At 48.6% G+C, this 71,414-nt stretch overlaps 1 protein-coding gene and 1 long non-coding RNA gene across 2 annotated transcripts; both read left to right on the top strand.

Moving 5' to 3' along the window:
- The first annotated feature begins 38,639 nt into the window (after positions 1-38,639).
- On the top strand, positions 38,640-41,335 carry LOC138667167 (uncharacterized). The gene is made up of 2 exons (XM_069755462.1): positions 38,640-40,116; positions 40,590-41,335. The coding sequence occupies exons 1-2, from the start codon at positions 39,697-39,699 to the stop codon at positions 41,115-41,117; spliced, it is 948 nt and encodes a 315-aa protein (XP_069611563.1). The 5' UTR covers positions 38,640-39,696; the 3' UTR covers positions 41,118-41,335.
- A 1,749-nt stretch (positions 41,336-43,084) lies between these two features.
- On the top strand, positions 43,085-44,025 carry LOC138667166 (uncharacterized). The gene is made up of 4 exons (XR_011318622.1): positions 43,085-43,320; positions 43,576-43,662; positions 43,745-43,885; positions 43,962-44,025. It is a non-coding gene; the product is annotated as an uncharacterized lncRNA (long non-coding RNA).
- The last annotated feature ends 27,389 nt before the right edge of the window (positions 44,026-71,414 follow it).

Genomic DNA, 71,414 nt, shown 5'->3' with positions numbered 1-71,414 from the left:
ATTGGTTGATATTCTCGAGGAAGTTCCCATTCCCCGATATGACCAGTCTGCCAGGTGGCACCTTCTCATCCTTATGCACCTTGGGAAGGAGATAAAAAGTAGAGATGGTAGGTTCAATAACACGGAGTGCCAAAGAAAGTTCACTAGTAATAACGCCTCCGGCGACAGCAGCATCCAAGATACCATCCAGTTGTGCACTGAAGGCCGACAAGGAATTAAAGGTCAGCTTTTCATAGCAAACGATGTTATGTAATTGCCTAAAGGCCTCCTTTTCATACATGACCTTAGGCCAAATGACCACATTACCTCCCTTGTCGGCCGGTTTCAGTACAACATCTGGAATGCTCTTAAGGTACCGCAGTCGTATCCTTTCGTCTCTACTTAAATTGTCCCTCCCAAGGTGTTGTGGTATTTTAAGGAGATCCTGGGTAACCACCTGGACAAACATATCAATTGGGGTACATGTGGAAAGAGGAGGGAACCTCTTTGACCGTGGTTTAATAGCGGGTGGAATCTTACCTCCCTGCGTGATGTTTTCACTGGAGAGCTCCTCAAGAGTCCTTAATGTATTCTGCTCCTCCTCTGTAGGGAATAGTTGGTGAAGATTGTCATCAAAAAAGTAACATTTAAACAATAAAGATCGAGCAAACAGGTGAAGATCCTTAATCACGGAGAAAGTATCAAGGCCCGCCACCGGGGAGAAAGAGAACCCCCTACTTAAAAGAGAGAGATCAGATGGAGAGAGAACATGATCACTAAGGTTAATCACCTTATTATCCTTCCCCAAACGATCAGGTGAATGCGGGGTACGTCTTTTATAGGGGTGATATCCCCGTGCTCTATTCGCAGTGGTGCCAGATCTTGTAGTGATCGAATATGAAGAGACATCAGACTGTTCACTCAGGGAGGAAATGGAGGTCACTGATGGTATATGTTTAAGGCGTTGTTGAACAAGTTTAGCCTTCCTCCATAAATATACAGTATGTTGCTGGTAGTCCCTCTGATCGCGATTGAATTTATTAATTTGAGATTCATGAATTTTCTTGACTACTGAGTCTAGGGTTTTTTCCAAACCAAGATCAAAAGTTCTTATTTTATCAGCGGGACAACCAATACGCAGCTCGTTTTGTGTTGAATCAATCAGTTTGTCAAGCTCACATATATTATTTGAATTGAAGCCAATCAGTAGTTTAATAAGTGCTGATGAGCACGTGCTACAAATATCTTCCCAATTAGAGATAAACTGGACATCTTCCACTGGAAAAGTGGGGATCACACTGACTCTAAGTCCCCTTGGAATCATGTTGGAGGCCAAATATTTTTCAAGGAACGCACGGTTCCACCATAATTTCGTTCTTTTGATTAGTAAATCCTGGATAGAAGAACATAGGTCATCCCATTTGTGATCATCAGACTGCGGAGCACTCACACTGCCTCCAAACACTTGTAACAGCATATGAACATTGCCAGTATTCATAGTACTAAGAAACCAATCACTGTGGATTTCACAATCACATGACTGAAAAGTCGCAGGTCCTACTACATAACCATCTAACAATAAAACTAAATATAGATAAATATTATTATTATTATTATTTATTGTTATAGCGCCATTTGTTCCATGGCGCTTTACATGTGAGGAGGGGTATACATAATGAAAACAAGTACAATAATCTTAAACAATACAAGTCATAACTGGTACAGGAGGAATGAGGACCCTGCCCGCGAAGGCTCACAATCTACAAGGGATGGGTGAGAATACAGTAGGTGAGGGTAGAGATGGTCATGCAGCGGTTTGGTCGATCGGTGGCAACTGCAGGTTGTAGGCTTGTCTGAAGAGGTGGGTCTTCAGGTTCTTTTTGAAGGTTTCGATGGTAGGCGAGAGTCTGATGTGTTGTGGTAGAGGGTTCCAGAGTAGGGGTGATACGCGAGAGAAATCTTGTATACGATTGTGGGAAGAGGAGATAAGAGGGGAGTAGAGTAGGAGATCTTGTGAGGATCGGAGGTTGCGGGTAGGTAAGTATCGGGAGACGAGGTCACAGATGTATGGAGGAGACAGGTTGTGGATGGCTTTGTACGTCATGGTTAGGGTTTTGTAGTGGAGTCTCTGGGCAATGGGGAGCCAGTGAAGGGATTGACAGAGGGGAGAGGCCGGGGAATAGCGGGGGGACAGGTGGATTAGTCGGGCAGCAGAGTTTAGAATAGATTGGAGGGGTGCGAGAGTGTTAGAGGGGAGGCCACAGAGCAGGAGGTTGCAGTAGTCAAGGCGAGAGATGATGAGGGCATGGACTAGGGTTTTTGCAGATTCATGGTTGAGGAATGAACGGATTCGTGAAATATTTTTGAGTTGCAGTCGGCAGGAAGTTGAAAGGGCTTGGATATGTGGTTTGAAGGAGAGATCAGCGTCAAGGATTACCCCGAGGCAGCGAGCTTGTGGGACTGGGGAGAGTGGGCAGCCATTTACTGAAATGGATAGGTTCGTTGGGGGGGTCGCGTGAGGTGGGGGAAAGATGATGAATTCTGTTTTGTCCATGTTAAGTTTCAGAAATCTAGCGGAGAAGAAGGATGAAATAGTGGACAGACATTGAGGGATTCTGGTTAGAAGGGAGGCAATATCTGGTCCAGAGATGTAGATCTGTGTGTCGTCAGCATAGAGGTGATACTGAAAGCCATGAGATTCTATGAGCTGTCCCAGGCCAAAGGTGTAAATGGAGAAGAGCAAGGGCCCAAGGACTGAACCTTGTGGGACTCCGACAGATAGGGGGCGAGGTGAGGAGGTGGTGTGTGAGTGGGAGACGCTGAATGTCCGGTCTGTTAGGTATGATGAGATCCAGGATAGGGCCAAGTCTGCGATGCCAAGGGATGAGAGGGTTTGTAATAATAGGGAATGGTCCACTGTGTCAAAGGCAGCCGACAGGTCGAGGAGGAGGAGGACAGAGTAGTGTCGCTTGCTCTTGGCGGTTAAGAGGTCATTGGTGACTTTAGTTAGGGCAGTTTCGGTGGAATGGTGTGACCGGAAGCCAGATTGTAGGCGGTCAAAGAGGGAGCAAATAAATAAATAAATAAAAATCATTCAACAATAATGATATAATATTTCGTTTTTCTTATTTAAACCTAACAGTGATCTTGTTTGTAAAGTGTATATCCAATACGACTCCCTGGTATGGAGGCATCTTTTGATATCCCCACCACGATTAGAGCATTTAACCAATTCTATGCCCTGAACAGCCATCGCTGCAATGTTACCTCCGTGGCAAGTAGCAAAATGTCTGGCAACCATAGATACATTTCTATTACCACCATAAAAATTACTTGTGTCTCTTATGTGTTCAGAGATTCTCGTTTTGAGCTTTCTGGTGGTACATCCCACATATGAAACTTTACACTGTGTACAATTCATCTTATATACCACGTTTTTAGAATGGCAATTTATGAAGTTTCCAATTTTATAGCTTTTGGAGTTGTCATAATTAGTAAATATATTGCCTGATTGGCTTGATGCACATGTGCTACATGCGATAGTGCCGCATTTATAGAAGCCTTTGCATTCCAACCATGTATTGGATCTGGATTTGGATGTACATTGACTTGGAGAAATTATGTCCCCTATGGTTGGAGCTCTTCTGGCTACTATATTTATGCTGTCATTTATTATATTTGACAAAATTTCATCCTGTTCTACAATTGGTAGCCGCTTCTGTATAATAGATTTGATCTCTTTAAAATGGGAACTATACTGAAGGCAAACATACGGTTTATTTTGCTTGACTGCCCTATTTTTTTTAGTTTTTGATTAGATTTTAATAAATTCTCTCTATCTTTTTTATCTACCATATTTCGGGCTCTTTTTAGACACCATTTAGGGTAACTGCGCTTATCAAGTCGTATTTCCAAATTGTCAAACTCTCTTTCTCTATCTATTGCTTTGCTGCAGTTCCTCTTGAGTCTGGTGAATTCTCCCACTGGTATGGATTTAATTGTGTGGGAGGGGTGACTACTCTTGGCGTGTAGAACTGTATTTCCACTCATGGGTAGTGTTGAGCATTCCGACACCGCAAGTATCGGGTATCGGCCGATACTTGCGGTATCGGAATTCCGATACCAAATTCCGATACTTCGGATACCGGAATCGGAAGTTCCCAGAATTCAAACTGAACGCAGCAGCCAATGAGGAATGAATGGAAGTGTGGGCACATCCTGTTTAGCATGGTGGGCATGTAAGTACTGGCAAGGCTGTGATTGGCTGCTGAAATGATGTCACTCTGCACTATAAAAAACGCTGCCGCCATTTTGCGCTCACTCTGCTGTGATTTCAGTTAGGGACAGGACGCTGTGTTCTAACTGAGGGCCAGTTGAGATAGCTAATTGCTTTATTTTGCTTTCCCAAGGCTAATTTAGCAAACGCTGTGTTCACTGTTCAGTTCACCTTGCTCTTGCCTTGCAACGCTGTTTTAACAGCGTTCTGCAAGGTCTCAGTGTGTGTGTGTGTGTGCAGCTCACTCTGTAGTCTGTGTGCAGCCATATACCCGGTTGTATTCAGCTCAGGGGGGGTTCACACTGCCTCACACAGTTCTATCCATTGTCCTTTTTTGCTCATAGTGCAGCCTGCTGCACATTTTTTCTAAAATTTCCTATTAGTGTCTTTCCACCCGTCTCCAGCCAAATAGTGGAAATACACTAGATAGGATAACCTAGAGGGGGGTTTTTGGGCCTTGCAGCGCCGTTTACGGCTGTCTGCACGGTCTCCGTGTGAGCGCAGCTCGCCCTGTAGTCTGTGTGCAGCCACAGCCGGTTGTATTCAGCTCAGGGTTTTGTCACTGCCTCATACTGTAAAATAACTTGTCCTTTTTTCAAATAGCTCAGCCTGTTAAAAAATTATTGAAAAAATTCCTATTAGTGTCTTTCCACCCGTCTCCAGCTAAATAGTGGAAAAACACTAGATAGGATAACCTAGAGGAGGGTTTTTGGGCCTTGCAGCGCCGTTTACGGCTGTCTGCACGGTCTCCGTGTGAGCGCAGCTCGCCCTGTAGTCTGTGTGCAGCCACAGCCGTTGTATTCAGCTCAGGGTTTGTCACTGCCTCATACCGTTAAATAACTTTTCATTTTTTTTCAACTAGTGCAGCCTGTTGAAAATTTTGTAAACAATTTCCTATTAGTGTCTTTCCACCCGTCTCCAGCTAAATAGTGGAAAAACACTAGATAGGATAACCTAGAGGAGGGTTTTTGGGCCTTGCAGCGCCGTTTACGGCTGTCTGCACGGTCTCCATGTGAGTTAAACTCGCTCTGTAGCCCGATCTTCCCAATAAAAAAAAAAGTAAAGTTCACCAAACACCACTTAACACTTGTGTAGGCCACATTTTATCAATAATAAAGTCTAGTCCACACTTTACAACATTAGTGTTTCTTACACCTGTTAGGAGGAGCATTTCAGGAATAAGCACACTAAGGCCTTAGTACTTTTCTGCTTATTTTTATCTGTCAACCAAGATGAAGAGGGCAGGGAGTAAGGGTCGTGGGCGTGGGCGTGGAGCAGGGAGAGGAGCAGGGAGAGGACGTGGTGATTCTGTGCCTGCTGCGGGCACCGGTGACTCACCATCACCCAGTTTCAGCAGGGAACAGTCCTTCATGCACAGCTTTGCCGTACAGCGCCGTGCACCGCTGCTGCGTGAAGATCAAATTGAAGCCGTTGTCGGATGGATGGCAGCTAATGCATCGACTTCAATTAGTGCCACATCCTCTCAGGCACAGACCACTGGAGAGCAGCCATCTGTCTCTTCACCACCTGCCAAATTGGCCAGGCAGTCAGAGAGCCCAGGACAGGAGCCGTCTCTACTTCTGTTCTCTGAATCTCTTGGCTTGGAAACAGGGGGCCAGCCAAGCAGTATTGGAGAAATGGAAGAAGAGGCAGTGTGCAGTGATGCCCAACAGCTTTGTCTCTCTGACTCTGAAGAGGCGGGTGGGTCAGTGCCTGCGGTGACCACAGCGCAGTACGCATCTGATGATGAAACTCAGGTGCCGCTTTCTGGTGCGTACTGTGCTGCCGAGACTACCCAGGAGGAGCAGTTGGTGGCAGAGGGTAGTGTAGATGATGAGGTCCTTGACCCATCGTGGCGTGAGGAACAGGAAGGTGGTGGGAGCAGCTCAGAGGAAGAGATTCCCCTAACGGGCCAAAGAGGGAGAGGGAGGGGGAAGATTGCGGAGCCTGTAGCCTCCACTTTGGCACCAGTTAGTAGCCTGTCTCTTTCAAAAGCCAAAAAGGGCGCTCCCAAGACTTGCAGTGCCTGGTCCTTTTTTGACACAGTTGCAGATGACATTTGTTTTGTCAAATGCAAGCTGTGTCATCAGAAAGTAAAAAGAGGTAAAAGTGTCAGCAACCTCAATACCACAAATATGTGGAAACATGTGCGGACCAGGCACGCGGTGGAGTTCCAAAAACACACTGAAGAGCTAGGCCAACCAACAGCGGCAGCTACCACCTCTTCAGCTTGTGTTGCTTCTTCCTCCAGCTCACGCACAGCTGGTTCGGCTTCCTCCTTGGATCGCCATGGAAGAACCTCTGGCACTGTTGTCCAGAGACCTAGTGTAATTCCACCCACAGCACCACATTCCCAGTCATCCTCACACTCCCAGCCTAGTCTACAGCCATCGGTAGTACAGGCATGGGAGAAAAGGCGGGCATTCTCGGCAAACCACCCCCGAGCACAGGCTCTGAATGCAGGCATTGCCAAAATTCTGTCGCTGGAAATGCTCTCATTCAGGCTGGTGGAGACTGACAGCTTCCGTGACTTGATGGCATTGGCAGTCCCACAGTACAAGGTGCCCAGCCGCTTTTACTTCAGCAGGCAAGCTGTCCCTGCCCTGCACAAGCATGTGGAGGGACAAATAAAACACGCGCTACTGAACGCCGTCAGTAGCAAGGTCCACCTCACCACCGATGCGTGGACCAGTCAACATGGACAGGGGCGATACCTTTCCATCACTGCCCATTGGGTTAATGTTGTTGAGCCGGGTACAGACCGTGCGAGTGGCGCAGGACGTGTCCTGCCCACTCCAAGGGTAGCAGGAATCCAGTCTGTACGCATTGACTCCTCCTCTTACACCAGTTCCTCAGATTCATCGCTGCAGGATCCGTCACAGTCCACCTCCACATGGACCCGTGAACGTTTACCTATGACCGACATGAGCACAGCCGTGGCCAAACGTCAGCAGGCCGTCTTGAAATTAGTTTCTTTGGGGAATCGAAGCCACACAGTGCAGGAGCTCTGGAATGCCCTAAAGCAGGAGAGCGATGTGTGGTTTGTGCCAGCGAATCTCCAGCCAGGCATGGTAGTGTGTGACAATGGCCGAAATCTGGTGGCAACTTTAGGCCTTGGCAACCTCACTCACATCCCATGTCTGGCACATGTGCTCAATTTGGTTGTGCAGAGTTTTCTGAGGGACTATCCAGATCTTGATGCACTTCTGCACAAGGCCCGCCTAGAGTGTGCTCACTTGCGGCGTTCCAGCTTGGCAAGATCCCGCATTGCTGCTCTGCAGCGTCGGTTTCGCCTTCCTGAACATCGCATCATATGTGACCTACCTACCAGGTGGAATTCCACGTTACATATGTTGGAGCGGTTGTGTGAGCAGCAGCAAGCAGTAATGGAGTACCAGCTGCATCAGGCGCAAAAAAGTCGCAGTCAGCGCCGCTCAGACTTCACAACCACAGAGTGGGCCACTATGAAGGACGTCTGCCAGTTTTGCGTCCTTTTGATTATTCCACGCGGATGGCAAGTGCAGATGATGCACTAGTCAGCATGACTGTCCCCCTTATCTGCTTGCTTCAAGAAACCCTGCAAGGGATAAGGGATGATGTGGAAGAGGTGGAGGATGAGGAGTCACCTTTTCCATCAGGTTCTGGACAGTCAGCGCCACGTGGTTCCTCACAAAGGGGTCGGCAGGGGACCCTTTGTGAGGAGGATGAGGAGGAGTCAATGGACGAGGAAGAGCTACGTCCAGAGGAGGGAGTTCCACCATTGTCCAGTGGTCAGTGTGTACAGCGAGGGTGGGGTGATGAAGAGCGGGCAGAGATCATGTCTCAAGCAGGGGACAGCGTTTCTGGGCCAGTTGGCAGTCTGCAGCACATGGTTGAGTTCATGTTGCAGTGCCTGAGAGACGACCGCCGCATCGACCACATTCTCAACGTGCCTGATTATTGGGTGTACGCCCTCCTCGATCCTCGCTACCGTGACAATGTCCAAAACCTCATCCCGGCGTTGACACAGGAGCGTAAAATGCGGGAGTACCACGACACACTGGTGAATTCCATCATCTTCTCCAGTCCAATTGAGAGGAGTGCTGCTAGTGCTTTACAAAGCAGCTCAGTGCGTCGAGGCAGTGGAGGAGGAGGCTCTGCACAAAGAGGGAGAAGAAGCAGTGCCTCTGCCCAAGGCAAGCCAAGTATGGCACAACTGTGGCAAACTTTTGTGTGCCCGCCCCAAATGTCTACACCATCACCGGCGGCTCCAGTCAGCAGGAGGCAACGGTTCCGTCAGATGGTGACAGACTACATGGCTTGCCCTCTTAGTGTACTCCCAGACAGCTCTTCCCCGTTCAAGTTTTGGGTCTCTAAGCTGGATACATGGCCAGAGCTAAGCCAGTATGCATTGGAGGTGCTGGCTTGCCCTGCGGCTAGTGTCTTATCGGAACGTGTCTTTAGTGCCGCAGGTGGTGTACTAACAGACCGTCGCATGCGACTATCCTCCGATAACGTTGACCGGCTTACTTTCCTGAAAATGAACCAGGCCTGGATCTCGCAGGAATTTGCCACTCCTCTGCCTGATTAAGTAATTGGGTGTCATCCAGGTCTCCTGATGTGTTCATCTTTCTACCACCTGAACTGCTATTCCTATTCCTAGGCTCCAACACCGCCAGTTGCAGCTCAGAAGTGCAGGCTGCACAGTCTAAACATACGACCCAGTGTTATTGGGTTTCAGTAACGTCAGCTGATCCCCAGCTGTGTAGCCGGCAATGTGTCCTGCGACCGCCACGCTGGCACAACAACCTAAATGTAAGGGAACCTGTCCCCCCCCCCCTCGGCGTTTGTTACTGAAAGAGCCATCTTGTGCAGCAGTAATGTTGCACAAGGAAAAGGTAGCTCTTTTATTTTAGCTCCTTGCACACGCAGAACTTAACACTTATAAAAAGTGTTCACTGATACCGTTATACCGTCCCGGAGCTGGGACTTTCCTTCATAATGTAACATAGTAACATAGTTAGTAAGGCCGAAAAAAGACATTTGTCCATCCAGTTCAGCCTATATTCCATCATAATAAATCCCCAGATCTACGTCCTTCTACAGAACCTAATAATTGTATGATACAATATTGTTCTGCTCCAGGAAGACATCCAGGCCTCTCTTGAACCCCTCGACTGAGTTCGCCATCACCACCTCCTCAGGCAAGCAATTCCAGATTCTCACTGCCCTAACAGTAAACAATCCTCTTCTATGTTGGTGGAAAAACCTTCTCTCCTCCAGACGCAAAGAATGCCCCCTTGTGCCCGTCACCTTCCTTGGTATAAACAGATCCTCAGCGAGATATTTGTATTGTCCCCTTATATACTTATACATGGTTATTAGATCACCCCTCAGTCGTCTTTTTTCTAGACTAAATAATCCTAATTTCGCTAATCTATCTGGGTATTGTAGTTCTCCCATCCCCTTTATTAATTTTGTTGCCCTCCTTTGTACTCTCTCTAGTTCCATTATATCCTTCCTGAGCACCGGTGCCCAAAACTGGACACAGTACTCCATGTGCGGTCTAACTAGGGATTTGTACAGAGGCAGTATAATGCTCTCATCATGTGTATCCAGACCTCTTTTAATGCACCCCATGATCCTGTTTGCCTTGGCAGCTGCTGCCTGGCACTGGCTGCTCCAGGTAAGTTTATCATTAACTAGGATCCCCAAGTCCTTCTCCCTGTCAGATTTACCCAGTGGTTTCCCATTCAGTGTGTAATGGTGATATTGATTCCTTCTTCCCATGTGTATAACCTTATATTTATCATTGTTAAACCTCATCTGCCACCTTTCAGCCCAAGTTTCCAACTTATCCAGATCCATCTGTAGCAGAATACTATCTTCTCTTGTATTAACTGCTTTACATAGTTTTGTATCATCTGCAAATATCGATATTTTACTGTGTAAACCTTCTACCAGATCATTAATGAATATGTTGAAGAGAACAGGTCCCAATACTGACCCCTGCGGTACCCCACTGGTCACAGCGACCCAGTTAGAGACTATACCATTTATAACCACCCTCTGCTTTCTATCACTAAGCCAGTTACTAACCCATTTACACACATTTTCCCCCAGACCAAGCATTCTCATTTTGTGTACCAACCTCTTGTGCGGCACGGTATCAAACGCTTTGGAAAAATCGAGATATACCACGTCCAATGACTCACCGTGGTCCAGCCTATAGCTTACCTCTTCATAAAAACTGATTAGATTGGTTTGACAGGAGCGATTTCTCATAAACCCATGCTGATATGGAGTTAAACAGTTATTCTCATTGAGATAATCCAGAATAACATCCCTCAGAAACCCTTCAAATATTTTACCAACAATAGAGGTTAGACTTACTGGCCTATAATTTCCAGGTTCACTTTTAGAGCCCTTTTTGAATATTGGCACCACATTTGCTATGCGCCAGTCCTGTGGAACAGATCCTGTCGCTATAGAGTCACTAAAAATAAGAAATAATGGTTTATCTATTACATTACTTACTTCCCTTAGTACTCGTGGGTGTATGCCATCCGGACCCGGAGATTTATCTATTTTAATCTTATTTAGCCGGTTTCGCACCTCTTCTTGGGTTAGATTGGTGACCCTTAATATAGGGTTTTCATTGTTTCTTGGGATTTCACCTAGCATTTCATTTTCCACCGTGAATTCCGTGGAGAAGAAGGTGTTTAATATGTTAGCTTTTTCCTCGTCATCTACAACCATTCTTTCCTCACTATTTTTTAAGGGGCCTACATTTTCAGTTTTTATTCTTTTACTATTGATATAGTTGAAGAACAGTTTGGGATTAGTTTTACTCTCCTTAGCAATGTGCTTCTCTGTTTCCTTTTTGGCAGCTTTAATTAGTTTTTTAGATAAAGTATTTTTCTCCCTATAGTTTTTTAGAGCTTCAATGGTGCCATCCTGCTTTAGTAGTGCAAATGCTTTCTTTTTACTCTTAATTGCCTGTCTTACTTCTTTGTTTAGCCACATTGGGTTTTTCCTATTTCTAGTCCTTTTATTCCCACAAGGTATAAACCGCTTACACTGCCTATTTAGGATGTTCTTAAACATTTCCCATTTATTATCTGTATTCTTATTTCTGAGGATATTGTCCCAGTCTACCAGATTAAGGGCATCTCTAAGCTGGTCAAACTTTGCCTTCCTAAAGTTCAGTGTTTTTGTGACTCCCTGACAAGTCCCCCTAGTGAAAGACAGGTGAAACTGTACAATATTGTGGTCGCTATTTCCTAGATGCCCAACCACCTGCAGATTTGTTATTCTGTCAGGTCTATTAGATAGTATTAGGTCTAAAAGTGCTGCTCCTCTGGTTGGATTCTGCACCAATTGTGAAAGATAATTTTTCCTGGTTATTAGCAGAAACCTGTTGCCTTTATGGGTTTCACAGGTTTCACTTTCCCAGTTAATATCCGGGTAGTTAAAGTCCCCCATAACCAGGACCTCATTATGGGTTGCAGCTTCATCTATCTGCTTTAGAAGTAGACTTTCCATGGTTTCTGTTATATTTGGGGGTTTGTAACAGACCCCAATGAGAATTTTGTTACCATTTTTCCTTCCATGAATTTCGACCCATATGGACTCGACATCCTCATTTCCTTCGCTAATATCCTCCCTTAAAGTGGACTTTAGACAAGACTTTACATAGAGACAAACCCCTCCTCCTCTCCGATTTTTACGATCCTTTCTAAACAGACTGTAACCCTGTAAGTTAACTGCCCAGTCATAGCTTTCATCTAACCATGTCTCGGTTATTCCCACTATGTCAAAGTTACCTGTAGATATTTCTGCTTCTAGTTCTTCCATCTTGTTTGTCAGGCTTCTGGCGTTTGCGAGCATGCAGTTTAGAGGATTTTGTTTTGTTCCAATCTCCTCGCTGTGGATTGTTTTAGAAATGTTCTTACCTCCCATCTGAGTATGTTTTCCTGGGTCTTCTTTGTTCAAGTCTAATGTTTTTCTTCCCGTCCCCTCTTCTTCTAGTTTAACGCCCTCCTGATGAGTGTAGCGAGTCTTCTGGCGAATGTGTGTTTCCCAGGTTTGTTGAGGTGTAGTCCATCTCTGGCGAGGAGTCCATCGTACCAGTAATTCACACCGTGGTCTAGGAATCCGAATCCTTGTTGTCTGCACCATCGTCTTAGCCAGTTGTTTGCATCAAGGATCCTGTTCCATCTCCTGGTGCCATGCCCGTCTACTGGAAGGATAGAAGAAAAAACTACCTGTGCATCCAGTTCCTTTACTTTCTTCTCCAACTCTTCAAAGTCTTTGCAGATTGTCGGTAGGTCTTTCCTTGCCGTGTCATTGGTGCCAACATGTATCAGAAGAAATGGGTGGACGTCCTTGGAGCTGAAGAGCTTTGGTATCCTATCGGTCACATCCTTGATCATCGCACCTGGAAGGCAGCATACTTCTCTTGCAGTTATGTCCGGTCTGCAGATGGCTGCTTCTGTGCCTCTCAGTAGTGAGTCTCCCACCACCACCACTCTTCGTTGCTTCTTGGCTGTACTTTTTGCTGTCACTTGTTGCTGTGTGCCCTTTTCTTTTTTGCTTGCTGGTATTGCTTCATCCTTAGGTGTGCCATCTTCATCCTCTACAAAGATTTGATATCGGTTCTTCAGTTGTGTGGTTGGTGATTTCTCCATGGTCTTCTTGCTTCTTTTGGTCACATGCTTCCACTCATCTGCTTTTGGAGGTTCTCTGACACTTTTTCCACCTTCTGTGACCAGTAGAGATGCTTCTGTTCTGTCTAGAAAGTCTTCATTCTCTTTGATGAGTTTCAAAGTTGCTATTCTTTCTTCCAGACCCCGCACCTTTTCTTCTAAAAGGGCCACTAGTCTACACTTCTGACAGGTGAAATTGGATTCTTCTTCTGGTCGATCTGCGAACATGTAGCACATGCTGCAGCTCACCATGTAGGTTGTCACATCTGCCATGTTGCTCCTAGATCCTGCTGACTTGCTGTGTGTTTTCCTTCTTGTGTAATCTACTCAGCCAAGCTCTCTTGCAATAATATCCTACAGGCAAAAATTTGGTGATGCTTTCAAAGCAGCTGGTCCCGGCTGTACCCAACGATCTTCTAGCTTAGGGAGACTTCGCTTTTCCCAGAAGGCACCTGGAATATGTAAATTAGCCTCCTCAAGCTTGAATCCCTGGTTTGGCGATGCTTTCCAAGCAGCTGGTCCCGGCTGTACCCAACGATCTTCTAGCTTAGGGAGACTTCGCTTTTCCCAGAAGGCACCTGGAATATGCAAATTAGCCTCCTCAAGCTTGAATCCCTGGTTTGGTGCTGCTTTCCAAGCAGCTGGTCCCGGCTGTACCCAACGATCTTCTAGCTTAGGGAGACTTCGCTTTTCCCAGAAGGCACCTGGAATATGTAAAGTAACCTCCTCAAGCTTGAATCCCTGGTTTGGCGATGCTTTCCAAGCAGCTGGTCCCGGCTGTACCCAACGATCTTCTAGCTTAGGGAGACTTCGCTTTTCCCAGAAGGCACCTGGAATATGCAAATTAGCCTCCTCAAGCTTGAATCCCTGGTTTGACGATGCTTTCCACAGCACAGCAGCACAGCCGTCATTCCTACCCCCTTGGTGCCATGCGCTGCCTCCTCAGCGTTGCTTTAAGCTGTCACGGAGCCTGCGCTGTTCTGTTATCCCTTGGCCATGGCCAGTTTGCGCTGCCTGTCTTCTGACATAATTTGGTGTCAGGATGGCTGCGCCTGTGCGCCCGCGCTGCACGAGAACCCGCCTCGCAGTGTCTTCTGATTGAATCACACTGCGAGCCTGGGATCCATGGGCATGCGCAGTGCATATCTTCACCTCGGGCTCTCGCCCATCTCCCTCCGCCTTCTTTAGACTGTGCGCCGTCAGCTGATCCCTAACAGCATGCCACGGCCGTGACACCGCACAGTCTGAAGAAGAGGGAAGGAGGGGAGTGAGAGTCGAGGATATGCACTGTGCCTGTCCATGGATCCAAGGCCCGCAGTGGGATTACAATAGACGACACTGCGAGGTGAGATCTGGAGCAGCGTGGACGCACAGGCACTGACAGCCTGACACCAAATTATGTCAGAAGACAGGCAGCGCAAATTGGGCATGGCCAAGGGATAACAGAACAGCGCAGGCTCCGTGACAGCTTAAAACAACGCTGAGGAGGCAGCGCACGGCACCAAGGGGATAGGAATGACAGCTGTGCTGCGTCCCATTAGGAAGGAAATTCCCACCTCCGGGACGGTTTTACGGTATAAGGGGACACATTTTTAGTGTTTACTTCTGTGTTTGCAAGGAGCATAATTAAAAGAGCAACCTTTTCCTTTTGCATCCTTAGTGCTGCACAAGATGGCTCTTTCAGCTACAAACGTCTTGGGGGGGGGTTAAAGGTTCCCTTTCAACTTGCTCCAATCAGGCTTCGGCCTACACTCTGTTCCTCTGCTCCTCCTGCTGTCCCTGGGCTCTAACACCGCCAGTTGGTGCCTGGAAGTGCTGTCTGCACAGTCAACAGTCGCTCCTCTGTTATTGGGGTTCAGTAACGTCAGCTGATCCCCAGCTGTGTGCGGCAATACCTCCAATCTGTTTCTCCTGCTGTCCCTGGGCTCTAACACCGCCAGTTGGTGCCTGGAAGTGCTGTCTGCACAGTCAACAGTCGCTCCTCTGTTATTGGGGTTCAGTAACGTCTGCTGATCCCCAGCTGTGTGTGCGGCAATACCTCCAATCTGCTCCTCCTGCTGTCCCTGGGCTCTAACACCGCCAGTTGGTGCCTGGAAGTGCTGTCTGCACAGTCAACAGTCGCTCCTCTGTTATTGGGGTTCAGTAACGTCAGCTGATCCCCAGCTGTGTGTGCGGCAATACCTCCAATCTGCTCCCCCTGCTGTCCCTGGGCTCTAACACCGCCACTTGGTGCCTGGAAGTGCTGTCTGCACAGTCAACAGTCGCTCCTCTGTTATTGGGGTTCAGTAACGTCAGCTGATCCCCAGCTGTGTATCCGGCAACGTGTCATGCGACCGCCACGCTGGCACAACTAAAATGTAAGGGGACCTGTCCCCCCCCCCCCCAGGCGTTTGTTACTGAAAGAGCCACCTTGTGCAGCACTAATTCTGCACAAGGAAAAGGTTGCTCTTGAAATTATGCTCCTTGCAAACGCTGAACTACACACTCATGTAATGTGTCCCCTCACACCGTCCAACCGTCCCGGAGGTGGGACTTTCCTTTGTAATGTGACGCAGCACAGCCGTCATTGCTACCCCCTTGGCACCGTGCGCTGCCTCCTTAGCGTTGTTTGATTCCGTCATGGACCCTGCGCTGTTATGTTATCCCTTGGCCATGCACAGTTTGCACTGCCCGTCCTCTGACATCATTTGTTGTCGTCCTGGCTGCGCCTGTGCGTCCACGCTGCCCGAAATCCCACCTCGCAGTGTCGTCTAATGTGATCCCACAGTGGGCCTGGTATCCATGGCCATGCGCAGTGCATATACCGTATATACTCGAGTATAAGCCGAGATTTTCAGCCCAAATTTTAGGGCTGAAAGTGCCCCCCTCGGCTTATACTCGAGTCACGGTAGCGGTGGGGTTGGCAGGTGAGGGGCTGAGGGCGCTGGGGTATACTTACCTAGTCCCAGCGATCCTCGCGCTGTCCCTGCCGTCCCACGGGCTTCGGCGCTGCAGCTTCTTCCTCTCTTCAGCGGTCACGTGGGACCGCTCATTACAGAAATGAATAAGCGGCTCCACCTCCCATAGGGGCGGAGCCGCTTATTCATTTCTCTAATCAGCGGTGCCGGTGACCGCTGATAGAGAAAGAAGCTGCAGCGCTGAAGACAGGAGGGGACAGCGCGAGGATCGCCAGGACTAGGTGAGTATGTTATATTCACCTGTCCTCGTTCCAGCCGCCGGGCGCCGATCCATCTTCCCGGCCGGCGCCTCCATCTTCCCGGCGTCTGCGCTCTCTGACTGATCAGGCAGAGGGCGCGATGACGCATATAGTGTGCGCGGCGCCCTCTGCCTGATCAGTCAGAGCAGAGACGCCGGGAAGATGGAGGCGCCGGAACGAGACGCTGGGAGCTGCAATCAAGGGAGGTGAGTATGTGTTTTTTTTTTTTTTATTGCAGCAGTAGCAGCGGCAGCACAGATTAATGTGGAGCATCTATGGGGCACAGTGAACGGTGCAGAGCACCGTATAAGGCACAGCTATGGGGCACAATGAACGGTGCAGAGTACCGTATAAGGCACAGCTAGGGGGCACAATGAACGGTGCAGAGCACCGTATAAGGCACAGCTAGGGGGCACAGTGAACGGTGCAAAGCACCGTATAAGGCACAGCTAGGAGGCACAATGAACGGTGCAGAGCACCGTATAAGGCACAGCTAGGGGGCACAATGAACGGTGCAGAGCACCGTATAAGGCACAGCTAGGGGGCACAATGAACGGTGCAGAGCACCGTATAAGGCAAAGCTAGGGGGCACAATGAACGGTGCAGAGCACCGTATAAGGCAAAGCTAGGGGGCACAATGAACGGTGCAGAGCACCGTATAAGGCACAGCTAGGGGGCACAGTGAACGGTGCAGAGCACCGTATAAGGCACAGCTAGGGGGCACAATGAACGGTGCAGAGCACCGTATAAGGCACAGCTAGGGGGCACAGTGAACGGTGCAGAGCACCGTATAAGGCACAGCTAGGGGGCACAGTGAACGGTGCAGAGCACCGTATAAGGCACAGCTAGGGGGCACAATGAACGGTGCAGAGCACCGTATAAGGCACAGCTAGGGGGCACAGTGAACGGTGCAGAGCACCGTATATGGCACAGCTAGGGGGCACAGTGAACGGTGCAGAGCACCGTATAAGGCACAGCTAGGAGGCACAATGAACGGTGCAGAGCACCGTATAAGGCACAGCTAGGAGGCACAATGAACGGTGCAGAGCACCGTATAAGGCACAGCTAGGGGGCACAATGAACGGTGCAGAGCACCGTATAAGGCAAAGCTAGGGGGCACAATGAACGGTGCAGAGCACCGTATAAGGCACAGCTAGGGGGCACAATGAACGGTGCAGAGCACCGTATCAGGCACAGCTAGGGGGCACAGTGAACGGTGCAGAGCACCGTATAAGGCACAGCTAGGGGGCACAATGAACGGTGCAGAGCACCGTATAAGGCACAGCTAGGGGGCACAATGAACGGTGCAGAGCACCGTATAAGGCACAGCTAGGGGGCACAATGAACGGTGCAGAGCACCGTATAAGGCACAGCTAGGGGGCACAGTGAACGGTGCAGAGCACCGTATATGGCACAGCTAGGGGGCACAATGAACGGTGCAGAGCACCGTATATGGCACAGCTATGGGGCACAGTGAACGGTGCAGAGCACTGTATATGGCACAGCTATGGGGCACAGTGAACGGTGCAGAGCACTGTATATGGCACAGCTAGGGGGCACAGTGAACGGTGCAGAGCACTATATGGGGCACAGCTATGGGGAAATATGAATGGTGTAGAGCACTATATGGCACAGCTATGGGGAAATAATGATCTATTTTTATTTTTGAAATTCACCGGTAGTTGCTGCATTTCCACCCTAGGCTTATACTCGAGTCAATAAGTTTTCCCAGTTTTTTGTGGCAAAATTAGGGGGGTCGGCTTATACTCGGGTCGGCTTATACTCGAGTATATACGGTACTAGCCTCTCACTCCCCTTCTTCACGCTTCTTCAGACTAGGCGGCGTCAGCTGATCCCTAATAGCATGCCACGGCCGTGACGCCGCACAGTCTGAAGAAGGAGGAAGGAGGTGAGTGAGAGGCGATGATATGCACTGCGCATGCCCATGGATCCCTGGCCCGCAGTGGGATTACATTAGATGACACTGCGAGGTTGGATCTCGGGCAGCTTGGACGCACAGGCACTGCCAGCCTGACACCTAAATGATGTCAGAAGACGGGCACCGCTAACTGTGCATGGCCAAGGGATAACATTACAGCGCGGGCTCCGTGACAGAACCAAACAACGTTGAGGAGATGGCGCACGGCACCAAGGGGGTTGGAATGATGGCTGTGCTGTGTCACATTACAAAGGAAAGTCCCACTTCCGGGATGGTTTGACGGTGTGAGGGGACACATTATATGAGTGTGTACTTAAGCGTTTGCAAGGAGCATAATTTTAGGAGCCACCATTTTCCATGTGCAGTATTACTGCTGTACAAGATGGCTCTTTCAGCAACAAATGCCTGGGGGGAGTTAAAGGTTCCCTTTCAACTTGCTCCACTGCAGGCTTAGGCCTACACTCTGCTCCTCTTTGATTCCCTGGGTTTCAACACTGTCAGTTGCCACCTGGAAGTGTTGTCTACACAGAAAAAACACTAGCTGATGTGTCAGTGGGGTTCAGCACCGCCAGCTGTTCCCCTGCTGTGTAGTCGGCAACGTGTCCAGCACAAGCCACGCTGGCACAACAGAACAAAAGCTGCCACCAGTGCAGGCTTCGGCCTACACTCTGCTCTTCTCCTCCTCCTGCTGCCCCTGGGCTCAAACACCGCTAGTTTTTGCCTGGAAGTGCTAGCTGCACAGAGAAAAACACCAGCCAATGTGTTAGTGGGGTTCAGCACCGCCAGCTGTTCCCCTGCTGTGTAGCCGGCAACGTGACCTGCAAATGCCACGCAGGCACATGAACTGAAATTAAAGGGACCCTGCCACCCACCCCAAGGTGTTTCTATGTATAACAGCTACCTTGTACAGCAGTAATGCTGCATTTGTACAAGGTGGCTGACTTTTTCTCCTTGCCAACGTGGAACTCAACACGTACAAAATGTGTCTCATTGAGACCATTCCACTGTCCCTGAGGTGTGACTTTCCTTTCTAATGGTACGCAGCACCACCCTTGGTAGCGCTTCCTGTCTTCTGACATCATTGGTTAGCTGGCTGCGCCTGTGCGTCCGCCCTGCTCGAAACAACGCCCCTCGGTTTCTTATTTATTTTGTCAGCGAGGGTGTGGTTTATGGGCACGAGCAGTGCATATGTTCGCCTGTCGTCACTCATCTCCTTCCGCCTTCTTCAGACTGTGCAGCCTCATGGCCACGGCATGCGAGAAGGGATCAGCAGAGGCCGCCCAGTCTGAAGCAGGTGTAAAGACATGTGTGAGCGGCGAAAATATTTACTGCTCAAGGCCACGAATCCCAGCACCGCAGTGTGACTTTATGAAAAGGCACTGTGGGTCTGGGATTTATGGCCATCATTAACCGCACCGGCCAACATGAAATGAGGTCATAAGACGGGCAGCGCTAACAGGGCATTGCCAAGGGATAACACAAGAGCGCAGACTCCTGTACAGCAAATAACAACGCTCAGGAAGCTGCGCCAAGCACCAAGGCGTTATTCGGGACACCTGTGCTGCATCTCCTTAAAAAGAAAAGTCACGCCTCCACTACAGTTTGACTGTAGAATGGGCTAAATTGTGTACGTCTTTCATTCAGCGTGTGCAAGTAGACAAATTAATAGAGCAACCTTTGACTTGTGCAGCATTAATACTGCACAAGGTGTGTCTCTTGTACTTTGTAACACCTGAGGGGGGTTAAAGGTTTCCTTTGAAATTGGTTCAACTAGGCTTCGGCCTACACTCTGCTCCTCTCCTCCTCCTGCTGCCCCTGGGCTCTAACACCGCTAGTTTTTGCCCGGAAGTGCTAGCTGCACAGTGAAAAACACCCGCCATTGTGTCAGTGGGGTTCAGCAACGCCAGCTGTTCCCCCACTGTGTAGCCGGCAAAGTGTCCTGCAAACGCAACACAGACACAAAGCTGCCTCCAGTGCAGGCTTCGGCCTACACTCTGCTCCCCCTGCTTACCCTTTGCTCCAACACCGCTAGTTGGGGCTCTAGGAAGACGATCTTTAATAAGCAACGCATCCGGGTTCCAGCACCGCCAGCTGGTTCTCGGCAGTGTTTTTGTCACGGGTACTCCCTCGTGCCCAGCCTGGTTCCAGCACCGTCAGCTGTTTCCGGGTTGTGTCAAGCTCACTGAGATGCCTATGCTTGCCCCGTCGCGTTGCGGTCGGGTTAGCCAACTCCAGGGTGCCTCCAGTTTAGGAGCTTCCTATGTGGGCTGCGTGAATTGGTAGTCAAGGCTGGTTCTGTAGTGCCAGTAGGCCAAGCTCCCCCTGTAGGACTGTTGGGGTTCGGTAACTGCGGCTGCCTCGCGGCCTAGCTGTTCTCTCCTCTCCTGTGGACCTTCGGGTCCACCACCTGGTTCCAGCACCGTCAGCTGGTTCCGGGCCGAGCCTTTGGCTTAGGTGTCTCCTCCTGGGTATCCGAGTTCCGCCAACGCCAGGCGGTCCTTGGTAGTGCTTTTAAGCGCGGGCACCTACAGCTTAGTAACCGGGTTCCAGCACCGTCAGCTGGTCCTCGGTCGTGCCATTGGCTCTTGCACACTGGGGCAACGCATCCGGGTTCCAGCACCGCCAGCTGGTTCTCGGCAGTGTTTTTGTCACAGGTACTCCCTCGTGCCAAGCCTGGTTTCAGCACCGTCAGCTGTTTCCGGGTTGTGTCAAGCTCACTGAGACGCCTATGCTTGCCCCGTCGCATTGCGGTCGGGTTAGCCAACTCCAGGGTGCCTCCAGTTTAGGAGCTTCCTATGTGGGCTGCGTGAATTGGTAGTCAAGGCTGGTTCTGTAGTGCCAGTAGGCCAAGCTCCCCCTGTAGGACTGTTGGGGTTCGGTAACTGCGGCTGCCTCACGGCCTAGCTGTTCTCTCCTCTCCTGTGGACCTTCGGGTCCACCACCTGGTTCCAGCACCGTCAGCTGGTTCCGGGCTGAGCCTTTGGATTAGGTGCCTCCTCCTGGGTATCCGAGTTCCGTCAACGCCAGGCGGTCCTTGGTAGTGCTTTTAAGCGCGGGCACCTACAGCTTAGTAACTGGGTTCCAGCACCGTCAGCTGGTCCTCGGTCGTGCCATAGGCTCTTGCACACTGGGGCAACGCATCCGGGTTCCAGCACCGCCAGCTGGTTCTCGGCAGTGTTTTTGTCACAGGTACTCCCTCGTGCCAAGCCCGGTTCCAGCACCGTCAGCTGTTTCCGGGTAGTGTCAAGCTCACTGAGACGCCTATGCTTGCCCCGTCGTGTTGCGGTCGGGTTAGCCAACTCCAGGGTGCCTCCAGTTTAGGAGCTTCCTATGTGGGCTGCGTGAATTGGTAGTCAAGGCTGGTTCTGTAGTGCCAGTAGGCCAAGCTCCCCCTGTAGGACTGTTGGGGTTCGGTAACTGCGGCTGCCTCGCGGCCTAGCTGTTCTCTCATCTCCTGTGGACCTTCGGGTCCACCACCTGGTTCCAGCACCGTCAGCTGGTTCCGGGCCGAGCCTTTGGATTAGGTGCCTCCTCCTGGGTATCCGAGTTCCGCCAACGCCAGGCGGTCCTTGGTAGTGCTTTTAAGCGCGGGCACCTACAGCTTAGTAACCGGGTTCCAGCACCATCAGCTGGTCCTCGGTCGTGCCATTGGCTCTTGCACACTGGGGCAACGCATCCGGGTTCCAGCACCGCCAGCTGGTTCTCGGCAGTGTTTTTGTCACAGGTACTCCCTCGTGCCAAGCCTGGTTTCAGCACCGTCAGCTGTTTCCGGGTTGTGTCAAGCTCACTGAGGCGCCTATGCTTGCCCCGTCGCGTTGAGGTCGGGTTAGCCAACTCCAGGGTGCCTCCAGTTTAGGAGCTTCCTATGTGGGCTGCGTGAATTGGTAGTCAAGGCTGGTTCTGTAGTGCCAGTAGGCCAAGCTACCCCTGTAGGACTGTTGGGGTTCGGTAACTGCGGCTGCCTCGCGGCCTAGCTGTTCTCTCCTCTCCTGTGGACCTTCGGATCCAGCACCTGGTTCCAGCACCGTCAGCTGGTTCCGGGCCGAGCCTTTGGATTAGGTGCCTCCTCCTGGGTATCCGAGTTCCGCCAACGCCAGGCGGTCCTTGGTAGTGCTTTTAAGCGCGGGCACCTACAGCTTAGTAACCGGGTTCCAGCACCGTCAGCTGGTCCTCGGTCGTGCCATTGGCTCTTGCACACTGGGGCAACGCATCCGGGTTCCAGCACCGCCAGCTGGTTCTCGGCAGTGTTTTTGTCACAGGTACTCCCTCGTGCCAAGCCCGGTTCCAGCACCGTCAGCTGTTTCCGGGTAGTGTCAAGCTCACTGAGATGCCTATGCTTGCCCCGTCGTGTTGCGGTCGGGTTAGCCAACTCCAGGGTGCCTCCAGTTTAGGAGCTTCCTATGTGGGCTGCGTGAATTGGTAGTCAAGGCTGGTTCTGTAGTGCCAGTAGGCCAAGCTCCCCCTGTAGGACTGTTGGGGTTCGGTAACTGCGGCTGCCTCGCGGCCTAGCTGTTCTCTCATCTCCTGTGGACCTTCGGGTCCACCACCTGGTTCCAGCACCGTCAGCTGGTTCCGGGCCGAGCCTTTGGATTAGGTGCCTCCTCCTGGGTATCCGAGTTCCGCCAACGCCAGGCGGTCCTTGGTAGTGCTTTTAAGCGCGGGCACCTACAGCTTAGTAACCGGGTTCCAGCACCATCAGCTGGTCCTCGGTCGTGCCATTGGCTCTTGCACACTGGGGCAACGCATCCGGGTTCCAGCACCGCCAGCTGGTTCTCGGCAGTGTTTTTGTCACAGGTACTCCCTCGTGCCAAGCCTGGTTTCAGCACCGTCAGCTGTTTCCGGGTTGTGTCAAGCTCACTGAGGCGCCTATGCTTGCCCCGTCGCGTTGCGGTCGGGTTAGCCAACTCCAGGGTGCCTCCAGTTTAGGAGCTTCCTATGTGGGCTGCGTGAATTGGTAGTCAAGGCTGGTTCTGTAGTGCCAGTAGGCCAAGCTCCCCCTGTAGGACTGTTGGGGTTCGGTAACTGCGGCTGCCTCGCGGCCTAGCTGTTCTCTCCTCTCCTGTGGACCTTCGGATCCAGCACCTGGTTCCAGCACCGTCAGCTGGTTCCGGGCCGAGCCTTTGGATTAGGTGCCTCCTCCTGGGTATCCGAGTTCCGCCAACGCCAGGCGGTCCTTGGTAGTGCTTTTAAGCGCGGGCACCTACAGCTTAGTAACCGGGTTCCAGCACCATCAGCTGGTCCTCGGTCGTGCCATTGGCTCTTGCACACTGGGGCAACGCATCCGGGTTCCAGCACCGCCAGCTGGTTCTCGGCAGTGTTTTTGTCACAGGTACTCCCTCGTGCCAAGCCTGGTTTCAGCACCGTCAGCTGTTTCCGGGTTGTGTCAAGCTCACTGAGACGCCTATGCTTGCCCCGTCGCGTTGCGGTCGGGTTAGCCAACTCCAGGGTGCCCACAGTTTAGGAGCTTCCTATATGGGCTGCGTGAATTGGTAGTCAAGGCTGGTTCTGTAGTGCCAGTAGGCCAAGCTCCCCCTGTAGGACTGTTGGGGTTCGGTAACTGCGGCTGCCTCGCGGCCTAGCTGTTCTCTCCTCTCCTGTGGGCCTTCTGGTCCACCACCTGATTCCAGCACCGTCAGCTGGTTCCGGGCCGAGCCTTTGGCTTAGGTGCCTCCTCCTGGGTATCCGAGTTCCGCCAACGCCAGGCGGTCCTTGGTAGTGCTTTTAAGCGCGGGCACCTACAGCTTAGTAACCGGGTTCCAGCACCGTCAGCTGGTCCTCGGTCGTGCCATTGGCTCTTGCACACTGGGGCAACGCATCCGGGTTCCAGCACCGCCAGCTGGTTCTCGGCAGTGTTTTTGTCACAGGTACTCCCTCGTGCCAAGCCTGGTTTCAGCACCGTCAGCTGTTTCCGGGTAGTGTCAAGCTCACTTAGACGCCTATGCTTGCCCCGTCGTGTTGCGGTCGGGTTAGCCAACTCCAGGGTGCCTCCAGTTTAGGAGCTTCCTATGTGGGCTGCGTGAATTGGTAGTCAAGGCTGGTTCTGTAGTGCCAGTAGGCCAAGCTCCCCCTGTAGGACTGTTGGGGTTCGGTAACTGCGGCTGCCTCGCGGCCTAGCTGTTCTCTCCTCTCCTGTGGGCCTTCTGGTCCACCACCTGGTTCCAGCACCGTCAGCTGGTTCCGGGCCGAGCCTTTGGCTTAGGTGTCTCCTCCTGGGTATCCGAGTTCCGCCAACGCCAGGCGGTCCTTGGTAGTGCTTTTAAGCGCGGGCACCTACAGCTTAGTAACCGGGTTCCAGCACCGTCAGCTGGTCCTCGGTCGTGCCATAGGCTCTTGCACACTGGGGCAACGCATCCGGGTTCCAGCACCGCCAGCTGGTTCTCGGCAGTGTTTTTGTCACAGGTACTCCCTCGTGCCAAGCCCGGTTCCAGCACCGTCAGCTGTTTCCGGGTAGTGTCAAGCTCACTGAGACGCCTATGCTTGCCCCGTCGTGTTGCGGTCGGGTTAGCCAACTCCAGGGTGCCTCCAGTTTAGGAGCTTCCTATGTGGGCTGCGTGAATTGGTAGTCAAGGCTGGTTCTGTAGTGCCAGTAGGCCAAGCTCCCCCTGTAGGACTGTTGGGGTTCGGTAACTGCGGCTGCCTCGCAGCCTAGCTGTTCTCTCATCTCCTGTGGACCTTCGGGTCCACCACCTGGTTCCAGCACCGTCAGCTGGTTCCGGGCCGAGCCTTTGGATTAGGTGCCTCCTCCTGGGTATCCGAGTTCCGCCAACGCCAGGCGGTCCTTGGTAGTGCTTTTAAGCGCGGGCACCTACAGCTTAGTAACCGGTTTCCAGCACCATCAGCTGGTCCTCGGTCGTGCCATTGGCTCTTGCACACTGGGGCAACGCATCCGGGTTCCAGCACCGCCAGCTGGTTCTCGGCAGTGTTTTTGTCACAGGTACTCCCTCGTGCCAAGCCTGGTTTCAGCACCGTCAGCTGTTTCCGGGTTGTGTCAAGCTCACTGAGGCGCCTATGCTTGCCCCGTCGCGTTGCGGTCGGGTTAGCCAACTCCAGGGTGCCTCCAGTTTAGGAGCTTCCTATGTGGGCTGCGTGAATTGGTAGTCAAGGCTGGTTCTGTAGTGCCAGTAGGCCAAGCTACCCCTGTAGGACTGTTGGGGTTCGGTAACTGCGGCTGCCTCGCGGCCTAGCTGTTCTCTCCTCTCCTGTGGACCTTCGGATCCAGCACCTGGTTCCAGCACCGTCAGCTGGTTCCGGGCCGAGCCTTTGGATTAGGTGCCTCCTCCTGGGTATCCGAGTTCCGCCAACGCCAGGCGGTCCTTGGTAGTGCTTTTAAGCGCGGGCACCTACAGCTTAGTAACCGGGTTCCAGCACCGTCAGCTGGTCCTCGGTCGTGCCATTGGCTCTTGCACACTGGGGCAACGCATCCGGGTTCCAGCACCGCCAGCTGGTTCTCGGCAGTGTTTTTGTCACAGGTACTCCCTCGTGCCAAGCCCGGTTCCAGCACCGTCAGCTGTTTCCGGGTAGTGTCAAGCTCACTGAGATGCCTATGCTTGCCCCGTCGTGTTGCGGTCGGGTTAGCCAACTCCAGGGTGCCTCCAGTTTAGGAGCTTCCTATGTGGGCTGCGTGAATTGGTAGTCAAGGCTGGTTCTGTAGTGCCAGTAGGCCAAGCTCCCCCTGTAGGACTGTTGGGGTTCGGTAACTGCGGCTGCCTCGCGGCCTAGCTGTTCTCTCATCTCCTGTGGACCTTCGGGTCCACCACCTGGTTCCAGCACCGTCAGCTGGTTCCGGGCCGAGCCTTTGGCTTAGGTGTCTCCTCCTGGGTATCCGAGTTCCGCCAACGCCAGGCGGTCCTTGGTAGTGCTTTTAAGCGCGGGCACCTACAGCTTAGTAACCGGGTTCCAGCACCATCAGCTGGTCCTCGGTCGTGCCATTGGCTCTTGCACACTGGGGCAACGCATCCGGGTTCCAGCACCGCCAGCTGGTTCTCGGCAGTGTTTTTGTCACAGGTACTCCCTCGTGCCAAGCCTGGTTTCAGCACCGTCAGCTGTTTCCGGGTTGTGTCAAGCTCACTGAGGCGCCTATGCTTGCCCCGTCGCGTTGCGGTCGGGTTAGCCAACTCCAGGGTGCCTCCAGTTTAGGAGCTTCCTATGTGGGCTGCGTGAATTGGTAGTCAAGGCTGGTTCTGTAGTGCCAGTAGGCCAAGCTCCCCCTGTAGGACTGTTGGGGTTCGGTAACTGCGGCTGCCTCGCGGCCTAGCTGTTCTCTCCTCTCCTGTGGACCTTCGGATCCAGCACCTGGTTCCAGCACCGTCAGCTGGTTCCGGGCCGAGCCTTTGGATTAGGTGCCTCCTCCTGGGTATCCGAGTTCCACCAACGCCAGGCGGTCCTTGGTAGTGCTTTTAAGCGCGGGCACCTACAGCTTAGTAACCGGGTTCCAGCACCGTCAGCTGGTCCTCGGTCGTGCCATTGGCTCTTGCACACTGGGGCAACGCATCCGGGTTCCAGCACCGCCAGCTGGTTCTCGGCAGTGTTTTTGTCACAGGTACTCCCTCGTGCCAAGCCTGGTTTCAGCACCGTCAGCTGTTTCCGGGTTGTGTCAAGCTCACTGAGACGCCTATGCTTGCCCCGTCGCGTTGCGGTCGGGTTAGCCAACTCCAGGGTGCCCACAGTTTAGGAGCTTCCTATATGGGCTGCGTGAATTGGTAGTCAAGGCTGGTTCTGTAGTGCCAGTAGGCCAAGCTCCCCCTGTAGGACTGTTGGGGTTCGGTAACTGCGGCTGCCTCGCGGCCTAGCTGTTCTCTCCTCTCCTGTGGGCCTTCTGGTCCACCACCTGATTCCAGCACCGTCAGCTGGTTCCGGGCCGAGCCTTTGGCTTAGGTGCCTCCTCCTGGGTATCCGAGTTCCGCCAACGCCAGGCGGTCCTTGGTAGTGCTTTTAAGCGCGGGCACCTACAGCTTAGTAACCGGGTTCCAGCACCGTCAGCTGGTCCTCGGTCGTGCCATTGGCTCTTGCACACTGGGGCAACGCATCCGGGTTCCAGCACCGCCAGTTGGTTCTCGGCAGTGTTTTTGTCTCATGTACTCCCTCGTGCCAAGCCTGGTTCCAGCACCGTCAGCTGTTTCCGGGTTGTGTCAAGCTCACTTAGACGCCTATGCTTGCCCCATCGTGTTGCGGTCGGGTTAGCCAACTCCAGGGTGCCTCCAGTTTAGGAGCTTCCTATGTGGGCTGCGTGAATTGGTAGTCAAGGCTGGTTCTGTAGTGCCAGTAGGCCAAGCTCCCCCTGTAGGACTGTTGGGGTTCGGTAACTGCGGCTGCCTCGCGGCCTAGCTGTTCTCTCCTCTCTTGTGGACCTTCGGGTCCACCACCTGGTTTCAGCACCGTCAGCTGGTTCCAGGCCGAGCCTTTGGATTAGGTGCCTCCTCCTGGGTATCCGAGTTCCGCCAACGCCAGGCGGTCCTTGGTAGTGCTTTTAAGCGCGGGCACCTACAGCTTAGTAACCGGGTTCCAGCACCGTCAGCTGGTCCTCGGTCGTGCCATTGGCTCTTGCACACTGGGGCAACGCATCCGGGTTCCAGCACCGCCAGCTGGTTCTCGGCAGTGTTTTTGTCACAGGTACTCCCTCGTGCCAAGCCTGGTTTCAGCACCGTCAGCTGTTTCCGGGTAGTGTCAAGCTCACTTAGACGCCTATGCTTGCCCCGTCGTGTTGCGGTCGGGTTAGCCAACTCCAGGGTGCCTCCAGTTTAGGAGCTTCCTATGTGGGCTGCGTGAATTGGTAGTCAAGGCTGGTTCTGTAGTGCCAGTAGGCCAAGCTCCCCCTGTAGGACTGTTGGGGTTCGGTAACTGCGGCTGCCTCGCGGCCTAGCTGTTCTCTCCTCTCCTGTGGACCTTCGGATCCAGCACCTGGTTCCAGCACCGTCAGCTGGTTCCGGGCCGAGCCTTTGGATTAGGTGCCTCCTCCTGGGTATCCGAGTTCCGCCAACGCCAGGCGGTCCTTGGTAGTGCTTTTAAGCGCGGGCACCTACAGCTTAGTAACCGGGTTCCAGCACCGTCAGCTGGTCCTCGGTCGTGCCATTGGCTCTTGCACACTGGGGCAACGCATCCGGGTTCCAGCACCGCCAGCTGGTTCTCGGCAGTGTTTTTGTCACAGGTACTCCCTCGTGCCAAGCCTGGTTTCAGCACCGTCAGCTGTTTCCGGGTTGTGTCAAGCTCACTGAGACGCCTATGCTTGCCCCGTCGCGTTGCGGTCGGGTTAGCCAACTCCAGGGTGCCCACAGTTTAGGAGCTTCCTATATGGGCTGCGTGAATTGGTAGTCAAGGCTGGTTCTGTAGTGCCAGTAGGCCAAGCTCCCCCTGTAGGACTGTTGGGGTTCGGTAACTGCGGCTGCCTCGCGGCCTAGCTGTTCTCTCCTCTCCTGTGGGCCTTCTGGTCCACCACCTGATTCCAGCACCGTCAGCTGGTTCCGGGCCGAGCCTTTGGCTTAGGTGCCTCCTCCTGGGTATCCGAGTTCCGCCAACGCCAGGCGGTCCTTGGTAGTGCTTTTAAGCGCGGGCACCTACAGCTTAGTAACCGGGTTCCAGCACCGTCAGCTGGTCCTCGGTCGTGCCATTGGCTCTTGCACACTGGGGCAACGCATCCGGGTTCCAGCACCGCCAGTTGGTTCTCGGCAGTGTTTTTGTCTCATGTACTCCCTCGTGCCAAGCCTGGTTCCAGCACCGTCAGCTGTTTCCGGGTTGTGTCAAGCTCACTTAGACGCCTATGCTTGCCCCATCGTGTTGCGGTCGGGTTAGCCAACTCCAGGGTGCCTCCAGTTTAGGAGCTTCCTATGTGGGCTGCGTGAATTGGTAGTCAAGGCTGGTTCTGTAGTGCCAGTAGGCCAAGCTCCCCCTGTAGGACTGTTGGGGTTCGGTAACTGCGGCTGCCTCGCGGCCTAGCTGTTCTCTCCTCTCTTGTGGACCTTCGGGTCCACCACCTGGTTTCAGCACCGTCAGCTGGTTCCAGGCCGAGCCTTTGGATTAGGTGCCTCCTCCTGGGTATCCGAGTTCCGCCAACGCCAGGCGGTCCTTGGTAGTGCTTTTAAGCGCGGGCACCTACAGCTTAGTAACCGGGTTCCAGCACCGTCAGCTGGTCCTCGGTCGTGCCATTGGCTCTTGCACACTGGGGCAACGCATCCGGGTTCCAGCACCGCCAGCTGGTTCTCGGCAGTGTTTTTGTCACAGGTACTCCCTCGTGCCAAGCCTGGTTTCAGCACCGTCAGCTGTTTCCGGGTAGTGTCAAGCTCACTTAGACGCCTATGCTTGCCCCGTCGTGTTGCGGTCGGGTTAGCCAACTCCAGGGTGCCTCCAGTTTAGGAGCTTCCTATGTGGGCTGCGTGAATTGGTAGTCAAGGCTGGTTCTGTAGTGCCAGTAGGCCAAGCTCCCCCTGTAGGACTGTTGGGGTTCGGTAACTGCGGCTGCCTCGCGGCCTAGCTGTTCTCTCCTCTCCTGTGGGCCTTCTGGTCCACCACCTGGTTCCAGCACCGTCAGCTGGTTCCGGGCCGAGCCTTTGGCTTAGGTGTCTCCTCCTGGGTATCCGAGTTCCGCCAACGCCAGGCGGTCCTTGGTAGTGCTTTTAAGTGCGGGCACCTACAGCTTAGTAACCGGGTTCCAGCACCGTCAGCTGGTCCTCGGTCGTGCCATTGGCTCTTGCACACTGGGGCAACGCATCCGGGTTCCAGCACCACCAGCTGGTTCTCGGCAGTGTTTTTGTCACAGGTACTCCCTCGTGCCAAGCCTGGTTCCAGAACCGTCAGCTGTTTCCGGGTAGTGTCAAGCTCACTTAGATGCCTATGCTTGCCCCGTCGTGTTGCGGTCGGGTTAGCCAACTCCAGGGTGCCTCCAGTTTAGGAACTTCCTATGTGGGCTGCGTGAATTGGTAGTCAAGGCTGGTTCTGTAGTGCCAGTAGGCCAAGCTTCCCCTGTAGGACTGTTGGGGTTCGGTAACTGCGGCTGCCTCGCGGCCTAGCTGTTCTCTCATCTCCTGTGGACCTTCGGGTCCACCACCTGGTTCCAGCACCGTCAGCTGGTTCCGGGCCGAGCCTTTGGATTAGGTGCCTCCTCCTGGGTATCCGAGTTCCGCCAACGCCAGGCGGTCCTTGGTAGTGCTTTTAAGCGCGGGCACCTACAGCTTAGTAACCGGGTTCCAGCACCGTCAGCTGGTTCTTGGTCGTGCCATTGGCTCTTGCACACTGGGGCAACGCATCCGGGTTCCAGCACCGCCAGCTGGTTCTCGGCAGTGTTTTTGTCACAGGTACTCCCTCGTGCCAAGCCTGGTTTCAGCACCGTCAGCTGTTTACGGGTTGTGTCAAGCTCACTGAGACGCCTATGCTTGCCCCGTCGCGTTGCGGTCGGGTTAGCCAACTCCAGGGTGCCCACAGTTTAGGAGCTTCCTATGTGGGCTGCGTGAATTGGTAGTCAAGGCTGGTTCTGTAGTGCCAGTAGGCCAAGCTTCCCCTGTAGGACTGTTGGGGTTCGGTAACTGCGGCTGCCTCGCGGCCTAGCTGTTCTCTCCTCTCCTGTGGGCCTTCTGGTCCACCACCTTGTTCCAGCACCGTCAGCTGGTTCCGGGCCGAGCCTTTGGCTTAGGTGTCTCCTCCTGGGTATCCGAGTTCCGCCAACGCCAGGCGGTCCTTGGTAGTGCTTTTAAGCGCGGGCACCTACAGCTTAGTAACCGGGTTCCAGCACCGTCAGCTGGTCCTCGGTCATGCCATTGGCTCTTGCACACTGGGGCAACGCATCCGGGTTCCAGCACCGCCAGCTGGTTCTCGGCAGTGTTTTTGTCTCAGGTACTCCCTCGTGCCAAGCCTGGTTCCAGCACCGTCAGCTGTTTCCGGGTAGTGTCAAGCTCACTTAGACGCCTATGCTTGCCCCGTCGTGTTGCGGTCGGGTTAGCCAACTCCAGGGTGCCTCCAGTTTAGGAGCTTCCTATGTGGGCTGCGTGAATTGGTAGTCAAGGCTGGTTCTGTAGTGCCAGTAGGCCAAGCTCCCCCTGTAGGACTGTTGGGGTTCGGTAACTGCGGCTGCCTCGCGGCCTAGCTGTTCTCTCCTCTCCTGTGGGCCTTCTGGTCCACCACCTGGTTCCAGCACCGTCAGCTGGTTCCGGGCCGAGCCTTTGGCTTAGGTGTCTCCTCCTGGGTATCCGAGTTCCGCCAACGCCAGGCGGTCCTTGGTAGTGCTTTTAAGTGCGGGCACCTACAGCTTAGTAACCGGGTTCCAGCACCGTCAGCTGGTCCTCGGTCGTGCCATTGGCTCTTGCACACTGGGGCAACGCATCCGGGTTCCAGCACCGCCAGCTGGTTCTCGGCAGTGTTTTTGTCACAGGTACTCCCTCGTGCCAAGCCTGGTTCCAGCACCGTCAGCTGTTTCCGGGTAGTGTCAAGCTCACTGAGACGCCTATGCTTGCCCCGTCGTGTTGCGGTCGGGTTAGCCAACTCCAGGGTGCCTCCAGTTTAGGAGCTTCCTATGTGGGCTGCGTGAATTGGTAGTCAAGGCTGGTTCTGTAGTGCCAGTAGGCCAAGCTCCCCCTGTAGGACAGTTGGGATTCGGTAACTGCGGCTGCCTCGCGGCCTAGCTGTTCTCTCCTCTCCTGTGGACCTACGGGTCCACCACCTGGTTCCAGCACCGTCAGCTGGTTCTCGGCAGTGTCTTTTGCTCTTGTACCTTCTGCTCCCCATCCTGGTTCCAGTACAGTCAGCTGGTTCCGGGCAGAGCCTTTGGCTTAGGTGCCTCCTTCTGGGTATCCAAGTTCCACCAACGTCAGGTGGTCCTTGGTAGTGCTTTCAGGCACGGGTACCTCCTGCTTAGTAACCAGGTTCCAGTAACGTCAGCTGGTCCTCGGTAGTTCCATTGGCTCTTGGACCTTCGACTACCCATCCGGGTTCCAGTACCGTCAGCTGGTTCTCGGCAGTGTCTTTTGCTCTTGTACCTTCTGCTCCCCATCCTGGTTCCAGTAACGTCAGCTGGTTCCGGGCAGAGCCTTTGGCTTAGGTGCCTCCTTCTGGGTATCCGAGTTCCGCCAACGTCAGGCGGTCCTTGGTAGTGCTTTTTAGCACGGGTACCTCCTGCTTAGTAACCGGGTTCCAGTAACGTCAGCTGGTCCTCAGTAGTTCCATAGGCTCTTGAACCTTCGGGTAGCCATCCGAGTTCCAGTTCCATCAGCTGGTTCTTGGCATTTTCTCAGCCTTCTTGTACCTTCTGCTACATTTCCAAGTTGAAGACCCGGAAGACCAGCCCGATGACGACGACGACGGCGGAGACGACGACGGCGTAGACGACCCTGGAGACGACGACCCTGGAGACGACGACATGGAAGACCGAGAAGCAGAAGAACAAGAGGCTGCAGAACAAACAGCAGAAGAACATTAAGCATAACACTTAATATCAGAGCAAAAGATATTATCTAAATTATATGCAGAAGAAGACTAAGCAGTGTATGGGGGTGAGTCCGTTCCTCCTCGTGGTGCCCCTGGATAAAGCCTGATGCTGCAGGCCAAACTGAACGCGGACAAATGTAACTTTTGTGACTGGCAGAACGGAAGGTGTAATCTTCAAACTTTTATAGATAACAACTACGGGAATGCCTGTCACAAATGAGAATATGATGAAGAAGTAGAATAGGAAGAATAATAATAGTTGAATAAAATGAAGAAGTAGAATAGGAAGAATAATAATAGTTGAATAAAATGAATATGAAGAATGTAATAAAAAAAAAATAGGTAGAAGATGAAGAAGAAGATGAATAAGGTGAAGAAGTTGATGTCAAAGATGCTGATGATGATGAAGATGAAAAGTGTGGGAAAACTAAAAAAAAAAAAAGGGGAAGGGCGTGGAATAGTTAAACATCAATATCTGACAAAACAAAAAAAAAATTACATAGTCAATATCTTTGTCACTACGAACGTCTTTAAAAAAAAAAAAAAGGCTATTCTATTTGATTGCGCTAAACCTCTATGACTTTAATGTCTCCGCCACCTCCCCAAATACATCCTGCATTATTCTTTGTTGTTTTCCTTCATGTAGAATGAACCTACAAGGAAAGAAAGGGTTTATTTTAATTCCGATATTTTGGTCCCATTGACTTGCATTGGGATCGGGTATCGGTATCGGCGATATCCGATATTTTTTGAATATCGGCCGATCCAATCCGATACCGATACTTTCCGATATCGGAAGGCATCGCTCAACACTACTCATGGGTTTAATATGCGTTTTACGATGAATAGATTTACCGCACTCACCCTCTAATTCCAGATCAAGAAACTATATACATTTTTTGTTGTGCCTGCACGTAAACCTAATACCAAGATCATTACCATTGACATATTCCATGAATTCCGGGATGGCAGACACATCGCCCCCCCCCCCCCAAATAATGAGGGTGTCGTCGATGTATCTGCCATACCAGAACAAAAAATCAAGAAACAGGTTATCAACAGAATAAATGTACACAGATTCCCAAAAAGCCATGGTCAGATTTTCAAGCGATGGGGAGTACTTAGCTCCCATAAGAACTCCAGTTCTTTGTCTGTAAGTAGTCTTTTTAAATGAAAAAACATTATGATTAAGTAAAAAAAATGTCACTTGCAATATATACTGTATCAAATCCTGTGAATAAAGGTTATAGTTATTAAGATGAAACTCCAAGGCTCTCATGGCGACATCATGTGGTACGCTCGTGTAAAGTGAAATTACATCACAACAGAGCCACGAAAAACCTTCTTGCCATGTTTTTCTGGAGAAAGTTTTTAGTACTTCTCTAGAGTCCTTAATGTAACCAGGGAAGATACGAGGGTTGTGAAGTAGGCCTGTTTAGCAGAGGTGAGAGTTGATTTGAATGCAAGTGTTGCTTGTTTGAGTGCAGTGAAATCATCTTGCGAATGAGTTTTCTTCCAACGCCGTTATGCAATTCTGGATGTTTGCCGAATCTTTTTAGTGATGTTATTGTGCCAGGGTTGCCTATTGGTTCGTCACACTCTGCTATCCATGACAGGGGCAACCATGTCAATAGCTGATGCAAGAGTGGCATTGTAGAAAGCAGTGGCAGTGTCTGTGTCATGGAGTGAGGATATGGATCCTAGTGGAAGGATAGAGTCAGAGAGTGTGTGAATGTCTAGGTGTGCGAAGTTCCTGCGTGGGTGCGCATGTTGCTGGACATGGGTGATAGGTGAGGAGGACAGGGATGAGAAAGTGAGTAGATGATGGTCAGATAGAGGGAGAGGGGAGGTTGTGAAGTTAGATAGGGAGCATAAACGGGTGAAGAAAAGGTCTAATGTGTGTCCGTCTGTGTGGGTGGCTGAGGAGGACCACTGAGTAAGTCCAAAGGATGAAGTAAGGGACAGGAGTTTGGAGGCTGCTGACTGGTGGGTGTCAATGGGGATGTTGAAATCACCAATGATGATGGAAGGAATGTCAGCAGAGAGAAAGTGAAGGAGCCTGGTGGAGAATTGGTCAATAAAGGCAGTGGTCGGGCCCGGAGGTCGGTATATGATGGCCATTTGGAGGTTGTAGGGGGAGTAGATGCGGACAGTGTGGACTTCAAAAGAAGGGAGGATAAGGGAGGGTAGAGGTGGGGTTGGGTTAAAGGTACAGTTAGAAGAAAGGAGAAGACCCACTCCTCCACCATGTTTATTGCCAGGGTGAGGAGTGTGAATGAAGTGGAGGCCACCGTAACATAGTGCAGCGGGGGAGGCTGTGTCCATGTTTCTGTGAAGCCCAGAAAGAAAAGATTGCGAGAGGAAAAGAGGTTGCGAATCACATGTAGTTTATTGCAGATGGAGCGGGCATTCCATAGTGATCCAGAGAGAGGGTGCAGGGGATCTCATACGGAGATTGAAAGTTATCACCTGGACCAAGTGGTAATAACATCCAATCTAATAATGACTGGAGTTGTCCTATAAGATTGTTCACTTTTATTCCCTGGGATTTTATATAAATGCCCCTCTTACCCACACACACTCTGCCCCCTCTACAGCCGTTCCTTTATACAATGATGATATTTTTATTTGAGCTCTTAATGAGCCACATTTAAGCAGTTTGTTGGCGCCGTATGAGGGTGAGATAATGATGCCTAATCCTCCAATTTCATCCTATTTAGAGAGGAGCTGGATTGTGGCTGCTCTCTATCACATGCACAAATTGTTGACAGCCCCAGAAAGATAAGTGCTGGGATAACATGATTTACACACAGATGAGTGTCATTTCTCGTCCTCCTGGGGTGGAATTCACAGCATAAGCAGTTATATATTTCAGCCTTCTCTGTAATGTACAAGTGTAATTGTGTTTTATGATATATTCTGTATCTGGGGATGATTCCTGCATAGTCTCTGGAAGGCAACGTTATATCAGCGGAGGTGTGGAGGGGGGTGTTTTAGACATTTAATGCAGCAGAGGAACAGGTAGATGTTCCCAGGCTCTGAAAAGCTGCTATTGATTATGGAAAGAGATTATGATTCTCCTTATGAAAGTGAAAGAGGAGGTAAAAATGTTTCCAGGGAGTATGAATATTGATGCACATATTGACAGCTGTATAATGTTTACATTTTGGTTGGTTGGGGATTAAAAATGCACAAAGTGAACTAAAATGCCTTTACAATTGTTAGGCTCTCCTGGTGAGGTGGATCCATCGACATTCAGGTCTGGGTGGGCACATGGACCCCAGGTGTTAATGAAAAAAGCAGGAAGGGCAGCGAAGACTCGGAATCTCAGTAACAGCAAGACGGATGTAGTGTAACCCAGCAGGGATGTGGCAAGTAAAGCTCAGTATGCACAGAAGATGGAGCACACCAACATAGAGGTCTAGAGTCTCAATCCCAAAGCACAGGTGTGTGTCTTAATGGGCCTTAAATAAGCCTAAGCAGATGATGTAATTGACCACTTGCAAAACTCGACATGGAGCACAACGAAGGGCAGTCGACCCAGGAGAAGGCAAAGGAGCTTGTGATACACAGGACAGGTGTGTAACAACAACAATCTGGTGAAAACAGTTCTGGGTTATAAGAGTCTACAATGAAAAGGCTGAAAATCTAATACTAGGCATAAGATATACAATACATTACCTTTTATTGAAGAAGGAGGAACTACATATCCGCTATGCCATAACTTTCTCCATACGTGATGACCAGAGTTGAGCTAATTTTTCACTATTCGGTTTCGAATTACGATTGCTGGCGAATATTGAATTAGTTCGCCACAAATTGTAATTTGATGAACCTGGTGAATATGAATGTCAAAAGATTTGATCACCTCTAAAGAACATGGTTGTAGGCATCTACTAGCATTTGGCACCATGGCTCTTCAAGTAGACCGGCATCACTCTACAGAGCTGAGACTGTGGTGTCAGGGAATGAAGGGTAATTGAGGCTGTTTATTCTTGTTAACATGACAATAATAAAACGGATATTATTAGTATTGTTCCAAAGTACACGGTAGCATAGAAGTACACGGTGTTGTGCAAAAGACAAATTACCTTTTGCTTAATAGGAAAATGTTCTGGAATTCCCTGTGGGAGCAATTACTAAATCAATAGACCAAGATCGGCTACATTCCAGTGGTGTGACAGCCGAACCTTTAACTGAAATCTTTAACATAATCTTTGCTGACACAATGGGATCCATGAACAAAGGTATTACTGAAGGTAAAACGTTTTCTAAATGGTAATTAACAAAATACTTTGCTCTGCTCAACTCCACAAGCTCAACAGCACAAGTGTCCACTGCAATGTCAAGTTGGATTGAAATGACTCCTTAGTCCTCCTCACATATTTTAAATCGAATTAACCAAGTTCGCATCAATGGGAGGATCAATTCCAAATACTTCTAATGGATTAGACCAAGTGAATAGAGTGGACGGTAACAGATTATCTGCTAGACCCAAGACAGGAAATCTATTTGTCCTCTTGATTGCTACTGATTAGAAGTAGATAAATGATGGGTAATGTAATTTCATTACTGTTGGGTGGTGAGAACGCTCCGTATAGATGAGGGATGATGCCTGATTATTTTATGTCATAATTCAGACTTCATTTATTCATAGTGCCAAGATTTCCTGCAGCATTGTACAGAGGTTGTAGTCCCGATCCTTCATCTAATTTTCCCAGATGAACATATTTGAGCCTAATATTCCAAAGGAAGCCAAAAGACCTATCAAAATATGTTTTTCGAGTGTGGGTGGTAACTGAAGAACTGAGGTCGAACCTTCCTGCAGAGTTGTACAGACGTTGTAGTCCCCGTCCTCCATCAAATTTTTGTAGATGAACATATTTAACCCTAAAATTCCAAAGGAAGTCTAAAGATATGTTTTTTAAGTGTGGGTGGCAAATAAAGAACTGAGGTTGAGCCCTTGCAAGTGTAAGGAAGATGTGAAAACTCTGCTGAGGATTGGAAATGGGCTGGAGAGCAGGAGATGCGACTCGATTCTGCGAAACCCTAAAAGGAGATTGACTAGACATATTTGCAAGGAGTCTTATAAAGGAAAGGAGTCTGGATGCTTTAATGACAAAGGCTTGGATGTCCTGAAGAAGACAGTATGGTAAATACAGGGGTTAGGCAGGCTAGACGTGGAGGAAAGGGGTTTGCAGTACTCTTTGCAGGCCTTCACTGAAACTGCGTATGTACTATTAGCCTTAAGGGGGTTTGTTTTGGATTGTCTTCTGAAGCTTTGGAGATAAAGTCAGCCTAGTGGGAACCAAAAAAGGGTAATCAGTGGTAAGCTCAAACCCCAGGGAAGCTCTAGCTAGGTCTAAGCCAGTTTTGCAGAAATCAGAGAAGATCACTACTGAAGGTCATGAGGCTTGTAGTATGGCCTTGGAGCTCAGTTGTGTGGTGCGTAAGGTTACCGTCACACAGTGCAATTTTGATCGCTACGACGGCACAATTTGTGACGTTGCATCGTCACTTAATTATCGTTTCAAACATCGTAGACTGCGGTCACACTACACGATGCACGGCGCTGAAGCGATAAATTCATGACGTATTTGCGATGTAGAAGTCGTATGGGACAGTCGTACGGTCGTGTCACACACGACGATTCAGAGCAAATTTTGCATAATCTGTGCGTGACGTTGTTCACTGGGGGCGTGTTGTGCTACTAGCTAGTGTGCTGATAGGCCAAAGGTTCTGTGCACACAATTGGTTGGAAAATTTGTCACCTGAGCGCTATTGTTCCCAATGCCACCTCACTGCTTTCAAAATTTCCTTTCTTCACTTCGTACTTGGACACTTGGTGGACCTGGACATTGGAATTTTGTACTTCGCTGAATATACCACGCTTTGCACCGCTGCTTCGAGGTATGTAAACCGCTTGGGCGTGGTGGATGGAACGCTGTATGGACGGCATGAGTGCTTCGTTCCACCGCTGAAGCGAAGCGGATGGTACACTGTTGTGACTGGAGGGCTACAATGTGGCAGATGGTACGCTGTTGTGACTGGTCGTGACTGGTGGGCTACAGCGTGGTAGATGGAACGCAGTTTGGTCGGCATGACCACTTCGTTCCGCCGCTGAAGCGATGCGGATGGTACGCTGTTGTGACTGGTTATGACCGGTTGTGTCTGGTGAGCTATAGCGTGGCAGATGGTACAATGTATGGTCACCATGAGCGCTTTGTGTGGCTGCTGTGGGGAAGCGGGCGGTAGTGGCCTATGGCGTGGCAGATGGAAGTAGCGATGCGGATGGTACGCTGTTGTGACTGGTCGTGACTGGTGGGCTACAGCGTGGTAGATGGGACGCAGTTTGGTCGGCATGACCGCTTCGTTCCGCCGCTGAAGCGATGCGGATGGTACGCTGTTGTGACTGGTTATGACCGGTTGTGTCTGGTGAGCTACAGCGTGGCAGATGGTACAATGTATGGTCACCATGAGCGCTTTGTGTGGCTGCTGTGGGGAAGCGGGCGGTAGTGGCCTATGGCGTGGCAGATGGAAGTAGCGATGCGGATGGTACGCTGTTGTGACTGGTCGTGACTGGTGGGCTACAGCGTGGTAGATGGGACGCAGTTTGGTCGGCATGACCGCTTCGTTCCGCCGCTGAAGCGATGCGGATGGTACGCTGTTGTGACTGGTTATGACCGGTTGTGTCTGGTGAGCTACAGCGTGGCAGATGGTACAATGTATGGTCACCATGAGCGCTTTGTGTGGCTGCTGTGGGGAAGCGGGCGGTAGTGGCCTATGGCGTGGCAGATGGAAGTAGCGATGCGGATGGTACGCTGTTGTGACTGGTTGTGACTGGTCGTGACTGGTGGGCTACAGCGTGGTAGATGGGACGCAGTTTGGTCGGCATGACCGCTTCGTTCCGCCGCTGAAGCGATGCGGATGGTACGCTGTTGTGACTGGTTATGACCGGTTGTGTCTGGTGAGCTACAGCGTGGCAGATGGTACAATGTATGGTCACCATGAGCGCTTTGTGTGGCTGCTGTAGGGAAGCGGGCGGTACACTGTTTTGGGTTATGGTGGCCTATGGCGTGGCAGATGGAAGAAGCGATGGTAGGCATGAGCGCTTTGTGTGGCTGCTGTTGTTAAGCGTTTGGCACACTGGCAAAAGTATTGTTTAAAGGACTCTTTGTCAACCATGTAATTTTTTTTTATACTTATTTTTCAGATGTCAAATCGTGTGGAGTTCATCAGGGATTTCATCGAAATTTATCAGTCTTTTCCCTGCCTCTGGAAAATCAAATCTCCTGAGTATTGTAACAGGGAAAAGAGGAGGGAGGGTTACTTAAAGCTCATTGAGCTTTACAATTGTCATGCACCCGAAGAGGCAGCAAACGAAGCAGTTATTAAAAAGAAAATCCAGGCGCTCCGCACGGTGTGGAGGAAGGAGCTGAACAAGGTTCTTCAGACTACAAGGTCCGGAGCTTCCACTGAAGATGTTTATGTGCCAAAACTTTGGTATTTTGAACATCTTAATTTTCTGAGGGACCAAGAGGTGCCACGGACTTCCACGTGTCTTCGCAACTTGGCACCTGTGGAACAAATTGTTTCGGAGAACCACGCCGAGCAGGAGTCACAAGGGCAACAAGTAAGTAGCTCTTTGGACGAAAGTTCACCAATGTGTCCTATAATTACATAATTTTTCTCTGCATTTTATGTTTTATACTTCTGATTATCACATCAGTTTGAAGTTGTTACAAAAACATATACACATAAGTAACCCTGTCGCAGTCAAGTATTATATGGGGAACTTAATATGTATGAAATGGCGATATATCTAAACCATACCATCTAAGCAATATAGAAAATAGTATCGCTTCAAGCTGCCGATGTACTCTTGTTGAGACTATTTAGACTATTAAATTTTCGTCAGGTTCCCCTAGCAGTCAGAACAGTGTAGTTCAAAGTATTAAATAAAAGGGAGGGTTAAAGAATATTACTAAGCTTAAAATATATTATAATCTTTTTTTTTACCTACTACGAATATATAGTTTGGATGCGGTTATGGTGGTACAACTTTTTGTTGCCGGGTTCATAACTTGTTTTTCTTTTCCCCCCCAGGATGACAGTGCGCAGGAGAGTACACTGGACTGTTCACTGGACTGCACGACAACAGATTTAGTGGAGGCTGCACCTGCCAGGACTCAATCGAGGCAAGGTCAAAGAAAACGGAAAGCCACCTCAGACGCCTCACATGAACTATTGAGCCTTGCTAAGAAGGTGTTGACAAGAAATGTTAGCCCTGCGTTGCAGGGGTTTGGACACTATGTGGTTGACAAACTGGCCAAAATGGACGACAACCAAAGAATACTAGCAGAGCGTCTGATTCTGGAAGCAGTAAACAAGGGTACTGATGGCGATTTGGACAAGAACACTTGTTTGGTCTCTTCCCGGCCAATACAGCGGACAGAGCCATCAAATTACAATGGTTGGTCACAGTGTCAGACATCGATGCGACACAATGCTCACGTTTCCCACTTCGGCCAGCCACCCCCTAATAACTCCTACACGCCAATACCGTCACATATGGCTTCGCCCATCAGGCACCAAAGTTTTCAGCCGGAACAATCGTCGTATCATAATTTGTGATTTCCTAACTTCTTTTACATTCCTTTTTATTTTATTGTCTTGTTAAAATAATGTTTCAAATAAAAGCTTTTATTAGAAATTCTATCACTACTTTTTGATTGGTGTGTCTCGATCACAGCACTGTATGAGGGCACAAATTAACGTAACAAATTCATGTACAGTTAACTAATACAAAAAAAATGGAATGATAGTTAAACTAAATATTTTTATTGTAACAACCAAAACTGTCTTATTGGCCCGCCTACAACTGCTGGCACATGTCCCGCAGCTTCTGCAGCTCCTCCATTGCCACATTGTGCTGCTCCTGAATACGCGCCATAGTGTGGATTAGCTTTTCTATGCCGGCTTCAAGATCCTCCTTGTTCACAGTGACGACAGCTGTGGGTCAAAAAACATAACATTAATAACACAGTAGTCTCCCGATGTGTCTTTGCTTCTGTGAAGGAAAAAAAAAATAACAGTCAGCATATAAGGGCAAAACTGACTTGGGGGGGGTGTTTGGGTTGGGGGTGAAAGAGTGGGCCTGCAACAAAATCAAAATAACTTTATTGTGGGAACCTACTAGGTTGTTGAGGCACGGAGGGCACTTCGGGATCTGAGTCTGTGTCGAATGCCTTCTGCTGTCGGCGGCGGCGCTGTCTCTTTGCCTCTGTGAAGGGAACAAAACAAAAAAAAGGTCTGTCAGCATATATGGCAACACTGGCTGCCGGGGGAGGGGGTGGGGGGGAAGAGGGGACCTGCAACTGAATCCAAATCACATAATTGTGGGAACCTACTAGGATCTGGAGGAGTAGACCCGGAGGGCACAGATGTAGAAGAGGCTTTGCGGGATGCCTCGTGGCGGCGGTGGTGCTGTGTCTTTGCCTCTGTGAAGGGAAAAAAAAAAAAAAAAGGTCTGTCAGCATGTATGGCAACACTGGCTGCCGGGGGGGGGGAGGAGGGGACCTGCAACCAAATCCAAATCACATTATTGTGGGAACCTACTAGGATCAGTTGTCTTTGACCCGGAGGGCTCTGGGACTTCAGAGGCGGTGTGAGAAGCCTCGTCGCTACGGCGGCGCTGTGTCTTTGCCTCTGTGAAGGGAACCCAAAAAGAAAAGGTCTGTCAGCATATATGGCAACACTGGCTGCCGGGGGAGGGGGTGGGGGGGAAGAGGGGACCTGCAACTGAATCCAAATCACATAATTGTGGGAACCTACTAGGATCTGGAGGAGTAGAACCGGAGGGCACAGATGTAGAAGAGGCTGTGCGGGATGCCTCGTGGCGGCGGTGGTGCTGTGTCTTTGCCTCTGTGAAGGAAAAAAAAAAAAAGGTCTGTTAGCATATATGGCAACACTGGCTGCCGGGGGTGTGGGGAGGAGGGGACCTGCAACCAAATCCAAATCACATTATTGTGGGAACCTACTAGGATCAGTTGTCTTTGACCCGGAGGGCTCAGGGACTTCAGAGGCGGTGTGAGAAGCCTCGTCGCTACGGCGGCGCTGTGTCTTTGCCTCTGTGAAGGAAAAAAAAAAAAAGGTCTGTTAGCATATATGGCAACACTGGCTGCCGGGGGTGTGGGGAGGAGGGGACCTGCAACCAAATCCAAATCACATTATTGTGGGAACCTACTAGGATCAGTTGTCTTTGACCCGGAGGGCTCAGGGACTTCAGAGGCGGTGTGTGATGCCTCGTGTCTACGGCGGCGCTGTCTCTTTGCCTCTGTGAAGGAAAAAAAAAGTTCTGCGCTCATGGTTGCCAACGTGACCTCAAATGCATTAAAACACATGCCCCGTTTTGTTAAAATTTAGTTATTTTCCAAGCAGAATATGCGTTGTCCGTGAGAAAACTTGTCGGGTTCCCTAATCTCAACCACCATCTTTAAATTATTAAGATGTCCATAATTTTTACTTTCTCAATTTCCCATAAATATTAACTGAGGAGGTTGGCCTACTGATGAAATAATACGTTTTCCAAAGACAGGAAGACCATTGAACACCAGAGCCCACATACATGTCTGAGTATCGCACCCCTGTAAAGTGTGATCTCTATTTTATGTTTGAGTATATTGTAAGCTTTGCTCTGCAGCACTCAACATTTGTGTGTAAACATTGTGATTCTTTACTTTAGGTGTAGAGAGACAGCGGCGGCAAGTCAGACACACCATTGCCACCAGTACCCCATCTTCAGGCACCAGTGGGAGCCCACAGTCCGGGACATCACGTAAGTTCACAATCATTTATTGCTTTTTTTTTTTAACATCACACGGGACATAACAGGGTAGCTGAAATATTTGAAGACATTACAGACGCAGTAATGACCCAGCGGCCTACCACGCCTCCACCATCTGTTGCGACCATGCACCCTCGCACCCCTGTGAAGTGTGATATAAATTTTATGTTTCAGTATATTGTTAGCTTTGATCTGCAGCACTCTACATGTGTTTTTAAAGATTGCGTTTGTTAACTTTCTGTGTAGAGAGACAGCGGCGGCAACAGGTACCTGCCATTGCCAGCAGCACCACAGCATCCACCACCAGCGGGAGCCCACAGTCCGTGACGTCACGTAAGTTAACAATCATAGATTACAGTTTTCCAACTGCATACGGGACATAAGAGGGTAGCGGAAATATTTGAATACATTACAGACGCAGTAATGACCCAGCGGCCTACCACGCCACCACCAGACAGCAGACGGCCTCGCACCCCTACACCACCCTCAACACCTCCCTTTCGACACTCCTCTTCCTCCCCCGGGTCGGCGGCATTCTCCCCAGAAGCTAACATACGTAAGTGACCAAAACAGTGAGCGCTTCCCAACGGCGTGTTCCATAGTTAACCAGATCTGTTATAATTTCCTTTTAGCTGCTGCAGCAGAGGCCAGATCGCTGGGATGGGACATTAGCAGCTCTGGTTCTGGCAATGAGGAACCGGCGTCCCTTTTCCGTAAGTCCGTAAGTATCAAGATAATGCGAGTGGTTTTCTGCTGGATGTCACCATAGACAACTAAAACTGTAAAATTTAATAAAATTTACATCGCCCTGTGGTGCCAGACCAAATAGAAATTTACAACACAGAAAATTTGGTCCTGCCCCAGAGGTCGAGATGTATTTTCAGTGGAATCAACGTTGGTTCTCCAACCTCTTCTATCCACAGAACCGCCCACCGTAAGAGAGCTCCTGGCGAGACAATTGCGACTGGAGCGGACAGCAGCGCTCCTGCAGCAGACAGCAGCGCTCCTCCAGAGTCAAGTGGAGCAGCAGGGCGTGACGCTGCGACACCTCTTGGGCCGGAGATAATTTTTTTTTTTTTGGGGGGGGGGTTATGTTATATTTTGTTGTAAAATAATTTAAAACCAAGAAAGTGTTCCAAAAAAACCAAAAATCTTCGCATTATTTCTTTAATGTTTACCAAGCTATAAGGGTTAACAGCACCATTTTATAGGCATCACATTTAAAGTTATTTAGAGAGGTTTATATGACAGCAAAGCAAAAAAAAAAATTTTTTTATACGGCGCGATCCTGCCAGGGTACAGCTCCAGAACCATTAAAGTACTGACAGTATTTTTCGCGACAGTCCCTTGCATCGTCTGCCTGTCTGCCAGATCCAAGAGCTTGAAGAGCTGTAAAATTATCAGGTTGTGTACGCCATTCCCCGGGCACAATATCTCCGGTTCTTGCGTCCACTGCATCAATAAACGAAGGAGGAGAATAGGAGTTCGTATCATGACGTCTCAGGAAATTATGGAGCACACAGCATGCCAAAACCACAAAGTCTATAGATGGCAGCTTCAAGTTGATAGCTGTGTGGAACACTCTAAACCGATTTGCCATAATCCCAAAGGCATTTTCAACCACACGACGGGCCCTCGACAACCGGTAATTAAAGATTCTGCGCTCCGGTGTGAGTGTTCTCTGTGCAAATGGCTTCAGCAAATGTGGATGAAGAGGGAAAGCTTCATCAGCGATGAAGACAAAATTTAGGTTTGCTTTTGTGTCTTCATTTAGTGGCAACAGCAGTTCATTGTTCCTCAAGCTTTCCCCAAATGAAGTGTGTTCAAAAACACCACCGTCGGAGACTCGACCATTCATGCCAACATCCACATCGACAAACTCATAGTTCGCATTGACAAGGGCCATGAGGATCACACTGAAATATCCTTTGTAGTTGAAAAAAAAGGATCCAGAGTTGGCTGGTTGCGTGATGCGCACATGCTTTCCATCTAATGCACCACCGCAGTTTGGAAACTGCCACAGCTCATCAAAATCGGAAGCAATCCTCTTCCAGTCATCCGCCGTCTTGGGAAACTGCAAGATGAGAAGGAAACATGTACAAATTAGGTCAAATATATTATGCACATACACTCTCATGTGGACATCCTACAGTGATTGAGGCGCAGTATGGATTAGTATAACAAAGTCAACAACCCAGAGTATGCAGGCAGCCATTTTTTCAGATGGCTTCGGTGACTCAGAGGGGGTGCTAAACAATATATCTAAATAATATAATCAATAAAATTACGTTGGGAGCAGCAAATAAAAAAGGGTGGCGCAGGGTTGGAGCAGCACATATCAGAATGGAGCCGCAAAATGGTAGCAGCACATGTCAGAATGGAGGCGCAGGATCACAGCAGCACATGTCAGAATGGGGGCGCAGGATGGGAGCAGCACATGATAGGATGTAGAACACATACCTATAGAAATGCTCACCATCAGGGCGTAGAACGGGTTCAATAGCTAGTATAATATATCGACATAACACAGCAGCCAAAAAAATATAGTAGTACCTCCATATAATGCCTTAAGCTCTGCACAATGGCCTCGCATGTCTCCGGAATCACAACGCTCAGGAAAGGTCTGGAAACAGCTGCGGAAAACTGCAAATCCTGAAGAGACCTTCCTGTTGCCAGGAAGCGCAGTGTCACCGCCAACCTTTCCTCCACGGGCACGGCTGCACGCATCGGCGTATCACACCTTTGTATGAGTGGCGTAACAGCAGACAGTATTATTTTGAAGGATTCCTCGGACATCCGAAGGTAGTTTCGGAAATCTTGAGGGTTATTGTCACGTAACTCTCTTATGAGACCCATGTGTGACAATGTGGATCTTTTCTGCAGCCAGCTCCGGGTCCACATGCGACGTTTTCGTTTAGGACGTCTCTCCTCTTGGAGACGTGCTGCCTCAAACACCAGGGCAGCAGCAACAACAGAACTCTCATCGGAAGTGAGCATAGTTCCTAAAAAGAAAACAAACGTACAATAAATACACGTGCTTACAAAACAATGTTCTGACCATTGATCTAATAACTATATATGTTACTACTGGTATTAAATGGGGCAGTCAACCATCTCGATCTGTAAAATGATTAATTAATTGGGCCACGCAACAGCTGTGTACCTGAGGTTCTCAGGCCTACCCTACTCAAAGGAACAATCAACCACACTCCAGCGTTTATCCCCGTTGAAGCGCAACATATGCTACGCTGTAGCGTTATACATACCTTTTGCGGTAAAAGTCTAGTAGTTAAAAGTCCAGGGAATCCAGCGAATTTAGGAGTTCTGTTCACAGCACGTGCTACAGAGAGAAATGAATAGCGCGCTCGAGAGCTCCGGTTTTATCCGCTGGGAACAATAGTCCTTTGTCGAATGAGCGCACAGTATTGTACCGCCCAATCAGCACACGGGAGGTGGAGAATTCAGCGCTCCTACGTAGCCAGCTCCTCCGCCCTTTACATCGTATACAATATCGTGCACACCTTTGTCACACCATGCGATCATGCCGCCACAGCGGGACACTGGACGACGAAAGAAAGTTTCAAACGATGTGCTACGACGTACGATTCACAGCGGGGTCCCTGATCGCAGGAGCGTGTCACACGCTGCGATATCGTACCTATATCGCTCGAACGTCACAAATCGTGCCGTCGTAGCGATCAAAATTGCACTGTGTGACGGTACCTTAAGACTGCAAGGAGCTCTCTGTGGAAGAGAGTAGTGGTATGGTAGTATGACAGAAACCTCAGAATCACAGCCTAGAGCAGTGATTCCCAACGTTTCTTACATTGGGAACCACATTCAGCTCTGAGAGAGCATCGCAAGCCACATCCAGAGCCCCCTGTGTAGTAACATCCAGCTTCTGCCTCCCCTCAGTAGTGACACCAAGAGAACCATTTTAGGTGTAACGAAAGCCAAAGCTTCCTCACAGAAATTACACCTACAGTGCCTTGAAAAAGTATTCATACCCCATGAACTTTTCCACATTTTTTTCACATGACAGACACAAATGTATTTTCTTAGCATTTTATGTGACATAGCAACACTAAGTAGCAAGTATTTGTTAAGTGTAAAGGAAATTATACAAATGGATGTCACAATTTTCAGATTTAGATTTTTTAAATAATTAGAAAACTGTGCATCTTTTTCTTTACACTTCACAAATACTTGCTACTTAGTGTTGGTGTATCACATAAAATCTCAATAAAATACATTAAGTGTGTGGGTGTAATGTGAAAAACTGTTTTTCAAGGCACTGTAGGCAGTGTATTTGCATCCAGGGTTCCCACATTACCTTCATTGGTATTCTTGCATGAAGCACTCCCACCACGCCTCTTGCATGAAGCACTCCCACCACGCCATCACATCCAGCTTCAAGCTCCCCTTTTATCTGCCATTATCATCCTATGTCCAACTTAGCACTTATTTAATTTATCTTCTCAACCGCAAGGCCAGAACATAAGTATAAAGATCTGCTCTTTTGTGAAGGGCTACTCACAAAAGTCACCATCTGGAGACCTTCGCCTCATCCTTGTTGAGTACACCTGGTGCTAATGCATCTAGTTGTCAGACAGCCGCGAGCCACAGATCATAGTCCCATGAGCCACAACGGGCTCCTGAGCCACAGACAGGGGATCCCTGATCAAAAGAAACAAGATTAAGGCATTAGGAGATAGAGTCTGGTTGAGATGAAGCAATTCTATTTAGGTCAAGGTCTAGATATACGTGTTGGGGATTTTTTTGAGGGTCAAGATCAAGAATTTTTTTCGAAAGGGAATTCTAAGTTTAGAAAAGAGATGGACTAAATGTATAGACTTGTTAGGAGACTATGTAGAAAAATAAAAAATTTTTTAACTATATTCATTGTGTTTAGTATTGATTATCATTACTTTTGGATCGCCCCTCGTAGAGAGCAGGGCCTGAGAACAATAAAGCTAGAACCCTTAAGCGAAGTCTAAGGAATGACTATTTGGAAACCTTAAGTGTAGAAAAGAAACTCGCTGAAATATGGTCTTACAAAGCTGGATTGGATATAAGGGGAATAAAAGGTAGAGTAACGAAACAATCGGTTGATATTTCGTAGAAAGTGATTTGCTGGTTAAGACCTGTGTGAATTAACACAGTCCAGTGTGTGGTTCCGAGAGGTGAACAGTGACCTGACATAGAAGGTTACACAAATGAGTTCAGAGTTTTGAATCTTTGGGTAATTTTGCTAAGTACTTTGACACATTATGGGTAGTGAAACCAGCAAGGTTCTGGGCCTCATCTGTGTTGAGACCACTAAGCATTTTGTGCCTCTTTAAAGTGACAGCTATCAGACAATTTTCAACGCTTTTCGTAACTTTTTGAATGACGTTGGTCTGTTGTTAAAAGGATTTATTTGTGCATCCTTTACCCATACTACAAACATCTCCACTTAGAAGGAAATCAGGAATTATCTATCGATATAGGCAGAAGAGCAGATTGGAAAAAAAAGCAGAAAAATATATGCTCTACGCTAGAGATGAGCGAATATGGTCAGAAAACAATTGCCAAACATGATTTCGGCACAAATGTGGCACATTTGGATTCGTGATAGGAAACACAAGCAAATTTTCATAAAATCGGGAAAAATCAGTAACATTCGGTAAAAGTGCAGAAAAATATTTGCGTTGCCACTAAAGTATTTTTAGCACTTTGGCTACGATAATGGTGGCGTATGATGAGCGTGGGGAACGTGTTTGATGAAGGGATGGGGTGGGGAGAGCTCAGAGGAACGGTGTGCTCTTGTAAATACTTTTTATTCCGTATGTTTATGTATGCACAATGCAGTTAGGCTACTTACACACATCAGGTTTTTTGTTTCAGGCACAATCCGGCTAATTTAAAAAAAAAAACTCATGCGATGGATCCGTTTTTCTGCTCTATCCGTTTTTGTTTTTGACCCGAAAACAGTGACATCCTGTTTCGGGGTGGAGGAGAGAGAGAGAAAGAAGAATAGAGAAAGAAGAGAGAGAGAAGGAGAGAGAGAAAGAGAGAGGGAGAAAGAGAGAGAGAGATTGCAGAATGGAAAATGCATGATTTCTTTTAAAAACTGCTTGTTGCCGGATTCGGCCATTTATACCTGCGTTTCATACTGGATCAGTCGTTGTGCGCTTTTCCGCTGGACAGAAAAAACATTGCTCTGGACGTTTTCTCCGTCCACCGGAAAAATAATTTTTGACTGATCAGCAAAAAACGGATGAAACATTGGGACATCAGGCGCAATCCAGCGCTAATACAACTCTATGAGAAAAAATGGATCAGATGGAAAAAAAACGGATCCGTTTTTTTTAAAATTCACCGGATTGTGCCTGATGCAAAAAACCTGATGCGCGAAAGTAGCCTTAGCCAATCAGGGTGCAGGAAATATCCACAATGTGTGGACACAATGACTTGTTCCATTGGCTGCTGAAATCACATGTCCCTCTCTATATAAAGAGCAGACAGCAGTTTTAGCCCTATTTTGTCAGCATAACGGTGCAGAGAGGCTGCTCCCGATGCGAGTCCTGGTTGCTGATAGATTTTAGCTAGTTAGCTAGGCGCTTGTTTCTAAGTCAGATAGTTAAGCTATCTAGTGTCCTGTATGGCTGTGAAATCGAACTTACAGCAGTTTTTTTTCTTGTGCTATTAGTGAGGTCCACAGACAAAGACAGCAGGGCACATTTCATACAAGAGTGTTGTGCACTGCTTCTATCGTGATCCATGCATGAGTAGAGCTTTCAAAATCATTTTTTTCAGTTGCTAAACATGATTCAGCGCGGCATATGTCACCTTGTCATTTAGTGCCGCAGAACGTAATCTGTATGCAGAGCTATTGCAGAGTAAAAAAAAACAATTTTTTTCAGTTGCTAACGTGATTCAGCACATCATATCTCACCTTGTCATTTAGTGGCAGTGGAATTCAACTTTGTGCAGAGCTGTTGCAGTGTAAAAAAGCTTTTCTGTTACAAACGTGATACAGCACGCCATATCCCACCTTCTCATTTTGCAGAGGTGAAATTCATCTGTGTTTAGAGCTGTTGCAGAGTAAAAAAAATAATTTGTTTCTGTTACAACCATGATACAGCTTGTGATGGTGAAATTCATCTGTGTGCACAACTGTTGCAGAGTACAAAATACTATTTTTTTCTGTTCCTAAACGTGATTCAGCACAACTTATCCCACTTTGTCATTTAGTGGTGGTGAAATTAATCTGTGTTCATGGTTGGTGGGAGGGGACAGAGGAAAAAAGCACAAGTGTTACCCAGCCATCAACACAGCATGGGCTTGGACCTCATGGAAGAGCCTGAGATATGAGTGCCTTCTTCCTGCACTACCTGCAACATGATCCCCGTATAGTTATGATTAGAAATAGTGCTGACTACTGGGTTGCAACTCCATTAGATCCACATTATAAGGGTAAATTTTGCCAGATGCTTCCTGGCCTGGAAAGGAACTATCAAAACATGCTTTTACACGGCCTTAAGAGAGGTTTCCCCAAGACAACAGTGTTGCACACAGTGTGCATCGCAGCTCTAACTTCCAACCTCCGGCACCTCAATTTATCAAAACATTAGCGGCAGCAGCAGCAGTAGTGTTAGTGGCAGAAGCAATTTCTGTGAGTCCATTGACACATTTTTTATACCAGCTTGTGTACCATCATAACAGATTCCAAGTCTAGTACGTGGTGAACAACTGGAGAGGATGGTGCAGGAGTATCTAGAACTCAATATCAATACCATCTGGGAGGGTTTGGACCCTTGTTCATTTTAGTCTTCAAAAATGGGTGAGTGGCCTGAGCTCCCCTCACACGCCTTGGTGGTTTCATCGTTCCCGGCAGCTAACATTCTCTCGGAACGTGTCTTCAGCGATGCTGTTGATGTCCTGATGGATAAGCGCAGCCAACTGTCCCCTGAAAGTGTAGACCGCCTAACTTTCATCAAGATGAACAAGTCTTGGATCTCCAAGGACTTCTGCACACCAATCGCAGACTGTACAGACTAGGCAATCTTGTAGTTTTTAGTGTGCTGTATTGATCTCATGTAATTGCAGTCTGTGATATCTTTAGTGTGGCTTCTGTGGTTGCTGTTGCAGCAGCAGCAGCAGATGTTAACATTAATTTGTGGAAATGTGAACAGTTATGGTTAGTCTACATCTGCTGGGTTGGCTGTAGTGGAAGATGAGTCAGTACCTATTATACTAGTTCTACTCTGGTGAAATTGATGCCACTTTGTTGGTGTCTGCCACTGATTTTTGGAAATGTGAACACTCCTGATTGGGTTTCCATCTGCTGAGTTGGCTCTACTGGAAGTGATGTCGGTCCCCATTATACTAGTTCTAGCTCTATGAGGTCACTTTGTTGGTGTCTGCCACTAATTTTTGGAAATGTGTAGACTCCTGGTTGGGTCTCCTTCATGCGTGTTGCCTGTAGCAGGCCGTCAGGCCTCCACTTGCTTTGAGTCAACTCCCCTTGTTACTATCCTTAGATTTTTCTGACAATAGTAGTCCATGAAACTGATATTTGTTCCATCTGAGTGTGACTGAGCATCAAGGCAGGTTGAGCTGTTGTATATGGTATGAGGGCTCCCAGCACAGCAGGCCTACACCGATCCCTACACCAATCCCTCACCAACCTCATCTTAATTTGAAGCTCAATTGAAAGCTGTAAATACTGGCCCAGCCCCAATACCTCATGCCTGGCTGATTGCTGCCGTGACAATCTAAACTGTATACTGTGGGTGAATTGAGGCCGCTTTTTCCTGGTGTCTGCCCCTCATTTGATGTGCTCTCACAGCTTTTGGATCCATTTGAAGATGTTATGTATGCGTTTGTTTTTTGCCCCCGTTGACTCTAATAGCATTTGACTATGTTCAGCGAATAAATTGGCGAATCTTGCAAAATAGGTGATCGTAATCCGAACTGAACAATGAAATATTCGCTCATCTCTACTCTACACCACAAATTGCCCTTAAATACTCAGTCTTTAGACCTCCAGATTGATAGGTTGCATTGAACAAGTGTCCACTTTGAACCTACTGATAATATTCAATATATTTTAGAGAGATGGAAAAAGATCTGATTTATTCTATGGGGAGCAAAGCGTGCAATGCGCCTTGGCAGTAACTGAACATGTTTAATAAACCAGATGTTTTCCATTTACACATCGACTAGTGTCTTTTGCTTAGCCTATCGTAGCTAATGAAATCTTGCCACGAGGGATCCAATAATGAGACAGAATGAAAGAAATCTCCTTTTTTCTTAAAATCGCTCTATTTATGTAGCTGTCATTCTGAAACTCCTCAGTTTAAGGCGTCACAGCTGCTAATTTTAATCACAAAAATAGAGATGTTACCAAAAAAAGCTTCATACCTGGCTCTGAATATATAAATGAACTAAGTCTGCTATTATAGAACGTCTCGCAACTTTTGCCTAAAAGACGATCTGCTGGTGATCGGCTGATCATTGCTGTTTACTCCTGGGAGCTGCAAATTTATTCTGCAGTGGCCACTACTGGTGTTATATGGTATTACACTGACCCAATTCGATTGAATGCGGATCACGTACTGATGTGTTCACCCATAACATTGCTTTAATTTAATTAAGGTCTTGGATTTCTCAGGATGCAAAATTGATACCCATTATATGAAGTTCATATGACTTATCTATGGACAGCCACCATTTTCCATGTCTAATGTCTATTTTATCCCATTTACCTTAAAAAAGAACATTTTGCACACAGTTGTGGCACTTTTGAAAGGCAACCTTCAAGCTGCTAGGTACCTTAGGCATTTGCCTATATTGCCTACACTGGGGTGAAATATTGCTCCTGTAACGTAGGACAGTTGATAATGACAATATTGGGTATCTTTGACATGGAATTTTTTTTTTTACATATGTTAGTAGATACCATTAGTTTAAAAAAAAATTTGCACTAAGTTTGAGTCTTCAATTTTTTTGGTTTGCAATTCATGTTTAGTCCCATTGCTATGCAGTTTGGAGGCTGTTCTTAGTTTCAAATCTTTTGTATAGACATATCACTCGTGTATGTTTTCCTGGATGTGACGTCAGTGTGTCCATGGTTCCGTTACTTCTTGTGTAATCCTGGAATCATTCTCCCTTCTACTGCTCATGAAGGATCATGTACTTTCTTCCCAATCTACAGCCTGAGTGATCTGCCCTCCTTAAGTCCTTTTCATCATGTCTCCGATGTGGTCTTCCCTCTACATCCTCCCCCTCCCAGCTGGTATCTCTAACACTAAAGGTACCTTCACACATAACGATTTTGTTAACGATATCGTTGCAACGTCACACTTTTTGTGACGTAGCATTGATCCCGCTAACGATATCGTTATGTGTGACAGCGACCAACGATCAGGCCCCTGCTGGGAGATCGTTGGTCATTGGGGAATGATCAGGACCTTTTTTTTGGTCGCTGATCACCCGCTGTCATCGCTGGATCGGCGTGTGTGACGCCGATCCAGCGATGTGTTCACTGGTAACCAGGGTAAATATCGGGTTACTAAGCGCAGGGCCTCGCTTAGTAACCCGATATTTACCCTGGTTACCATTGTAAAAGTAAAAAAAAAAAAACAGTACATACTCACATTCCGGTGTCTGTCACGTCCACCGCCGTCAGCTTCCCGCACTGACTGTCAGCGCCGGCCGTAAAGCAGAGCACAGCGGTGACGTCATCACTGTGCTGTGCTTTACGGCCGGAGCTGACACAGTCAGTGCGGGAAGCTGACGGCGGGGGACGTGACAGACATCGGAATGTGAGTATGTAGTGGTTTTTTTTTTACTTTTACAATGGTAACCAGGGTAAATATCGGGTTACTAAGTGCGGCCCTGCGCTTAGTAACCCGATGTTTACCCTGGTTACCCGGGGATTTCGGCATCGTTGAAGACAGTTTCAACGATGCCGAAGTCATTCCCCTGATCGTTGGTCGCTGGAGAGAGCTGTCTGTGTGACAGCTCTCCAGCGACCACACAACTACTTACCAACGATCACGGCCAGGTCGTATCGCTGGTCATGATCGTTGGTAAGTCGTTTAGCATAACGATACCTTAAGAAAAGGGAGGGAAAGAACCATCATAGCCAGGAGCAGAGCTCTGACAGATTTGGAAATCCTCAAAGAAGATCAATTGTGTGATTGATAACTTTGGTTAGCACATTTTTCTGTTGCTCATATCACCTTAGAGTAATGAATTCTTTGTAGCTGGATTATTTATTTTTGGCAATAGACTTTTTGCACAGAGGTAGCCCAGTATGGTTTACATTGGCTCCAGTCTTTCGTCTTCTCTTATCCCAATACCTGTTATTGTTCAGCCCTACCATGAACTATTCAGATCTCAATGAACCTCAGTTACTAAAGGCAATCTCCACACAATGCATTTCAAAAATGTTTTCTACTGGCTCCGACTCCTGGTTCCACAGCATTATGTTATATTAGAAAGCTCCTCGCACAATGCGGTCCCACATTGCCTGGCAGCAGTTTTGCAAACAACATGACCTTGTTCTACTGTATATAACTCTGAAAAATCCCTGCATAAAACAGATGACAAAAAAACATATTCTTTTCACTATGATGCACTGGAAATAAATGTATCTGTTTGACCATTTATTACAGTCAGAATGAATGAAGAGATAGATGATCCCTACAGTGTCATAATGGTACCCAGTTCTAAAGGTTTGAAAATGGTGCCCAATTCTTATGGTGTCATAACAGGGCCCAATTAATATGGTGCCGCAATAATGCCCAACTATTAAGCGTCATCATGGTGCCCAATTCACATAGTACCGCAATGGTCACCAATTATTAAATTGACACAGTGATGCCCAATTCATATGGTGTTGCTATGGTGTCCAATAGTTAAGATGTTACAGTGGTACCCAATTCATAAGGTGCCACAATGGTGCCCAATTATTAAGTTGACACATTGATGCCCAATTAATATGGTCCTGCATTGGTGCCCACAGTGATGCCCAATTCATATGGTGTTGCAAAAGTGCCCAATACTTAAGGTTTCATAACAGTGCCTAAATCTTAGGCTGTCTCAACAGTGCCCAATTAATATGGAGCTGCAAAGGTGCCCAAACATTAGGTGTCACAATTGTGCCCAATTGTTAAGTTGACACTGTGATTTCCAATTTGTATGGTTTCGCAATGGTGCCCGATAGGGTTGAGCGAAACGGGTCGAACATTTTCAAAAGTCGCCGACTTTTGGCGAAGTCGAGTTTCACGAAACCCGATCCGACCCCTGTGCGTGGTTGGCCATGCGGTACGCGACTTTCGCGCCAAAGTCGCGTTTCAATGACGCGAAAAGCGCCATTTCTCAGCCAATGAAGGTAAACGCAGAGTGTGGGCAGCGTGATGACATAGGTCCTGGTCCCCACCATCTTAGAGAAGGGCATTGCAGTGATTGGCTTGCTGTCTGCGGCGTCACAGGGGCTATAAAGGGGAGTTCCCGCCGACCGCCATGTTACTGCTGCTGATCTGAGCTTAGGGAGAGGTTGCTGCCGCTTCGTCAGAAGCAGGGATAGCGTTAGGCAGGGTCCATTAACCACAAAACCGCTTGTGCTGTAGCGATTTCCACTGCCCAACACCACCTTCGGTGTGCAGGGACAGTGGAAGCTCCTTTTTTTTTTTTTTTCCTCAGCGCTGTAGCTCATTGGGCTGCCCTAGAAGGCTCCCTGATAGCTGCATTGCTGTGTGTACGCCGCTGTGCAAACCAACTGCTTTTTTCAAAGCACAAATCCTCTTGTTCCTTCCTTTCTGCACAGCTATCTTGTTTGTTTGTCCACACTTTTTATTTAATTTGTGCATCAGTCCACTCCTTATTGCTGCCTGCCATACCTGGCTGAGATTACTGCAGGGAGATAGTAATTGTAGGACACTCCCTGTTTTTTTTTTTTTTTTTTTGTGGGAGATTAAGATTGACATTTCTGCTAGAGTGCCATCTCTGTCTGTGTCATCTCTCACTCAGTGGGCCATAGAAAGCCTATTTATTTTTTTGCTTGATTTGGGTTCCAAAATCTACCAGAAAAAATCACAACATCAATCAGTGGGAGAAAAATATTGGCCTCAGGGCTTGTGTGCCACTCCTTACTCCTGTGTGTGCCATCTCTCACTCAGTGGGCCATAGAAAGCCTATTAATTTTTTTGCTTGATTTGGGTTCTAAATTCTACCTGAAAAAATCAATAAATCAATCAGTGGGAGATTAATATTGGCCTTTGGGCTTGTGTGCCAGTCCTAAGCGTGCCATCTCTCTCTCTCAGCTAGTGGGCCATAGAAAGCCTATTTATTATTATTTTTTTATTGGGTTTATAAATTTTCCCTGGAAAAAAAAAAATGGGAGATTAATATTGGCCTCTGGGCTTGTGTGCCAGTCCTGAGCGTGCCATCTCTCTCACAAATAGTGGGCCATAGAAAGCCTATTAATTTTTTTGCTTGATTTGGGTTCTAAATTCTACCTGAAAAAATCAATAAATCAATCAGTGGGAGATTAATATTGGCCTTTGGGCTTGTGTGCCAGTCCTAAGCGTGCCATCTCTCTCTCTCAGCTAGTGGGCCATAGAAAGCCTATTTATTATTATTTTTTTTATTGGGTTTATAAATTTTCCCTGGAAAAAAAAAAAATGGGAGATTAATATTGGCCTCTGGGCTTGTGTGCCAGTCCTGAGCGTGCCATCTCTCTCACAAATAGTGGGCCATAGAAAGCCTATTAATTTTTTTGCTTGATTTGGGTTCCAAAATCTACCAAAAAAAATCACTAAATCAATCAGTGGGAGATTAATATTGGCCTCTGGGCTTGTGTGCCACTCCTGACTCCTGTGAGCGTCATCTGTCACTCAGTGGGCCCTAGAAAGCCTATTTTTTGTTTTATTTGTTTTCTAAATTCTCACTGAAAAAATCATTTTATTTTCTTTGGTTTCTAAATTATTCCTGAAAAAAATCATTTTTTTTGTATTTTTTTTTCTCTAAAGTCTCCCTGAAAAAAAAAAAAAAAAAAAAAATCTGTGGGAGATTCATATTGCCCCTTCTGCTTGTGTGCCAGTCTTGACTCCTGGGTGTGCCATCTCTCTCTCTCTCCCCAATTGTGGGCCATAGAAAGCCTATAAATTTTTTTGCTTGATTTGGGTTCCAAAATCTACCAAAAATAATCACTAAATCAATCAGTGGGAGATTAATATTGGCCTCTGGGCTTGTCTGCCACTCCTGACTCCTGTGTGCGTCATCTGTCACTCAGTGGGCCCTAGAAAGCCTATTTTTTGTTTTATTTGTTTTCTAAATTCTCCCTGAAAAAATCATTTTATTTTCTTTGGTTTCTAAATTATTCCTGAAAAAAATCTTTTTTTTTGTATTTTTTTTTCTCTAAAGTCTCCCTGAAAAAAAAAAAAAAAAAAAATCTGTGGGAGATTCATATTGCCCCTTCTGCTTGTGTGCCAGTCTTGACTCCTGGGTGTGCCATCTCTCTCTCTCTCCCCAATTGTGGGCCATAGAAAGCCTATTAATTTTTTTGCTTGATTTGGGTTCCAAAATCTACCAAAAAAAATAACTAAATCAATCAGTGGGAGATTAATATTGGCCTCTGGGCTTGTGTGCCACTCCTGACTCCTGTGTGCGTCATCTGTCACTCAGTGGGCCCTAGAAAGCCTATTTTTTGTTTTATTTGTTTTCTAAATTCTCCCTGAAACAATCATTTTATTTTCTTTGGTTTCTAAATTATTCCTGAAAAAAAATCATTTTTTTTGTATTTTTTTTTCTCTCAAGTCTCCCTGAAAAAAAAAAAAAAAAAAAAAAATCTGTGGGAGATTCATATTGCCCCTTCTGCTTGTGTGCCAGTCTTGACTCCTGGGTGTGCCATCTCTCTCTCTCTCCCCAATTGTGGGCCATAGAAAGCCTATTAATTTTTTTGCTTGATTTGGGTTCCAAAATCTACCAAAAAAAATAACTAAATCAATCGGTGGGAGATTAATATTGGCCTCTGGGCTTGTGTGCCACTCCTGACTCCTGTGTGCGTCCTCTCTCACTCAGTGGGCCCTACAAAGCCTTTTTTTTTTTTTTTTTTTCCTAAATTCTCCCTGAAACAATCATTTCATTTTATTTGTTTTATAAATTCTTCTGTAAAAAATAATTTTTTTTTAATTTTTTTTTTTCTGAAGTCTCCCTTTTAAAAAAAACAAACACAAATCAGTGGGAGATAAATATTTACATTTGCGCTTCAGTGACAGTCCTGCGTGTGTGCCATCTCATTTGTTGCCAACAACAACAGAGTGTGTAACATTGTGGCTGATTTTCGTTGTGGTCTCACCCACCTGTAAAGGGGTAGCTAAATCATACTGAAGTTATAGCTCACCGTGTAGGTTGTGTGACAGCAACAAATACCGTTCGTTTGGTAACGTTTTTAAAACAATGAGGAAGTCTGGTGGAAGAGGTCGTGGCCGGGGGCGTTCATTGTCAGCTGGTAATGAGGGTAGTGGTAGTGGTGGAGCATCAGGTGGTCGTGGGAAAAAAAATATTGCACCTAAGTCTGGAGCTGTGGAGCCAGGTTCGTCGTCTGGCTACACAAGGCCTCGAACCCTCCCTTTTCTGGGAGTAGGAAAACCGCTTTTAAAGCCGGAGCATCAAGAGCAAGTTTTGGCTTATCTTGCTGACTCAGCCTCTAGCTCTTTTGCCTCCTCTCATGAAACTGGTAAAAGTAAAAGCAGCGCGTCGTTAGTGGATGTTCACGGTCAGGGACAAGTCGCTTCCTTGTCCTCTTCAGCAAAAACAACAACAGAGAAGAATGCAGCAGGCGACACAACGGGTTACTCCATGGAGCTCTTTACACATACCGTCCCTGGCTTAGAAAGTGAAGCAGTTAACAGTCCATGCCCATTACAAGTTGAATCTGACATGGAGTGCACTGATGCACAGCCACAGCCAGACTACTATGCTGGTCCTTTGACTCAGACCACAACATTGCCCTCGCAGGGTGCTGATCAAGAATCAGACCCTGATGAGACTATGTTGCCCCATCACGAACGCTATACCACCGACCGACACGGTGACACAGACGAAGTTGCACACGAGCTACAAGAAGAGGTAATAGATGACCCAGTTCTTGACCCCGATTGGCAGCCATTGGGGGAACAGGGTGCAGGCGGCAGCAGTTCTGAAGCGGAGGAGGAGGGGCCGCAGCAGGCATCAACATCGCAACAGGTTCCATCTGCCGGGCCCGTATCTTGGCCAAAACGCGTGGCAAAGTCAAAACCTGTTGGAGGACAGCGTGGCCATCCGGTTAAAGCTCAGTCTGCAATGCCTGAAAAGGTATCCGATGCTAGAAAGAGTGCAGTCTGGCATTTTTTTAAACAACATCCAATTGATCAGCACAAAGTAATCTGTCAAAAATGTTCAACTACCTTAAGCAGAGGGCAGAATCTGAAAAGTCTCAATACAAGTTGCATGCATAGACATTTAACCACCATGCATTTGCAAGCTTGGACTAACTACCAAACGTCCCTTAAGGTTGTAGCACCCTCGGCCAATGAAGCTACTCATCAACGCAACATCCCTTCCGGCAGTGTAGGGCCACCATTTTCTGCACCACCTGCAGTATCTGTGCAGGTTTCTTTGCCAGGCCAAAGCAGTCAGGGTCAGGGAATCTCCAGTTTCGTAGTAGGAAACACTGCATCTAGGGCACCGGCGGCAACAATACCATCTCCCACCGTCTCTCAGTCTGCCATGTCCACCGGCACCCCCGCTAGTTCCACGATCTCCAGCTCTCCAGTCCAGCTCACCCTACATGAGACTATGGTTAGAAAAAGGAAGTACTTAGCCTCGCATCCGCGTACACAGGGTTTGAATGCCCACATAGCTAGACTAATCTCGTTAGAGATGATGCCCTACCGGTTAGTTGAAAGCGAAGCTTTCAAAGACCTGATGGACTACGCTGTACCACGCTACGAGCTACCCAGTCGACACTTTTTTCCCAGAAAAGCCATCCCAGCCCTCCATAAGCATGTTAAAGAGCGCATCGTCCATGCACTCAGGCAATCTGTGAGCACAAAGGTGCACCTGACAACAGATGCATGGACCAGTAGGCATGGCCAGGGACGTTACGTGTCCATCACGGCACACTGGGTAAATGTGGTGGATTCAGGGTCCACAGGGGACAGCAAGTTTGGGACAGTTCTGCCTAGCCCACGGTCTAGGAAACAGTTGGCTGTAGCCGTTCGCACCCCCTCCTCCTCCTCCTCCTCCTCGTCCTCCTGCAGAAGCGAGAGCTCGTCCACAGACCGCAGTCGCACAACCACTCCATCCGCAGCTGCCACTGTTGCACACCAGGTCTCCCATTATGGGGCAGCTACTGGCAAACGTCAGCAGGCTGTATTGGCTATGAAGTGTTTGGGCGACAACAGACACACCGCGGAAGTTCTGTCCGAGTTCTTGCAGCAAGAAACGCAGTCGTGGCTGGGCACTGTAGATCTTGAGGCAGGCAAGGTAGTGAGTGATAACGGAAGGAATTTCATGGCTGCCATCTCCCTTTCCCAACTGAAACACATTCCTTGCCTGGCTCACACCTTAAACCTGGTGGTGCAGTGCTTCCTGAAAAGTTATCCGGGGTTATCCGACCTGCTCCTCAAAGTGCGTGGACTTTGCGCACATATCCGCCGTTCGCCTGTACACTCCAGCCGTATGCAGACCTATCAGCGTTCTTTGAACCTTCCCCAGCATCGCCTAATCATAGACGTTGTTACAAGGTGGAACTCAACACTGCACATGCTTCAGAGACTGTGCGAACAGAGGCGGGCTGTTATGTTTTTGTGGGAGGATACACATACACGGGCAGGCAGTAGGATGGCAGACATGGAGTTGTCAGGTGTGCAGTGGTCGAAGATTCAAGACATGTGTCAAGTCCTTCAGTGTTTTGAGGAATGCACACGGCTGGTTAGTGCAGACAACACCATAATAAGCATGAGCATCCCCCTAATGTGTCTGCTGATGCAAAGTTTGACGCACATAAAGGATCAGGCGTCTGCACCAGAGGAAGAGGAAAGCCTTGATGACAGTCAGCCATTGTCTGGTCAGGGCAGTGTACAGGACGAGGTAGCGGGCGAAGAGGAGGTGGAGGATGAGGAGGATGATGGGGATGAGTATATTTTTAATGAGGAAGCTTTCCCGGGGTCATTGGAAATTGGTGGCGTGGCAAGGGCGGGTTCTGGTTTTTTGAGGGACACAAGTGACGTAGATTTGCCTGCAACTGCCCCTCAACCAAGCACAACCGCAGATTTGACAACTGGAACTTTGGCCCACATGGCGGATTATGCCTTGCGTATCCTCAAAAGGGACACACGCATTACAAAAATGATGAACGATGACGATTACTGGTTGGCCTGCCTCCTTGATCCTCGCTATAAAGGCAAATTGCAAAATATTATGCCACATGAGAACTTGGAACTAATATTAGCAACAAAACAATCAACTCTTGTTTGCTTCTGGCATTCCCTGCACACAGCGCCCGTGATCGTTCTCACACGAGCTCCAGGGACCAGCAGACCAGAGGTGTTAGAGGGGCAGAAATCAGAAGTGGCGTTGGCCAGAGGGGTTTTCTGACCAGGTTGTGGAGTGATTTTGCTATGACCGCAGACAGGACAGGTACTGCAGCATCAATTCAAAGTGACAGGAGACAACATTTGTCCAGTATGGTTACAAACTATTTTTCATCCCTTATCGACGTTCTCCCTCAACCGTCATTCCCATTTGATTACTGGGCATCCAAATTAGACACCTGGCCAGAATTGGCAGAATATGCATTGCAGGAGCTTGCTTGCCCGGCAGCTAGTGTCCTATCAGAAAGAGTATTCAGTGCTGCAGGTTCAATACTAACTGAAAAAAGGACTCGTCTGGCTACCCAAAATGTAGATGATCTAACCTTCATTAAAATGAACCACAACTGGATTTCGAAATCTTTTGCCCCACCTTGCCGGCTGACACCTAACTTTCCTATGAAAAGGTCTTGCCTGTGGACTCTTCTGAATGACTTTTCCAATCTCGTAATTTTCTGCACCTGATTGTCCAGCATACGACATGTTTACTCCTAACAAAATGGCCAAACTCCCCACACGGGGCCGTGGTATCGCCACTTTGCGCCAGCACCCGTGAGAGTGCTGTTTGTCTGAAGAGGTGGGTGTGCCCGCTTTTGGTCGACGGCACTGCCACTGGGTCCCTCATAGTACAATAAAGTGTCTCTGGCGGTGGTGGTGCGCACCCAACGTCAGACACACCATTGTAATATGAGGGGCCCTGGGCCTGTACCACCGGCCACAAGACAGTTCCCCCCCCCAGCTCAAACAGTGCTCTACCACTAGCAAAATTATCTCCCACAGCTTCACCAATGTTTAGTCTATGCGCTGACATCCTTCAATGCCTGGCACTGACAATACCATTGTTTTGACATTTTTGTTATGTTAGGCCTTCGAAGCCTGTCTGCGGTCCGTTCTTTCTACAACTACTACACTGACCAGGCCACTGCTGGCCGTGTTCCCCTGGAACCAATTTAAACTTGCCTACAGCCAGCCCAATTTTGTTATGTTAGGCCTTCTTAGCCTGTCTGCCGTCACTCCTTCCACTAGACTTCCACTGACCAGACCACTGTTGCCCGTGTACCCCTGGAACCAATTTTAAATTGCCAACAGCCAAATGTTATTATGTTAGGCCTTTGATGCCTGTCTGCCGTCACTCCTTCCACTAGACTTCCACTGACCAGACCACTGTTGCCCGTGTACCCCTGGAACCAATTTTAAATTGCCAACAGCCCAATGTTATGATGTTAGGCCTTTGATGCCTGTCTGCCGTCACTCCTTCCACTAGGCCTCCACTGACCTGTCTACTGCTGCCCGTGTTCCCATGGAACCAATTGTAAATTGCCTACAGCCAGCCCATTTTATTACGTTAGGCCTTCGAAGCCTGTCTGCGGTCCCTCCTTCCACTAGGCCTCCACTTACCTGTCTACTGCTGCCCGTGTTCCCCTGGAACCAATTTTAAATTGCCTACAGCCAGCCCATTTTATTATGTTAGGCCTTCGAAGCCTGTCTGCGGTCCCTCCTTCCACTAGGCCTCCACTGACCTGTCTACTGCTGCCCGTGTTCCCCTGGAACCAATTTTAAATTGCCTACAGCCAGCCCATTTTATTATGTTAGGCCTTCGAAGCCTGTCTGCGGTCCCTCCTTCCACTAGGCCTCCACTTACCTGTCTACTGCTGCCCGTGTTCCCCTGGAACCAATTTTAAATTGCCTACAGGCAGCCCAATTTATTATGTTAGGGCTTCGAAGCCTGTCTGCGGTCCCTCCTTCCACTAGGCCTCCACTGACCTGTCTACTGCTGCCCGTGTTCCCCTGGAACCAATTTTAAACTGCCTACAGGCAGCCCAATTTATTATGTTAGGGCTTCGAAGCCTGTCTGCGGTCCCTCCTTCCACTAGGCCTACACTGACCTGTCTACTGCTGCCCGTGTACCCCTTGAACCAACATCATAAAATAAAAAAAAAAGTATTTTGCTTATAAAAAAGAAAATACTGGTGAGATATCAAATGCAGACATTTTAACATTAAAAACAAACACACAACTAAAATCTGGTACAGTACTAAAAATGGCCACCAGCTACAATTACTTTATCCTGCAAGTATTTAACTGAAAGGTTTTTTAAATTGAAAACACAGATATGGCATCCACCGAGTGTTGTCCTGTCGCGTCTTCTTTATATTATTGCCGAGAAGATGCAAAACAATGAAAATAATAAAATCATTAATTACCAAAATAATAGAGAAAGTCAACACCACATTGCAAATAAACATTCATTCCAAATAAAGAAACAGGGCGCGTCCGAGGGTGAGTATATACCTAATAAGAATATAATCACCCTCGGACGCGCAATGCTTATTTCCAACAGCCTTCCTTCCTAAGAATCAGCCCTTCCGTGGTGTAGAGAGACGTTGTGTTACACTCCAAGGTGTTCCCCAGGTTGCCTTTCCTGAGCTTCGATCTTCCGGCTCTCGTTTAGTAGTTGTTGGAAACTACGCTGCATTAGGCCTTCAAATTGGGTATGGGGTGTAGAGAGAGGGTGTGTTACACTCCAAGGTGTTCCCCAGGTTGCCTTTCCTGAGCTTCGATCTTCCGGCTCTCGTTTAGTAGTTCTTGGAAACTACACTGCATTAGGCCTTCAAATTGGGTATGGGGTGTAGAGAGAGGGTGTGTTACACTCCAAGGTGTTCCCCAGGTTGCCTTTCCTGAGCTTCGATCTTCCGGCTCTCGTTTAGTAGTTCTTGGAAACTACACTGCATTAGGCCTACAAATTGGGTATGGGGTGGAGAGAGATGGTGTGTTACACTCCAAGGTGTTCCCCAGGTTTCCTTGCCATTGCTTCGGTCTTCCGACTCTCGTTTAGTAGTTGTAGAAAAGTACACTGCATTAGGCCTACAAAATGGGTATGGGGTGGAGAGAGATGGTGTGTTACACTCCAAGGTGTTCCCCAGGTTGCCTTTCCTGAGCTTCTATCTTCAGGCTCTCATTAAATTGTGGTTAAATGGAACAACTGCATTTGGCGTACTAGTTGGTTTGGGGCCTACTATCGGTGTCTGCCACTCCTTGCTGTTCTCCTGGTTTCCTGTCCTGAAATTCCATTTTCAGGCTCTCGTTAAGTAGTTGTTAATGTTAGACTGCATTTGGCCTACTAGTTGGGTTGGGGCCTACTATCGGTGTCTGCCACTCCTTGCTGTTCTCCTCCACTGAACAAAGCTGTGCCGCCTGTTTACTACGGTTGCCAATTTTGAACTGCATTTCGACTACTTACTGATTTGGGCCTACTCTCTGTGTCAGCCTCTCATTCCAGTTGTCCTCCACTGCAATGCCCCCTGGTTATTCCTGTGTTACCAATTTTGAACTGCATTTAGCCCACTTTATTCTTTGGGCCTATATCTGTGTTTCCACTTCATCGTGCCCATTGCCCAGCCAGTGATAGATGAGTCTGCTGGTACATTGACCCATAACGCAACATTCCCCGTGCATGCTACACAACAACATTGTGACCCTGCTGAAAGTCAGGTTGCTCTTCCCGCATACCATACCACCTTACACGGGGACAAAGAGGAAGGTGCAGATGAAAGTGCAGGTTCCTTCATCAGGTGGGGGGAGGAATACTAGTTGGCGACGTCACTGGCACAGGGCCTCTCATAGTACGCAAAAGTGTTGCTGCCGGTGGGAGGCGCCCCCGCCGTGCAAATACACCGCTGTACTTTGAGGGGCCCTGTGCCAGTGCCAATGCCAACAAGTGGGCCCCCCCTGCTTGCTCAGGATCACAGCACTTGCAAAGTTGAAATACTTACCTCTCCCTGCTCCACTGCTGTGACGTGGTCCAGATTTCCTGGGCCCACTAATTACTTGAACCAGCCCTACCCCACACAACTTTAGCCAAATGACCCCCAATTTCAAATGCCTTCCAATTATTATAAGGTAAATTACGCTTGACAAGCTTCATTAAGAAGAATGGATGGTTTTGACATTAAAATGGGCACTCTAGGTGTTTTCCTGGCCCCCACTCACTGCCGACTATGCTGCCCCATTGACTTGCATTGGGTTTCGTGTTTCGGTCGATCCCGACTTTTCGCCATAATCGGCCGATTTCACTCGACCCGACTTTTGAGATAGTCGGGTTTCGCGAAACCCGGCTCGACTCTAAAAAGGTCAAGGTCGCTCAACTCTAGTGCCCGATACATAAGGTTTCATTATGGTGCCCAATTCTTATGTTATCATAAAGGTGTCCAAATATTATGTATTTCTGTAGAATGCTAACAGGTGCTTAGGATGCAGTGAAACACAGGAGGCAGAGCAAGGGTTAACAGGTTCTTTATGTATAGGAACAGTAATGGTACAAGCAGGGGGTAAGGGATGTGATTGGAGAATGGGAGAAAGTCAAAATGCACAAGAATATAACAGGTTAACTTATCAGTCTCTGTGCACTGGAGGAAGGTGGCTGGAAGATCCCACATCGGCGCATCAGACGGCGCGAGATGTCTCCCATCCGGTTCCGCAGATGAGCGATGCACTTTCTCATTGCGACGACGAATCCTCCGAGCACGCGATCTTTTATTATTATTATTATTTATTATTATAGCGCCGTTTATTCCATGGCGCTTTACATGTGAGGAGGGGTATACATAATAATAACAGGTACAATATTCCTGAACAATACAAGTTACAACTGGTAAAGGGGGGGAGAGGACCCTGCCCGCGAAGGCTCACAATCTACAAGGGATGAGTGAGGACGAAGTAGGTGAGGATAGAGCTGGTCGTGCAGTGGTTTGGTCGATTGGCGATCTCCTGATCCGTGCGCACGGTAAGGCAGGGGTGATGGTAGGCAGCACAGAAGAAGAAGCAGAGAGTTCAGTGAGCAAGGCTGCAGTAGGAGCACACAGTCCAGCGGACACAGCCACAGGCATGGGCCGGTCCTCAGCAGGCACCGCAAGGATAGAACTAAGCATTGCCGGTGGTGAGCGGAGCAAAGGTCCGTACTCTATCCTGGTCACTACCCAGTGAGGAAGTCTCTCTGGGCTGAGGGTAGGATGCGTCGGCAGTCTGGCCAGCTGGGGAAGGCCCTCTGGGCTGAGGGTGGGATGCGTCGGCAGCCTGGCCAGCTGGGGAAGGCCCTCTGGGCTGAGGGTAGGACGCGTCGGCAGTATGGCTAGCTGGTGGTATAGGCACAGCTAGCGGGCGTGAATCCGTGAAGGAGTTAACCATCTTACTACTCACAAGCTCGGTCGCCGCCAAATGTCCCATCTTCCCGCTCAAACTGCTATTTATCTCGGAGCCGACCCCTTCAGTCAGGTGCCCTGGACTGCGCTGGTCCACAATCTCTTCCCCCTGAAACACTGGTGACAGCCCCGATGGTTCCAGCCCAGATACGCAGGAGAGACCGTTAGCTTGGCTCTCCACCCTACACTGCCATGGTGCCTATCTATTAGGTGTCACAATAGTGTCCACTTCATATGGTGTCGCAATAATGCCCATTTATTAAGTTGACACAGTGATGTAAAATTTATATGGTGTTGCAATGATGTTCAAGTCTTAGATTGTCATAATGGTGCCCAATTCAAACGGTTTTGCTATGGTGCCCAATACTTAAGATGTCATAATGTTACCTAATTTATTTAGTGTCGTAATGAAATACATTTTGAAATTGAACCTGATTCATTTTCTGTCTTAGAAAAAATAAAAATGGTGCCTGATTTATATTGGGTTAGGTTGTATACTGTCACCGATGAACATGACCCATATAGTGTCACAATTGTGCCCAAGAAATGAGTCAGAATGGAACCCAAATCATAGTGTATAAGCTCCGAATTCATATTGCTTGAAAATGGAGATCAATTTGTATAGTTTCATAGAAGGGAACCTTCTCTATCTGGAGTCAAAATTAAGCTTTTTTTTGTGGAGGATCACATTGGAATGTGATTTCTATGGTGTCTAGAAAACTAATACATCCTTCAACCTCAATCATATACTTTGTGTTAATGACCCAGGGCTCCAACACCACTTGAACCAAGATGAAATGCAGACCAGTTCGTATACAATACCTGCTTTCTGTAGCTACCATTAGGGAGAGCTTACTGTATACTGTTATATTATGGAATTCAATGTAAAGTCAGTATACAATATTCACTAAAGCTCCCTCTAGTGGTGGCTGCAGACATCTTTAATTGTATGATTCAGCTCTATTTATGGAGGAATTGAGATATCTGGAAGGATTCTGTAACACCCCAGGAAGCAGGTTGTTACAGTGGTATTGCTTTCCTCACGGGGTGGATAATGCCATGCCTGGAAGCGAGGAAGATCCCGTTAACAGGTGACACATACATACAACACTGTTCTGACTCCAAGCCAGAAGGGGGAGCTCTGATCCAGTTTGTGAATGGCTTCCCTAGATATTCTGGCTGGAGGAGGAGTTAGGTAGTCAGTCTGGAAGAGAGCTGGAGCTGTGCATACACAAGGTTCTGCAGCTTCTGAGAGAAAAACTGGGGTCGTGGAGACACAAGGCTCTGCAGCTCCAGGAAAGAGCAGAGAGAGACAGAACAGACTGTGAGAGACTGAGGGGAGAAGAGGCAAAGAAGATGAAAGATACTGAAAGTGGAGCTGCGAGAAGGCTCACTCCAGAATCAGCGCAAGGAAATCGGTGGCTGGAATTCCGAGGTTGTGGGGGTAACTGCATGCCCCACAGCAGAAACTGGCGGGCAGGAGATTTCAAGTCGCCTGTCCACCATTACATCCGAAGGCACAGCAGCAGAAAGAGCCCGGAGTCAACACGAGAAGGGACACCGGTAAAATGGCTCGAGTTGCCTGCCATACGGATATGGTCCTACTAATAGGACAGAGAGAAAGTGAGGACCTTGTGTGAGGCCTTAGGCAGCAAGGGACGCACAACACAGCACACTAAGGAAGGCTTCCAACCCCACATGGCTAGGGGGATTCCGAATCGCTTCCAGGCCAGTTGGACCTCACATCACCTGTGATCCGTACCCTGGACTGTGGCTGCTTGCTACCAGTAAAATGTAAAGAGACTGCAACCTTGTGTCCTTTAATTCTTTCCTACACCTCGCCATCTATCATCCTTACCAACTACACCGGAAGACCTGGGGACTAAGTTCTACCTGTGGGGAGCTATACCACCTCTGCTGCAATACCATCAAACCCAGAGGACTTCTTTAAGCAGCGTCGGCCATCCCTGGCCAAATACCACAGGTGGCGTCACGAACACTGCTACCATAGACTTTATTCCGATATACTTTTCCCCCTTTATTGGACGCCCAGGGCCATGGACTGGGTCACTGCCACCGTGACATATCTCTTTAAGAACCGGCCCGGTTCCGAGTACCCCATGGTCCTAGCGGGCGCTCCAACTCTCATGTTAGCTAAACATGCCATTGCCACAGGATATGCTACAAATGTCTGATAGATGAGGGTCCCACCTTTGGGACCAGCAGCTTTCTCTAATTTATCTAGAACAAGAGTCCACGACCCCCTATCCAGCCTAGTGCTGTGGTTGCTATGAATGGAGAGGTGGCAAGGTAAGGCATGAGCAGCTTTCTCCATTCACTTCTATGGGATTCCGAATGCGACCAAACAAACTTTCCATAAATGTCTCCGATGAGAACACCGCTGTAATTAGGAAGCTAATCATTACAGAGTTTTAGACCAAATTGGATTACAAAATGTTATGATGCTCAAAGAAAAAGAAAAGCCCAATTATAGAGATATTGACTAAACCATAAAGTAAAGTAGTGGGACGGCAAAAACGAACAGAAAGACCAAGCAAAGCATCTAAGAGGTGGAGCAAAGGAAACAACCCTAATTGAAGCTTAACAAGGCAGTGGTGTGTATGTGGAGAACGGATAACCCCGCTATAGAAGTCTTTATTTCTTGATTACTGTCATTCGGGAGGGCAGGAGGCTCACTGTGATACCAGCAGCTGTAAGGAAAGATTGCTGTCTCCTCCAATATGAAATGAATTGGGATTTCATTTAGAAGAGAAAATTAAACAGAACTGAAGTGATAACGCCAGCAAAGAAATTGTTCACATAAGAATTAATCAAAGCGCAAAAACCTGGCCAGAATAGAAACCTGCTGCAAAACAGGCGAGATGAATGGACGTCTCATGACAGCTGGTGTGGAATTAGACGGAGTATCACGGTGCAAGGTAATGCTCCGAGCGATAATGGGAGTAGAACATTGTCACATCTGCTATTGCAAGGTTTAGAAGGGTTTTCGAAAACAAACAACAACAACTGTTCCTTACTCACCTTCCCCGGGTCCAGCGTTGAATGGCCGCTGCTCCTCCTGATGTCTGTTATTATCTGCAGCAGTGATGTCACTTCAACAGCGCTGCAGCCTGAGTTTACGGCACGAGCCGCTAAACTTTGTCATTGGCTGCAGTACCGTTGATGTGATGCCAATAACCAACACCGAGAGCAGCGATGGAGACTTAGCGTCGGTCCCAGAGAGGGGGAGTAAAGTATAGTTTATTGTAAACTACAGTAACTCCAGCTATGGAACTTGAAAAACTCTTTAAGGCACCACTCCAGCGTTTATTTTCTGTAGTGGTGCTTTAAACCTAAACCGCCTGCTCCCTGTCATATATTCACCCTCTGGCATCTTCATGGTTTTTTTTGGTCCCGCTCCTGTCCCACTGCCCCATCTTCTGACCGTAGCTTCTAGCTGGCCACGCGCTCTCAAAATAAGTCTATCAAAGCCTGAACGAGGCCAGAATGTGGCTCTCATAGGCTTGCATTGAAAAGTGACATCCGCGCAGCTCCATGTAACATTGGAGCTGCAAGACCAACCGAAGCAACACTGGAAACTGATGAAGTCGGCGGCAACTGAGAATCAGACAGAGGACAGGGGTCTACATTTAAAGCACCACTCCAGCGGGGCAATAAAAAAACTGCTGGAGTGGTGCTTTAATGAACTTATCTCTAACCTGCAGCTCTCTAGCTAAGGCAAAACTACAACTAGAAGTCCCACTAAGAGTGGAAGTTTTGGAAGAACTGAAGACCCTATTCGTAGAAGTTATCCTTTGTCTACAGCTTGGACTGAAGTTAAGAACAGCAATTATCTGAAGGAATCTAATTAGAATCCACGAGAGGTTTTAGTTCCTAGTATATACAGTTGTGTCCTCCATTTTTGACAATTTGGCTAAGGTCTCCAATTTTTCATTTCACGACTTCAACGCAACATGCTGGCAAAACTTCAACAGGCTGCAGCTCACATCACAACAACTGGGTGGCCATATACAGACATATAGGTTAAACATCTCCCAACGCGGAGTTAAGAAATTGAATTTATATTTGCAAAGTTAATCATCTCACACCACTCATCTTGGTTTATTTCGTTTTTAGAGGAAACATAAGGAAGGTGACATAGTTCGGTGGTCATTGCAGAGTTTAGTTTTTGGCACTAGTCAAAGTCGACCGTGCCAACCAGAGCGTGGTTGATATCAATGTGACCTGCAAGTTGTTG

This window comes from Ranitomeya imitator, chromosome 2 (assembly GCF_032444005.1).
Source record: "Ranitomeya imitator isolate aRanImi1 chromosome 2, aRanImi1.pri, whole genome shotgun sequence".
Taxonomy (NCBI): domain Eukaryota; kingdom Metazoa; phylum Chordata; class Amphibia; order Anura; family Dendrobatidae; genus Ranitomeya; species Ranitomeya imitator.
The sequence above is the reverse complement of the archived record's forward strand: the minus strand, read 5'-3'. Positions and strand labels throughout refer to the sequence as shown.

Coding starts and splice junctions, on each gene's coding strand:
- LOC138667167 (XM_069755462.1), top strand. CDS start 39,697: ATGTCAAATCGTGTGGAGTTCATCAGGGATTTCATCGAAATTTATCAG. Junction 40,117..40,589: donor AGGAGTCACAAGGGCAACAA/GTAAGTAGCTCT, acceptor TTTCCCCCCCAG/GATGACAGTGCGCAGGAGAG.